Below are 71934 nucleotides of genomic sequence, written 5' to 3'. Positions count from 1 at the left end.
GCAGCCTGCTCTGTTGCCTCTGTGCTGCTTTGAGAATTTACAGCCAGCATTCCAGAGCGAGAGAGGCTTATCTCACTCTCACTATGTGAAGGAATCAAGTTTCTACTCCCCTCAGACTATCCTGCCTCCTCTTCGGATTCTTCGCTGTCTGTCTGAGCAGGAACATCCCTGACATCACCCCCAAGCCCTCCCTCCTCCTCTTTAGCCTCACTGTCTGCCACGGAGAGCTCTCTCAATACAGGTCTCCACCATCCCTCAGTCTCCTCTGCTTCTACCTCTTCCTCACTGAGGTTAGCCTCCTCCCTCCTCCCTCTAGGTTTGGGCTTGTGTGGGTAGTGGAGATGGATCTCTCTCTGCAATACAGAGGCATGCACATCCTCGGATCTCTCCCATGAATTTTCCTCAGGACCATAGCCTTTCCAGGAAACCAAATTCTGCAACTTTCTCCTGTAAAATCTAGAATCCAATATCTTCTCAACCTCATACACCTCTTGGTCATTGACCATTATTGGGGGAGGAGGCACCTGCCTAGGTTTCTGGTACTGGTGGGCTGGAATAAATGGCTACAGCAGGGCCCTGTGGAACACAGGGTGTGTTTTCATCAAGGTGGGCAATTTAAGTCTGAACGATACAGGGTTGATCTGTTCTATGACCTCAAATGGCCCCAATCTCCATGGTTCCAGCTTCCTGCACCTCCCCTTCATCGGCAAGTCTTTTGCCGACAACCAAACTTGATCCCTCACCTTAATCTCCTTGCCCTGCTGCCTGTGCTCATCAACACCCCTCTTGTACGCTGCCTTAGCTGCGTCTAATTTTTCCTTTAATAGCTCATGCAAGGCCTCCATTTCCTCCACGAACAGTTCTGCTGCTGGCACCGACAATGAAATATACTTGGAGTTCAGTGTGGATTTCATGCTCTTTATTCAGCTCATAGTAGCGAGGAATGGAAGTTCCCCCAAAACGTCTGCTTTATATACATTATTTACACAATGGGCCCCACATGATTGGCTAATTCCGGGATTCTCCTGTAGGCCAATCAGGTTGCGGATTCACTTCCACCTGGAGCTGGATTGGGTGGCTCCTGCGGACCAATCAGACTGCTGCATTCTGGATCCTATTGTTCTAGGACCAATCAGACTGCTGCATTCTGAATCCTATTGTTGTAGGACCAATCAGACTGCTGCATTTTGGATCCTATTCAACTCAGTACATAACAGACAAGTTACTTCCTTGGTCCAGAAACGCCCTCAGGTGTCTTCCGTGTTTGGCTGCAAACGGAGTTTGTAGACGCATGTACAGCATTATTGTAAGTGAATTCTGCCAGGCCCAACTTGACTACCCAATCGTCTTGCTGTGAGGTCACATAACAACGAAAGTACTTGTTATGCCTACCAGCGTGGTTGCTCGAGAGCGAACAGGCAAGATCCCCACTGGTCTTTTCAAAGGCTTTATTATTGGTGCAAAACCGATGTGCAGAACGTCTCAATTCCATGTCTTGCTCAGTCACTAGCAAAATCTGAGAGTGGACGGTCCTTAAACTTTCCCCAGCAGAGTAGTCTCTTGTCCCCCCATTCAACACCTCCCCTCTCTGTGCGTAAACCTACTGCGCAGAGAGGGTGTGGGTAAAGGGGACCTGCCTCCCCCCCGCTTTGCTCATGCACGGTGTTTTGGCTCTCTCGTGCATCCTCCAAGCCCTGCATCTCTTCCCCACTAGAGGCGGGGCTTCCCTCCTCCGCGGAGGAAGTGCTGCTTCTCACGATCTTTGGAGGCTCCCTATAACCCAGCTGCCCTTCCACCTCTCACCTCTGAGCTGATGGCAGTTCCCTGACAGTACTGCTGCAACGTCGCGTTGATTCTCTCGGACTCTCCATTGGTTTGTGGGTGCCTCGCCAAGGTCAGGCACACCTCTACGTCCAACAGCTGCCTCAGCTTCCTCCAAAACTGGGAGGTAAATTGTGCCCCCCGTCTGAAATCACTCTCAAAGGCAACCTGTGCAGCTTAAACATGTGGTGGATAAACATATTTGCCGTTTCTTGGGCCAATGGCAGCTTCTGGCATGGCAGGAAGTGTGCCATTTTCATGAACAAGTCTACTGCTACCCATATTACTGTCTGTTTCTGTGAGGCCGGTAAGTCTGTGATGAAGTCCATTGTGATTGTTTCCCACGGTCCCTGTGTCGGCACTGGTTGGAGGAGTCCTGCAGGCGCTTCCCAAGGCGTTTTTGCCCATTGGCAGGTCTCACATGCCCTCGCGCACTCCCTCGTCTCTTCTCGCACCCTTGGCCACCAAAATTGCCTCGTCAGCTGATATAGAGTCTTGTAGAGTCCAAAATGACTTGCTGTGGGATTGTCATGACACTGCCGTAGCACTCTTGCACACAACTCCCCTTCTGGGATGTAGAGCACCTCTCCCTTAAACAGTAAGCCTTCTCTCTCGGTGAAACCCTCAGCGGCATCCTCACCTCTCCGCACCACTTCTAACTTGCTTTGCGCGAAGTCATCCACTTCCGTCTGTCTCTGGAAATCCATGGTTCCGACTATGGGTGCTGCAGCGAGCTGTAACTGTTCTGGGTTTAAAATCTGCCTCAGCCCGGACTTCCGGTTGAGCCCGTTCCCAGCGCAAGTGGGGATTTTTCCTCTTGGAGAATCCCGGGCTTTCCAAAGGAAAAGGGGGTGCTACAGGGCGCAGTAGCCCCTGAAAATACTCTCTGGAGGGTGTCCAGGAGTTCTGGTTCCCGCGGATGCCAAAACGCTGACCATCTGGCCGTCAGGTAACTCCTGTTTGGAGCGAAGAGAACAGCGGGCGGGGAAAGCGGGCTGAGGGGAAGCCATTGCTGCCTTCGGAAAGCGAAGCCCCGAGCTTGCAGGGAAAGTGTTCAATTCTCAAAACGTAAGAAAATTCGGACCTAATTTGAATAAAAAACAATTGGATCTAATGAAGGAAGGATTCTAATTAAAAAGATAAAAACTACGGAGGTCAGCCGTCTCCTGAAATCAGTTTAGACGCAGCACCGTAACCAGAGCTGGAAACGGGAAGTGAGCAACCGCTAGCGGCTTTTATTTCTCTCCCCCTTTTGAAGTGTTCAAAAGTAACCTTTTGAGAAGTAGCACTGGAAAATAACAAAGTTAAAAGGGGGAAGAGGGTTTTGAACTCTGAAGTCCTCGTAAAGATAAAGTGTTGAATCAGAAGAAGTCGGTAAATAACTCAGGTTTCACTTTTGAAATATCTGCGCAACGGAGCTTCAGACTCCATTTTTACTTTTTTTTCTTTGGATCTGCGCTGCTTGTCTGGGAAAGTTAAAGAAGAGAAGGTAATATCTGTCTGCTATTTTGGTTGGAATCTTTTTTGTTTTGGAAAGAATTGTAATTTGGAACTGAAATAGGGGAAATTTAAAATATAAAGTCACCAAAATTTATTACATTACAAACATAACATTTGGTTTTTAGAACCCTGTGGTCAAGCAGGGGAACTACAACTTGTTTTTTTATTTGCTCTGACTTCTTTTTTCTTTTTGGATTGCTCTACTGGCTGCTGGTTTATAGCAGCTGGTAATGTTGCTATCTGTTGGTGGCTTTTACCTTTTTATTGCAAACTTTGAGATTGACTAGATTTAACACATTTTATTTCATTTGATTGGATATAGTGCATCTAAACTGAGACTCTTAACTCATGGATTATATTTTTGGATTATATTTTCCCCAAAATTAGAAATTGCTAAAATCATTTTTATTTGGACTGGAAACTTAATTTTTTTTCTATTATGTACTTTTTATAACTTTGGATCTATCTCTACAAGAGACTTTTGGGTGGTTTATGAGTGGTTTATATAATATTGGACTAAGATCTTTTCACCTCATTTTTTTAATGCTCAATTATCTCCTCTACATCTTTTTTGGAAGTTTGCTCTACTCTTTTTGGGAAGTTTGTTCTACATTTGATCTTGGTGGGAAGTTCTTGCGAGACACAATTGGATTATAACTACCATATTTGGATTACAGAGGAATATAATTTTCACAAATTACAAATGGATTACAATCCTTATATTTTGTTATAATTTTTTCTTCTCACCGGGACCTATCTGTTTTGGATTATTTTGGTTTTAGGACTTTGCTATCCTTTGCTAACTGGAAATAGCCTAATTGGTGGCAGAAGATATTACTAAGGAATAGCCTAATTGGTGGCAAGAAGTTTATACGGCCCTTGTTATCTTCTTCCTATTATTACCTCTTAACGGAACTACATTTGATTTTGGGTTTGCTGATTCTACCCTTTTCGACCCTTGGATGGAGTGAACGTACTATATCTTTGTTATTTGTTGTAATTTGTTATTAACAAATTGCTGTTTGTTTTTGTTTTTATTTGAAATTTGCTGCTGTTATAATGTGATACTACGTAGGAAAAAGATGAAAAAAGCAAGCGAAGGAACACCAGCGGACAGGAAAGGGTCGAAACAGGAGTCAGAATTTAGAGCGGAAATTTTGAGAATGTTTGCAGAAATTAAACAAAGTGAAAAGAATTTGGAAACTAAATTAGAACATGTGGATAATAGAATTGGAAAAATGGACAAAAAAAATAGATGAAACAGTTAATGAGCTTAAAGGTCAGTTAAAAGATGTATCTAAAAGAACACAAAAATTAGAGGAAGGATGGAAGAAAACGAAAGTGGAAATAAAGGAGATGAAAAGAGAAGAAGAGAAATTAAAAACAGGCATGTCAGAGATTAACAAAACACAAGAGGAAGTTTTGGATGCGATTGCAATGAATGAATTGAGACAAAGAGAAGGCAACCTAAGGTTGAGAGCCATACCGGAGACACAGGGAGAGAATATTAAGGAGAAATTGTTAAAAGAGTTGGCTCAATGGTTGGAGATAGAACCAGAAGAGGTTGCAAAGACAGTTCAAAGTACATTCAGAATGAGAGTAAGATCAACTAGAACACGGAAATTCCCAGGTGATTGTTTAATAACATTTAAGGACAGAGACATGAGAAATCTGATATTGCAAAAGAATAGAGAAAAAAGATTAAATATTGACGGAAGTTTTATCATCATCTTTAAAGATATTCCAATAAGATTGTTGAAATGGAGAGACCCATACAAAGTATTTTTTCAAGTCCTCAAGAAAAATAATATAGAATTTAGATGGGAATTTCCCGAAGGAGTTTCCTTCTTCTATAAAAGCAAGAAGCATAGACTGACAAGCCCAGAAGAGACAAGTAAATTCCTGAGAAAATATAAGGAACTAAGATCAGAAGAGGAAGAAGAAAAGGGAGCCGTGGGAGGAGCAGGAGCAACAGGAGGAGTGGAGTTGAAAGATGATGAAGACGAGAATGGAAAAGAAAGAGAGGAAGAGGAGCAAGAAGAAGAAGAAGGGAAAGCAGAAGGACTTTAAATAATAATAAAAGTTTTTATTTAATCAGGAGATCAAAATGGCATTAAAAATTTTGAATTGGAACATTAATGGTATGAATGACAGAAAAAAAAAGGAACAGAATTGAACAATGTCTAAAAAGGAAAAAATTGGATATAATTTGTCTACAAGAAACTCATGTGGCGAGAAAACATAGAAAAGTTTTGATTAACAAAAGACTGGGAAACGAATTTATATCTTCTGACAAGAATAAGAAGAGAGGGATTGTACTATATGTTAGAAACAAAATCGAAGCTCAACAAATCTTCAAAGATGAAGAAGGAAGAATCATTGGAGTCCAGATCAAATGGCAAGGGGAAAAAATAATAATCATCGGGATCTATGCACCGAATGGAAATAAAACTGACTTTTTCAAAAACTTGGAAGAAAACCTGTTCGATTATATGGACCAAAAGATTATAATAATGGGAGATATGAACGGTGTGGTGTCAATGGAAATGGATAGATTAAGAGCAGCAGGGACAAGTAAAGAAGGGAAATTACCAAAGACATTTTTTTCTATGATAAAAAATTGTAATTTAATCGATATTTGGAGATTGAGACACCCACTAGAAAAACAATTTACATTTTATTCAGACCCAAATCAGTCAATGTCGAGAACTAATCAAGTCTGGGTTTCAAATGAATTAACTCCAAGAATCAGGCAAATAGAAATTCAACCGAGAGTAATCTCAGATCACAGCCCAATAAAATTTGAACTACAAGGATATGAGGAAAGAACGTTTAGATGGAGAATGAACGACTATCTTCTAGATGACCAAATTTTTTTTGAGAAAGCTCAAAAGAACCTGATGGACTATTTTGTAAACAACTCTAATAAAGGTACGAAAATGAATACAGTATGGGATGCCAGCAAAGCGGTTATGAGAGGATTTTTATTCAGCAGAATTCAATTAAAAATAAAAGCAGAGAGGCAAGAAGGAAATCTTAAGACAAATAATGGACAATGAACAAAAATTAGTTAAAAAACCGAATAATGAAAAAGTAAAACAGAATATAAAGGCTCTGCAAACTCAATTTGCAATGATAATTAACAAAGAAGTAGAATGGAATATAAAAAGAATGAGACAAAGGAACTTTGAATCTGCTAACAAATCAGGTAAATGGCTGGCATGGCAAATTAAAAAAAGAAAAGAACAGAATACAATTAATAAAATCATCGTGGATGGAGAAGAAATAGACAGTCCAAAAGGTATTAAAAAAGGATTCTTGGACTTTTGCAGACATTTATATAAAAGAACAGAGAAGAATAATATGAGAAAAATAGAAAGATACTTAAAAGAAAAAAAGGTGCAGAAGATCCTGACAGAAAAAAGAGACAGGCTGAATGCCCCAATAGAAACTGAGGAAATAAAAGAGACTATAAAAGGGAAAGCTCCGGGACCAAATGGATTTACAGCAAGCTACTATAAAGAAATGAAACACATCCTGTCGATACCTCTGAAAGAAGTTATGGACAATATTCTTAAGGAAAGAGAAATTCCGGAAACATGGAAAGAAGCATTTATTACATTTATTCCAAAGCAAGATTCCGATTTAACACAAGTCAAAAATTACAGGCCTTTTTCATTAATAAATACAGATTACAAAATCTTTGCAAGTATCTTAGCAAGGAGGATTAAAAAAATATTACAAGAAGTCATTCACAAAGATCAAGCGGGTTTCCTACCTGGCATACAGATGAAAGACAACGTAAGGAATATAATTAATATTTTGGAATATCTGACTGCCAAGAATGAGAAACAAGCTATGTTAATATTTGTGGATGCAGAAAAGGCCTTCGATAATATATCTTGGGATTTTATGTTAAAAAATTTAGAATATATGGAGGTGGGGAAAGAATTTCTCAATGGAATAAAGGCAATATATACTGAACAGAAAGCTAAGTTAATTGTTAACAACGTGATTACGGAAGAAATAGGGATAACCAAGGGTACACGACAAGGGTGTCCACTTTCGCCACTGTTATTCATCATGGTCCTGGAAGTCTTTCTAAAATCTATAAGGGAAAATGAGGTAATAAAAGGGGTTGCAGTAGGCCGGAATGAATATAAGGTTAAAGCCTTTGCCGATGATCTGGTTTTAATGGTGGAAGAACCTTTAAAAAGTGTCAAAAATATACTTACAGAGGTGGAAAGATTTGGTCAAGTGGCAGGATTTATATTGAATAAGAAAAAGACTAAAATAATTGCTAAGAATATGGACCAAGATACGATAGGAATAATGCAACAACAAATAGGCATAGAAATGGTGAAGAAGGTGAAATATTTGGGTATTTGGATAACCCCTAAGAATATTGATTTGTATCAGAATAATTATATACCAGTGTGGAATGGAATAAAGAAAGATCTGGAGGTGTGGGGAAGAATGAAGTTATCATTGTGGGGGAGGATTTCAACGATAAAGATGAGCGTACTGCCAAAATTGCTATTTTTGTTTCAGACAATTCCAATAATCAAAGGGACTGTGACCTTTAAAGAATGGCAAAGAGTAATTTCAAGGTATATCTGGCAGGGTAAGAAGCCAAGAATTCAATTTAAGTTACTAACAGATGCTAAAGAAAGAGGAGGCTTCGCCCTGCCAGACCTGAAATTATATTATGAAGCTTCATGTCTCTGTTGGTTAAAGGAATGGGTAAAATTAGAAAATACAGAGTTGTTAGATATAGAAGGATTTGATAATAGATTTGGGTGGCACGCATATTTATGGTCTGAAAAGAAGAAAATCCATAAAGGCTTTGAGAAAACGTGTTCTCCTTCAGGGAGAGCACGTGTTGCGGTGGGGTCTACTGAGCCACCCCCTTTGTTGCTGGGTAAGTTCTCCAAGATGGCCAGGGGGCATTGATTGGATTGCCGAGTTGCTGGGGGAAAAGTTATGTTGCAATTTTGGTGGGAGGGGTAAAAGGTTTAAATACTCTGCACGCAGCCTTCTACTTTCTCTTTTGCTGCGTGCAACGGATCATTAATTAATTTAGTTCCTTTATTAGCCTTGTATTGAGTTGAGTTAATTGTTCTTGGTTCTGTTGTGTGGGCATACGTTTGGGTAACGTGCTTTTGCATCTTGGGGCTATTTCATTTATTGAAATTTTGTTTTATTTTAATTGTATTCAATTTTAGTTTTCTTTGGTTTTCCTTTTCTTTCTCAAGCAGGCATGGCCCCGAAAAAGGCTGCAAAAAGGCCCGCTGCTACCCGGACTTCAAAGCGGCCAATAAAAGGCCCTTCTCAGGCGTTGCGATCTGGTGCACCCAGTCAGGCGGAGGACAGCCTTGGATCCCTAGTCGCCAGGATGGCTGGTGATCCAGCAGCTTTAACACGTCTTGCAACTGAGGTGGACGGCCTCATTCGGCGATGCTCAATGCAGTCCTCTGCCCCAGGGGGGCCAGTTTCCACAGCTGGCCCATCTTCGCCTGCATCTTCATCTTCTAGTGAAGATGGGGGAGAGGCATTAGTTGCTGGGGTTTCAGTGCGGGCTTCTCAGCCATCACCGCCCCCGGTCTTACCTGTTGCGCAGGTTGGTTCACGGGGGCCGAGACGTACCACACGCCGTTCGGCTGGGAGGCAGACCCTTATGGCATCTCCCACCTGGGTGGTTTCGCCTACTCAGTCTACTGCGGATGCATTGTCAGGGCCTAGTCATTCACGTAGGGTCTCTTCTCAGTCTGTTCCAGGTACTTCACAGCAGGCAGTAGACTCGGAGTCCTCGGCTGAGGATAGTCTTCCTACTCCTGTGAGAACATCATCTGGGGGGCATCGTCGCCACAAGAAGAGTGCCAAGAAGCGTGCCAAGAGGAGGAAGGCTGACACTTCATCTTCTTCTTCTTCCGGTACGTCTTCGAGTTCTGATGACGAGACAGTGGCCTCTTTAGATCTTTACTGGGGTTTTGGTGAAGAGGCTGGGGGGTTTCCCAAATGGATTTGGGAACGGAGGGCCAATTCGCACCGAGCAAGGTACGGTGCGGTCCAGGATTGCCGTGATGGCGTGCTGGTGCCTGAGGTGAAAGTCTCCACTAATTCTGTGAGGGACATCATACCTGGGGCTCATTTGTCAACTAAGTTGCGGGCTAGAATTTTAAACGGCCGCTATGTGGATATATTTAAATTAGCACCCCCGCCCACAAGTCCTGATTCTCAGGAGAAGGACGATGCTTCCAAAAAGTGTGCTGGGTCTAAGAAAATAGAGAAGACGTTCGAGCAGTGGCTTGATGGCTTCCAGGTTTTTGCTGGGATCGTAGTAATGGCTTATCCACGCAGAGCACATCACTTGATGGTCTATTTGTCCATTGTGCGCTCTGCTTTCACTATGGCAGGACAATTGGCTGTGATAGCATATGATGTAAATTTTAGACGCAGGGCAGCCAAGATTTCTTCGGCTCGCTGGGATCGTAAGGATTTGGATGTGTGGACCACCTATGTGGTTCCACACATTGAAAAGAAAGCCATGGAACAGCAGAAGCCGAAGGTGGGTCCATTCAGACCCACACGCAAATTTACTTGCTGGGATTTTAACAAGGGTTCCTGTCAGCGCCAGACCTGTAAATTTTCCCATGTGTGTGACAAGTGTGCCGGGGGTCATCCTGCTTCCACTTGTTTGGGCGGTCGGCGGCCCTTTCGTGGTGGAAAAGGGGGCTCCCAGCAGCCCCCAAAGGCTGCTACTCCCGCCTCCACCTCTGGAACAGGGAAGTAGTGCTTTGACAGTCCTGGCATATACTCCAGTGCGTTTGTCGGCACTAATTCCTTGGTTGCAGGCTTACCCTAAAAAGGAGGCTGCAACTTATTTGCGTGAAGGTTTTTCTGTAGGTTTTCGGATTCCTGTAGCCACGGCTCCCGAGGCACAGAATCTCCTTAATCAAAAGTCAGTTCGTGAAAGGCCAGAAGTGGCGCGCAAGAAGATTGAGAAAGAGGTGGCCTTACGTCGTATGGCTGGCCCTTTCTCAGATCCCCCTTTCCCTAACTTACACATATCTCCACTGGGTATTGTTCCCAAGAAAGCTCCGGGGGAATTTCGCCTGATTCATAATTTATCTCATCCTCGTGGCACATCAGTAAATGATGTTATTCCTCCGGAGCTTTGTTCAGTGAAGTATGTTTCTCTTGATCAGGCGATCAAGATGATCAGGAAATTTGGCCCAGGCGCTTTGCTAGCAAAATGCGATATAGAATCTGCATTTCGCTTGCTACCAATTCATCCAGAGGATTATTGGTTGCTAGGTTTTCAGTTTGAGGGAAAGTTTTATGTCGACAAGGCTATGCCTATGGGATGCTCAATAGCATGTTCCGCTTTTGAGTGCTTTAGCACCTTTTTGGAATGGGCTTTGCATGTTAAAACCGGCCTGGTAGGTGTGTCGCATTATCTCGATGATTTTTTATTGGCCTCTGCACATGACACCGGCGATTGTGTGGTATTGCTGAGAGCCTTTGCTTCCCTTATGGAAGAATTTGGGGTACCGTTGGCAGCTGATAAGACTGAGGGCCCATCTACCCAATTGACCTACTTGGGTATCCAATTGGATACTGTGTCGCAAACCTCTAGCCTTCCACTCGATAAAATACTTACCCTCCGGAATGTCATACAGGAGCTGCTTCCTTTAAAGAAGGTGACTTTGCGACAACTGCAATCCTTGCTGGGTCACTTGAACTTCGCATGTAGGGTGGTGGCTCCTGGCCGCCCATTTTGTTCACGCTTGGCTAGGCTTACAGCAGGTTTAAGGGCCCCACATCACAGGGTGCGTATGTCCGCACGGGTTCGCGAGGACCTCCGGATTTGGTTAGAATTCTTGGAAGAATTTAATGGCGTGTCTTTGTGGCAGGATGTTTTGAACCTCCACAATGATTTTCAAGTGCACTCGGATGCTGCGGGTTCACTGGGTTTTGGTATCTATTGGAAAGGTAGATGGTGCGCTAGGCGCTGGCCATCTGCTTGGCAGGGGCAAGCGATCACGCGGGACCTAACGTTTCTTGAGTTTTTTCCCATTGCAGTAGCTGTGCATTTATGGGTCGACGAGTTCAGGGACCACCGAGTTTGTTTCTGGTCCGACAATCAGGCTGTTGTGAACGTGCTGGCAAAACAGTCATCTCGCTCCCCCAGGGTATCGGCCCTGTTGCGGGCATTCGTTTTGCATTGTTTGAAATTTAATATTGTATTTTCTGTACGTTTCATCCCTGGGATATCTAACGAGATTGCTGATGCTCTGTCCCGTTTTCAGATGGAGCGATTCAGGTCCCTGGCTCCAGAGTCTCGGGCGCGTCCGGAGTATTTCCCGGAGCATCTCTGGAACCTTGGCAGCAATTAGTATTGCAGGGAGTAGCCGCCTCCATTTCTTCATCCACTTTGGGGTCTTATAAAAGAGCATGGACTGACTTCTTAAATTTTACCCAGTCAGTCGCAGGCAACATATCTTCCCCTCCCTCCACTTCTCAAGTGTTACAGTATTTGGCACATATGTTTCAGCTGGGCCGAGCTGCTAGGACGCTGTGGATTCATTCTGCAGCAATTTCCTTTTTTAGTAAATCATTTTTCAACAAGGATCCTTGTGCCAAGTTTGTAGTGCGCAGGGCCTTGGAAGGTTGGGGTCGTCTTGCTCCCCCTAGCAAGGCAGTTCGACAGCCTATCACTTTTGAGTTGCTGAGTAGAATGCGTGCCAAAATAAGGGTCGTTTGTTTGTCCAAGTATGAGGCCCGCCTTTTTTCGGCGGCCTTTTCAATTGCATTCTTTGCCGCATTACGGGTGGGGGAAGTGGTCATGGAGGCTAGGCGAGATGGTGGTTCCAGGGGGCTGCTGCTTCAGGATGTATGTTTATCCCCTGTGGAAGTGAGAATCGTGGTGCGTAACTCGAAAACGGACCAATTGGGTCGGGGGGCAGTTATAAGGCTCCCCGTAACTGGGGAGCCGGGTCCTTGCCCGGTTAAGGATTTGAGGAAATTCTTAGCAGTGAGGCCCTCTGGGGGGGATCCACTGTTCATTCATGAAAATGGTTGTCCCTTGGCACGGCATCAGTTTTCCAAGGTAATGCGTAAGGTTATTTCTGCTTGTGGGGTCCCGGCTTATGGTTTTGCACCCCATTCCTTTCGCATTGGTGCTGCTACAACAGCAGCCCATTGGGGGTTGTCGGCCCACAGGATTGAGGACTTGGGCCGGTGGAAGTCTGATGCGTTCAAGGGTTACGTGCGGAAGAGATGTTGAATTATTGTATTGATGTGTGCTTGTTCTCCACCCTGTAGGTCTCGCTCCAGTCCGTATCTGGATTGTGGGGCACAGCATCGTTTACTGGGCTGGCATCAGAGCGAGGCAGTCTGGAAGGGGACCGGATCTTGGCTTCCCACAGCACGTACAGGTGTCGTGGATATCCAGACGGGGAATGCGGTGGAGTGAATTCATCCCACTAATTAAGCGGAGGGTGCTTTTACATGGTCCCCCTTTGGCAATTGTGGTGCAGTTGGGGGAGAATGATATAGCAAAGGTTGATTGCTATACTTTGCGCTCCACAATTCAAAGAGACTTGGGGGAGTTGGTGACCTTAATACCTACCGTTAAAATATTTTGGTCACAATTGCTGCAAAGGAGCAATTGGCAGGGCATTTCTCAACCCAAGGCTGCTGAAAGGGCCAGGAAGCGCATTAATTCCGCAGTGAGCAAAAGGGTAACGGAATTGGGTGGGTTGGTGATTTACCACCCAGATATTACCTTCAAGGCTCTGGCCCTTTACCGCAATGATGGGGTACATCTTTCCGAGCTGGGGAATGATGTCTGGTTGGATGCGGTAATTGAAGGGTTGAAGAATGGGTTGGGATTGTGAGTGGTTGGCGGCGAGCATAAAGGGCTCGATTGGCGGTTAGGCATTGGTTATAAATCTGGTGGAGGAGGGGTTAGGATAGGCTGGGCCTGCCCCTCCATGGTTGCTGCGGAAAGGGAATTCCGTTAAAGGAATCCTGGGGCTTGCCATCTTTTCGTCCAATCCCTGGAATGGGACTAGGGCCGGCAAGCCTTCGGGGAGCAGGCGGGTGAGAGTTGAGGGTCTGTGTCTCAGCTCCAATTCTTCCCCGACTTGCTTTCCCCCGCACTGTCTTTCGGTGGTGCCCGGAAGTCAGTTCTGTCCCCAGGCGGGGGGACAGATAGTCTTAACCAATGCCTAAACAACCACTCACAGTTTGTATTTTAATAAAGTTGTGGCCAAAATCATGCCAAAAATCTTAAACAAAAAATTACGTGTCCGTTGTGAGTTATTTTGGGGGGTGGATTGGGGACCTCAACACGTGTCAGGGAACTGCCATCGGAAAAACAGGAGGTGAAAGGGCTCACAGAGGCTGAGAGAGACTTATCAGCTGGGGAGGGAACCAGCAGGGGGAGAGGAGGAGCTCCAAGGGAAAGTGAGTCGGAGGGAGGGCTCAGAGATACTTCCAGCGAAAACAGTGGGGAGGTTTCAGGACCTCCTATAGGGACACCCACTCCTCGCCGGAAACTGTCGCGCCGAGAGTCCAGAAGACGCGTTTCCGTTAAGGAACTTTTATGCTGGAAGAAGTTCCGTAAACGCCCACTGTCGGATTCTACAAGCGACTGAGGGAGCCATGCTTAAGGAGCTCCGTTACAGACAGAGGTTTGTGGACTTAGCCAAACTCTGAGGGACTAGGAATTTCACGCACAAGCAGCTCATCATCCCATCACAACACGCAACCACATTTTCCGAAGATCGTTGATAGAAATATGGGATAGGTATAAAAGCCTACTTGAACAAAAAACTCCGCACTGGTTGTCTCCATTAGAGGTTATGAGTGTTAAAAAAATCAATATGAGAAGGAATTGGATTACAGACTTCCGGGTTAGCGCCAACGGCTAATGGCGGATTCCCTCCGAGCTCCGGAGGGAATCGGCTCCACAGGATCAGGGTTGTACCGCTGCGGCGACGCGGAGACCCTTAAAAATCACAGGCGGAGAAGCCTGTGAACTTGGTGACTTGGCGGGCACCATTTGCGCCCCCCCGACCCGCGAAGGAGCCTTTTTAAAGGCTCCGGAACGGGGGACGGGGTGAGTGGCGCGGTGCTGTGAGTCGTCTGCTTCTCCTGTGGAGTGAAGCCGCGTGCCATGGCCGGAGAGCGCTGACTTCTTCTTGTGATTTGGACTCCAAAATAACAACCCATGAGTAGTACGGAAATTGGATTTTTAAAGAAAATTTTCTGATGAATTAGGTACGATCGGGGGAGGTGTAAACAGGAAGTCAGCCTCCTCCTGTAAATAATCTAAAGCAAGGACCTGCTAACTAAGGTCGAGAGAATTTTTTCCTTGCATCATTTGGCAAAAGACATTAATTTCACGATTTGGCGTTAGAAGAAATCTTACTGGAGGATAAGAGCTAATTTGGGGAGCTGAAGTGCTACCCCCCCGGACCCGGGAGCGATCCGCGAGAGAGCCTGCTGAAGGTATTGTAAGAGTTTGACAGCTGTCAAATTAGCTGTCAGACGGAAAGAGAGAACTTTGTTTCTGTTGCTTCTGCTGGCTATATTTGTTACAATTTGACTATATTTTGTTGAAAACAAGGAAGAACTGATACAAACTAATCTGATTTTTGGATTTGAACTGGAAAGAATACTAAGTCACCAAAATCCCTCTAGAGGGGTTTTTGGGACATTACAAGAATGGCTGAAGGAGGGGAAATTCAAGCTGAACTGGACAGAGTCTTTGTTCTCTTGGGAAAGTTACAAGGCCAAATTGATGTTTTGGCTACAAATGTTACAACTCTGGACTTAACAGTAAACAAATTCATTGAATCTGACAAGGAACCGACTCAGGAAGTTCATGCAGCTGAACATGAAGAGAAACTGGAGAGCTTTGAGAGTGGGAAGAAAGAGATATATGGTGTTCCTGAGAAAAAGGAAGGAGGAGCTGTAATTTTACAGATGGTAAAGGAGAGCCAGAGGCCTGGCATGATGGCTGTAAAGGAAAATAAGAACTTGATGGTGAAAATTTGGTTTGAATTGGAGGCTGAAGAATGGAGAGATCTTCTTGTGTGGAGATCTGAAGACCTATGGATTACAAATCTGATTAAGAAGGAAGTTGGAGCTTTTGGGACATTTGGATACAAAAAGAGTAAGAAACAAGACAGACTCCACTTTTGAGTATGGAGGTCTGGTTGGAAGAAATATGGACTTTATTGGACTAGAGCTTCTCCGAGATTTGGTGTTTAATACTAAGGACTATCTAAAAAGCCGTCAGAGAGGAACTGAGAGAGAATTGAGAGCCTCGGACGTAAGATCCCCAGGCTGAGAGAGTAGATTGACTGATGGACGATTATTGGGATTGGAACCGGGAAAGGGGGGGTGGAGTTTGGGAATCCAAAGGGGGCATAATTATAATTTGTTTTGTTTTTATCTTGTTTTGTTATCTGTATGAGAATGGGGGAAATCGTGGAAGGGAACTTAGGTCGACTTTAGAAAAAAGGCTTTAAGTATGAGAACAGATGTGCAATTATTGATGTTTATGAGTTATAAGTTATATATTTATAAGGTAAAAGTTAAAAAGTTAAAATTGATCTTTCTAAAATGACTGAAATGTAAAAAGGTCAGAAATTGGGGATAAGAACTTGTTGAGCCAACAATTTGAACTGGAATACAAGAGGGGGAGGTGAGGGGAAGTCAGGAAAATATGTTATTGAAAGTGAAGACTTTGAATTTTATATGTTTTTAAACTTTTTTCTTCTTTTTTTGTTTCGTTTTTTTTGTATTGTTGTGTTTTTCTTTGATTGTTTGATAAAGGAAAAATCTTAATAAATATCATTTTAAAAAAAGAGAGAAGGAATTGGATTACATATGGGAATTTGATTGTTAAGGAAGGGGGGAAATGGAAAATGAAACCATATGAAGAAGTAAAAGAGTTTGTATATGATTGGTTGCATTATTTTCAAATAAACGAAATGTTTAAAAAAGATCTTAAGGAATATGGATTCGTAGAGAAAGATTCAAAATTTCAAATAGAAATAATAAATAATGAATATAAAATTCTATCTAAAATGTATAAGATATTGCTGGAATGGCATACAAAGGATGAAGAAGTTAAATCTGTAATGATACAATGGGCCAGAGATTTTGGTTATAATATACAATTTAATGATTGGATTAAACTATGGAACGAAAATATTAAATTTACTGCATGTACTGCATTAAAGGAAAAGGTTATGAAAATGATTTACAGATGGTATATTACACCGGTAAAACTTGCAAAAATGTATAAAACATGCAAGAAATGTTGGAAATGCAATGAGGAGGGGAGGGGAGGCAGAGGAAGAAGCGGAAGACACGGGATCGGGGGAGGAAGAGGAGGGGGAAGAGGTGGAGACTACTGGAAACAGAAGTACCAGAATTTAAATCAGAAACTAGGATAAAGTGTAGTTAGTCATAAACTGAAATGACTCTTAAGTTTTTGTCTTGGAATGTGAATGGCTTTAACAAAAAGTCCAAGAGAAATAAATTTGAGAAAATTATAAAGAAAAAAAACATTGATGTGATTTGTTGCCAAGAAACGCATGTTGCCAAAAAACACAAACATATTCTAATAAATAAAAAGTTGGGAATAGAATTCATTAATTCAGATTCTAAGAAAAAAAGAGGGGTAGTAATCTATGTGAAAGAGAAATTAGAACCTAAACTAATATGTAAGGATGAGGAAGGAAGAATTCTAGGAGTACAAATTAACTACCAGGGGGGAAAACTTAACGTGGTAACGGTCTATGCACCAAACAGAAATAAAAAGGAGTTTTTTTAAAAAACTGGAACAAGTTTTACTAGATTTAGAGAATAACAAGTTGGTTCTACTTGGAGATTTAAATGGAGTGCCGGCACCAGAATTAGATAGAAGCTCGAAAAAGAAGAATTTAAATCAAGGGAAACTTCCGAGATCGTTTAATGACCTTGAGGAAAACCTAGACTTAATAGACATATGGAGACACAAAAATCCTATGACAAAACAGTTCACTCACTTTTCGGAGCCACATCAGAGTTGGAGTAGGCTGGATCAGATATGGATATCAAGAGAATTAACAATAAGAGTGTCGAAATGTGAGATACAACCTAGAACATTATCTGATCACAGCCCTATAATGTTACATCTAAATGGGAAGATCCAGGGTATGTATAAATGGAGAATGAACGATTATTTATTTGAAAAAGAAGTGATTGAAAAAGCTAAAACCACCTTAAAAGAATATTTTGACTTAAATATCAATAAGGAGACAAATATGGATATAGTTTGGGATGCCAGTAAGGCAGTGTTAAGAGGTTTTTTGATACAACAAAACAGTCAAAGAAAAAAGGTGAGAGAACAAAAAAAAAAAGAAGAATTAATTAATCAATTAAGAGAATGTGAAAAGATCTTGATAGAAAAACTGAATGATGATGGGAACAAGCAACTGCATAAGATGTTGCAAACACAATACTCAACATTAATAAACCAAGAGGTTGAATGGGGAATTAAATTAATGAAACAAAAACTTTTTGAATCGGCAAACAAAACTGGAAAGTTTCTGGCGTGGCAACTGAGAAAAAGAAGAAAACTAAGTGTCATCAACAAAATAAAAGTAGAAGAACAAGTCTTGGAGGATCCTAGTGAAATAAAAAAGAGCTTCCTTAAATTTTATGAAAACCTATATAAAAGAGAAGAAGAAGATGTAATACAAATAGGAAAATATCTAGAAGAAAATAGAATTAACAACATATCGGAAGAGGAAAGAATTGCATTAAATAAACCCATAAAAGCAGAGGAAATTCAAGAGGCGATAAAGAGGATGAAATTGGGGAAAGCCCCAGGCCCAGATGGTTTATCAGCCAAGTACTATAAAGTCCTGGAAGAACTTATAACACCGGTGTTATGTGAAGTAATGAATGAGATTTTAGGAGGAGGAAGAATACCAGCGTCCTGGAAAGAGGCATACATCACGCTGATACCGAAACCGGATTCGGACAGACTTAATATTAAGAACTATAGACCGATTTCATTATTGAATAATGATTACAAGATTTTCGCAGACGTAATGGCAAGCCGACTTAAAAAGTGTTTAGTCAATCTCATCCATGCTGATCAGGCTGGTTTTCTACCAAATAGGCAAATTAAAGACAACATAAGACACACAATAAACATTATTGAATACTTGGAATCAAAAAATGAAATTCCCGCAGTTTTAATGTTCATTGACGCCGAAAAGGCTTTTGACAATGTATCCTGGCGTTTTCTTATAAAATGTTTTGAAATGACAGGCATAGAGGGCACATTCCTGGAAGGAATTAAAGCAATTTACTCACAACAAAGTGCTAAATTAATTATCAATAACAACTTAACAGAATCCTTTGAAATTTCGAAAGGTACAAGACAGGGGTGCCCTCTGTCACCTCTTTTGTTTATTACGATGTTAGAGATAATCACAAATAAGATAAGGAAAACTCCAGAGATCCGCGGAATTAAAATTGGAGTGAAAGAATACAAATTGAAAGCATATGCCGATGATCTTATGTTGTCATTGGAGGACCCAAAAGAGAGTGTTGGTAAGGTGTTAGATCAGCTAGAAGAATTTGGAAAACTATCTGGCTTTAAATTAAATAGAACAAAAACTAAAATGATGACTAAAAATCTGAAAGAAGAGGTAAAAAACCAACTTGAAACTCAGACTGGAATTAAAGTAACAAAAAAAGTAAAATACCTTGGAATCTGGTTAACGATGAAGAATATAAATCTGATGGAAGATAACTATACAACCACATGGAAAGAAATAAGGAAGGACCTAGATACTTGGAACAGAATAAAACTTTCTTGGTCGGGGAGAATGGCGGCTATTAAAATGAGTTTATTACCGAAATTGCTATTCCTATTCCAAAATATACCGATAATCAGGGGAACCTCAATATTTAAAGACTGGCAGAAAATACTCTCTAAATTTATCTGGCAAGGAAAAAGACCAAGAATTAGATTCAAATTACTTACAGATCAAAGAGATAGGGGAGGATTTGTGGTTCAAAATTTAAAGTTATATTATGAAGCCTCGTGCCTTTGTTGGGTTAAAGATTGGATTATTATTAAAAATAAAGACCTGTTAAACCTAGAAGGATTTAACATAAGATTCGGTTGGCACGCTTACCTATGGCGCAACAAGGAAAAGGTCCATAAAGGATTTTCTAACCACATTTTTAGAGGGTCACTGCTGGAAGTGTGGGATAGAAACAAAAAATTACTGGAACAAAATACCCCTTGGTGGTTATCACCAATTGATATTCTGACAATAAAAAAAAACAAATATCGAAGGAGAAAGATGGACCTATGAAGATTTGCTAGTAAAAACAGAGAAGGGTTGGAGGATTAGGCCATATGAAGAAATAAAAAACAAATTGACAGGTTGGATCCAATTTCACCAAATCAACTCTATATGGACTGAAGATAAAAAGAATGGGATGAATGAGAAAAAATCTAGATTCCAGATTGAAATACTAGAGAGTAAAACAAAACTCCTATCGAAAATGTATAGCCTGTTGCTTGAATGGGACACCAAGGATGAGGAAGTAAAGGAAGTAATGGTGAGATGGGCAATGGACCTTGGACATAACATAGAGTTTGATAAATGGAAGGCATTATGGAACAAAGGAATGAGATTCTCGGCATGTACAACACTCAGGGAAAATATGTATAAAATGATGTACAGGTGGTATATTACGCCTGTAAAATTGGAAAAAATATACAAAACTGGTGATAAATTGTGTTGGAAATGTAAGATCAAGGAGGGTGATTTTTATCACATGTGGTGGTCGTGTGAGGTAATCAGAAAATTCTGGGAATCTATTTATAATGAATTTTAAAAAATCCTTAAATACACTTTCATAAGAAAACTTGAGGCCTTTCTGCTGGGGATAATTGGAGAGGAAATCAAAAAGGAAGATCAAACACTTTTTCAGTATGCAACAGTGGCTGCGCAGAATTGGAAGACATCAAAAATCCCAACTATAAACGAGTGGCAAACCAAACTATTTGACTATTTAGAATTGGCAAAAATGACACAGAAAATAAGAAACCAAAAAAGCATAAAGTTTAATAACGAATGGAATAAATTTATGGTATACATGGAAACAGAGGTAAAAAAATTAAAAATCACAGTAGGTAAGACATAACGCTTGTGACGCAAAGAATTTTGTGAGGAAAAGAAACTGCAGAAAGAGAAACTTTTAACACATTCCGAAACCGAGATGAAGGGAAGTCAATTTAGTGTTGTGTGAGTTAATGTAAGGTAACTTGTTGATGTTTTATGTCAGGTGATTTTTTCTTCTTTTTTCTCTTTCTTATTATTATTTCTAAGTTTGTCTTATGTATTTTTTCTTTGTGTATTTATGTTTTATATGTTGTCTTTGTTTTATAATGAATTAAATTCAATAAAAAACAAAACAAAAAAGGAAATGCAATGAAAAGGATGGTAAAAGGTAAAGGTAAAGGTACCCCTGCCCGTACGGGCCAGTCTTGACAGACTCTGGGGTTGTGCGCCCATCTCACTCAAGAGGCCGGGGGCTAGCGCTGTCCGGAGACACTTCCGGGTCACGTGGCCAGCGTGACAAAGCTGCATCTGGCTAGCCAGCGCAGCACACGGAACGCCGTTTACCTTCCCGCTTGTAAGCGGTCCCTATTTATCTACTTGCACCCGGGGGTGCTTTCGAACTGCTAGGTTGGCAGGCGCTGGAACCGAGCAGCGGGAGCGCACCCCGCCGCGGGGATTCGAACCGCCGACCTTTCGATCGGCAAGCCCTAGGCACTGAGGCTTTTACCCACAGCGCCACCCGCGTCCCTGAAAAGGATGGTACTTTCTATCATATGTGGTGGGAATGTAAGAAAGTGAAGAGCTTCTGGGAATTGGCATATAATGAATTGAAAAAAATGTTGAAATATACATTTGTTAAGAAACCAGAAGCCTTTCTCTTAGGAATTACAGGAAATGAAATAAATAGAAAGGATTGTAAACTTTTCCAATATGCAGTAACAGTGGCTAGAATATTATTGGCCCAGAAATGGAAACAAGAACAAGTACCAACATTGGAGGAGTGGAGAATGAAGCTGGTGGACTATGCAGAACTTGATAAACTGACAGGGAAGATCAGATATCTACGAGATCAAAAGTTCATCGAGGACTGGGGAAAGTTAGTAGAGTATTGGGAATGTATAAGTGATAATGAAATAACGTTAAAGGTAAAGGTAAAGGTACCCCTGCCCGTACGGGCCAGTCGTGTCCGACTCTAGGGTTGTGCGCTCATCTCACTTAAGAGGCTGGGAGCCAGCGCTGTCCGCAGACACTTCCGGGTCACGTGGCCAGTGTGACGAAGCTGCTCTGGCGAGCCAGCACCAGTGCAGCACACGGAAACGCCGTTTACCTTCCCGCTATAAAGCGGTACCTATTTATCTACTTGCACTTAGGGGTGCTTTCGAACTGCTAGGTGGGCAGGAGCTGGGACTGAAAGACGGGAGCTCACCCCGCCGCGGGGATTTGAACCGCCGACCATACGAGGTTTTACACACAGCGCCACCCGCCTCCCTGAAATAACGTTAGTGGCATTTAAAGAAGCTCTGTAAAAACCTAAGAAATATTGCAAAAAAGAAAAACAGATGTGGAAGGGTATGTTAAAAGGCAATAGCAAATTTAGGAAATGTGTAATTAAAAAGTTTAATTCGGATGATTGTCAGAGAGGCTGAAGGAAGCCCAAAAATGAGAAAACTTGTTAAAGTTGCTGAAATATACTCAGAGTCGCAAAGTGATTTCATGCTCTTTATTCAGCTCATAGTGGTGAGGAGGAATGAAAGTCCCCTCAAAGTATCTGCTTTATATACATTATTTACACAATGGGCTGCACATGATTGGCTAATTCCGGAATTCTACTGTAAGCCAATCAGGTTGTGGATTCACTTCTATCTGGAGCATGATTGGGTAGTTCCTGCCAACCAATCATACTGCTGCATTGTTCTAGGACCAATCAGACTGCTGCATTCTGAATCCTATTGTTCTAGGACCAATCAGACTGCTGCCTTTTGGATCCTATTGTTCTAGGACCAATCAGACTGCTGCAGTTTGGATCCTATTCAACTCAGTACATAACACCCCTCCCCTCTAAGTTCCAGTCCTGCCCGGGAGGTCACATTCATAGTCCTCGAGGTACGCCGGCGGCCTACGTGTGCGTTGCGGCTTGGGGTGTTCCCTGGTCCGGGGTTCAGGTTCTGGCTCGTGTTCCAAGGATGCTGGCTGTGATGGGGCTGTTTGGTCTGGTGCTATCAACTCGCTCAGTCGTGGTTCTGGTTCCGGTGTCCTTTCGGCCTCGCAGGTCCTCTCTGTATTTACTGATTCTGCCTCTCCTGCTGGCCCCTCGTGCTCTATGGGCCTCACTGCCCCTCTGTTCCCTTGGGACTCCTCTGCCCTTTCCTCCTCCTGGTTTTCTCCCGGGAATCGTCGCCGTATCTGGTCGCAGTGGCGGCGCCAGCATTGCCCCCCATCCGTTAGCACCTCATACGACACGGGGCCAGTGACCCTGGTGACTGTGGCGGGTACCCATGCTGGGCCTGCCCCAAAATTCTTTGTGTACACTGGGTCCTGAGCCTCGAAGGTCCGGGGGTTCTTGCCTTCCCCCACCACTACCTCATCCTGAGCTCTATCGGGGTGAAGGCGGTCCAATCTTATTGCAAGGTGCCGACCCATTAGTAGTTCAGCGGGGCTCCGGCCAGTCGTTGAGCTGGGGGTGCTGTGCTGTGCTAGAAGGAATGTGGCAAGCCGGTACTCCCAATCCCCTTGCGTCATGCGGCGAAGGGTGTCCTTGGTGGTCCGCACCATGCGTTCTGCTTGGCCATTGGTGGCAGGGTGGAATGGCGCCGAACGGATGTGGCGGATGGCGTTCTGCGCTGTGAAGGTTTGGAATTCTCCTGACGTAAATGCAGTCCCGTTGCCTGAGACGAGAGTGTCAGGGAGCCCGTGGGTTGCAAACAGCCTGCGTAGTACCCGGATGGCTGCGGACGTAGAAGTGGACGGTACCAGTGCGACTTCCAGCCATTTGGTGTAGGAGTCCACCACTATGAAGAATGTTTTCCCCTGAAAGGGGCCAGCGAAGTCCACATGCAGGCGTGACCATGGTGCTCGGGCGGACTCCCAGGACTGGACTGAAGCCCTTGGGGGATCTGGGCGGGATTCTTGGCAGGCCTGGCAGTGTTTGACCCAGGCCTCTATCTCTCCGTCGATCCCCGGCCACCACACATAACTCCTGGCAAGGGCCTTCATTCTTACTACCCCTGGGTGTGTCTCGTGTAGGGCTGTGAGGACCCTTTTGCGGAGGGGCTGGGGAACAACGACCCTGCTTCCCCATAACAGGCACCCCTTGTGGGCCGACAGTTCATGTTTGCGGGTTGTGTAGCCGGCGAATTCTGGCCCGGGGCTGCTGCTGGGCCATCCCCTCCACACCCAGTCCAGGACCCGGGAGATGACCCTATCTTTCTTGGAATGGTGTGCAACTTCTTGTGCCTGAATGGGGCGGTCGGGAAGCAGCTCCAGGCTCATAACCTCTTGTGCAGGTGCTGGGTCGGGGCCTGTTTCCGGTAGTGGTAGCCTGCTGAGGGCGTCCGCATGGCCCATCGCCTTCCCCGGACGGTGAATCAGTGCATACTGGTAGCTGGCAAGGAAAATTGACCACCTGAGGACGTGAGGAGACAGCACTTGGGGGGTCTGCTTTTCAGGGGCAAACAAGCCAAGCAACGGCTTGTGGTCAGTCACCACGGTGTGTTAGGATATTTCCGTTCCACCTTAAAAGGGAGCAGGATGTTTGTGTCACAGCCTGCGCATTTCCTGTCTCACAGGATGTTTCTGTTGTCTGTTCCTTTCGTTTTCTGCTGTTTGCCTGAGCAGTCGGAGCAGACGGTCATGTCTTCTTTTGTTCTGACCTACGCTGAATAAACTGTAAATATGCTGTCCTGCTGTGCAACTTTTGCTGTGTGAATTCTGCTGATAGAGTGTGCACAAGCCTGAGGCTTCGTGTCGCTAAATTGCTGATATTGCCTGACTACGGGAGGTCGATGGATCGTCCGGCCAGGAGCTTGGGGGCTCAGATGGACTTTATCTCCCTGGCAGTATCCCAACAACAGGTTTCGGGCCCAGATTCACGGCACTTGCAGGAGAGTAAGACAGCGACAGACTGCTGAGGTATGTGCTGGGAAAGTGAAAGCAGAGGCTTTTCTGGATGCCGCAGAAAAGGCCTTTGATGTCCGGCAAGACTAATTGGCCTGGGAGCCGAGCCAGAGGCATCGTGATTAATGGGCTGCCGAGATAAGACGTCTTTGAAGGCATAAAGGCTCACGTAAAAAGCTGGAATGGATTTTTTCCAAGCTTCTGAGGCCACTGAGTGCCCAAAGTTAAATCGGCACAATTATCAGACCTGGGCAAAATGGTGTGAGAGTTTGCTGCGTCAGTTTGGAGTCTGGCATACTGTGTCTGAAGCCACTCCAGTTCCTCGGACAGAGAAATGGGAGGGCCAGAATTCGAAGGCCATTGATATAATAGTCTTATCCGTCTCTCTGGAGGAAATAAAGACGCTTGCTGGAAATTTCACGGCACGTGACATGTGGGATGCTTTGAAAAAAGCCCACCTGCCAATCATTCCAGCCCAGGGTTTGAATGCATCGGAGGTCCTGGCTGTTTCCCAGAATGCGAGTGAATGCAGGGATGCTGAGGGCACCGATTGCAGGCTGCAGGGGGAGCAGACCGTCACGTCATCCCAGGCAGCATTCCAGCCTCCAGGGGGAGCCAAGGAGTCGGCAGCTGAGAGCTCTGTTTCTCGTGAGAACCAAGGTCAAAGCCTTTGCAGAGGCCGGAAGGCCAGATGTAAACAGAGCAAGATGCTTGCAGATGGCCAGAGGCAGAGGGAGGGTGAAGAGCCCACGCCAGGGGAAAACAAGGCTTTGTTTGCTGGCACAGCTTCACCAAAGGCTAAAGGCAAGTCAGATGGCCAGGAGCAGGGGGGCAAGCTCCAAAAGCCCACGCCAGTGGAAAACAAGGTTTTGTTTGCTGGCACAGCTTCACCAAAGGCTAAAGGCACGTCTGATGGCCAGGAGCAGGGGGGCAAGCTGCAAAAGCCCACGCCGGTGGAAAACAAGGTTTTGTTTGCCAGCAAACCTGCTCTAAAGGCCAAGGCCAGGTTTTTTATGGACTCTGGTGCCAGTCGCCATGTTGCGAAGGACCGCCATCTGTTTATCTCCTTCACACCTCAAGATGGTGAGATCCACCTGGCTGATGGAAGGACTTTGCAAGCTGCAGGAGTTGGGACTGTGAAACTTGCAAGTCTGCATACTACCATCAGAGATGTACTTTTTGTTCCAGGAGCTGCGGACAATTTGCTTAGTGTCCCACAGCTTACTGGGCGTGGTTTTGAGGTTTCCTTCAAGAGGACCGTCTGTGTCATCAGAAAAGGCAAAGAGGACATTTTGCATGCAAAGTTTATGGATGGCTTATTCTGTATAACTTTTGATGACAATGCTGTTATATCTGATGTTGATTCTTGTTGTGTTGCACAAACTAACAAGGTTCTTCATGCAGGATGTATTCATGATGCACATCGAAGATTTTGTCACTTGTCTTGGCAGGCGCTGGCCAAGATGCCTGGGTTGGTTGAAGGTTTGGACTTCAAACCCTGTAAATTTCACATGAAATGTGTATCTTGTGCAGAGAACAAGGTGAAGGTTGCTCCAAAAGGCAAGGAGTCTAGCATGCAGGCTTCCAAACCCTACCAGCTAGTGCACGCAGACCTGGTTGGTCCTCTTGCGCCCTCTTTGGGAGGAGCAAGGTACTTCATGGTTCTAATTGATTCTTTTTCCAGGTACATTCATGTGTTTATGCTCGAGCAGAAATCGCAAGCATTTCCTAGGTTCAAGGCATTCTGTGCTTGGTTGGAGAATGCTCACGGTAAACGTATCGGTTGTCTGTTTACTGATCGAGGCGGGGAATTCACTTCTCAGCAGTTTGAAGCTTTCCTGACTGAGAAGGGAATCCAGCATGACTTGTCAACGACCTAGATCGCCATGGATGAATGGGCTTGCGGAGCGAGCAAATCAAACGTTGCTGCAAGGAATAAAAACCTTGTTGCATGATGCCAACCTCCCTGAGAAGTTTTGGGGGGAGGCTCTGGCGAATTTTGTTTATTCTTTTAACAGGAGACTGTCATCACCTATTGGCTGCACTCCCTATGAGAAGATGTTTGGGAGGAAACCTAATGTCAAGCACATGAGAATCTTTGGTTCTGACATGTGGGTACACACCCCACAAAGCAACAAGCTTGGGAAGCGTGGGGCACATGGTTTGTTCATGGGGTATGAAAAAGGTGCATATAGGGTATGGATGACTAACTCTAAATCCATAAAGTTCACAAGAAGTGTTGAGTACAATCCTAAGTGGGGGGAAAATGTGGGAATTTTCCAGAGTTACCCAGAGGAGGATGAAGGTGATGTGAAGAAAGCAGATCATGCTGAGAAAGCTGAGGAAACTGAGGATGATGATGATGATGATGATGATGATGATGATCAGAGTTCGGATTCCAGTTCAGTGGGCGGCGCTGCTGCTGGTGTCAGTGACAGTGATGACACAGCAGACTACAAGAGCGCAAAGGCCTCAGTCAGACCATCTGATGAGTCTGACAATGAACTGGAAGAACCACTGTTCACCATTGGTCACTTTTCTCCTAAGAAAGAGGAGATGAGTCCAGAAGACTTGCGTCTGGTTCGCAGGTCTGAAAGGGCGACCAAAGGCAAACCTCCGAAGAGATTTGCTGAGGAGTTTGCTAAGACGGCAACTGCTGTTCTTAGCAGCTCAGAGAAGGTGTGGGAACCCTCAAGCTTCAAAGAGGTTCAGGAGTTAACCTCTAAAGATGCTGAGCCTTGGCTAAATGCCATGAAGGCTGAAGTTGATTCCTTAAACAGGAACCAAACTTGGGAGCTGGTACCGGTAGTCCCAGGGATGAGACTGGTTGGCAGCAAATGGGTCTTCAAGGCCAAGACAGACCAGAATGGCAAGGTTGTCAGACACAAAGCCAGATTAGTTGCCAGAGGTTTTTCACAGGTACCAGGACAGGATTACCACGAGACCTACTCGCCCACGGTCAAATATGAGAGCATTCGGCTGATGCTCAAGATCGCTGCGGAGGAGAAACTGCATGTTTCCCATCATGACATTAATACAGCTTTTTTGTACGGGATTTTGAACGAGCAGCTGTACATGCTTCCACCTGACGGGATGCAGATACAGAAGGGAATGGTCTGTAAACTGCGGAAATCCTTATATGGTCTCAAGCAGAGTGCCAGGTGTTGGAACACAAAACTCACTGAAACGTTGCTTTCTCTAGGTTTTCACCAGGGCAAAGCTGATCCGTGTGTGTTTGTCAAGGAGGAGGGGCAAAACAAACTGTATTGTTTATGTTTTGTTGATGATCTTCTGATGTTTTGGAAGAATCAGGCTTTTTACCAAAGCACCCTAGCTCAGCTGAAGGAGCACTTTGACATGAAGGATCTTGGTGAGGTATCCAACTATCTTTCTCTGCAGGTGGAGAGAGACCAAGCAGGTAATTTTCTGGTACACCAAACACAGAAAATTGCTGATGTATTAACCAGGTTGAATTTGGTTGATGCAAACCCAGCAGACACACCGATGGTGACAGGTTACCAGGTAGATAGTACTGCTGAAGCGTTTTCTGACACAACGCTGTACAGATGCATTCTAGGCAAGTTGAATTTCATTGCTAGATGTTCAAGACCTGACATTGCTGTAAGCACTAACCTGCTTAGCAGACATGCTAACAATCCTACTGTTCAGGATTGGAAAGCTCTGAAGCGCATAGCCCGCTATTTGAAAGGGACTATGCACTACAGGCTGAGGTTCACCAGTCAGAAGACTGGAGGTCTTGAAATCTTTGCAGATGCGAGTTTTGGAAGTGACACCACGGATGGTACAAGCACTTCTGGAGTATGCTACATGTACAACCACTGCCTGTTTCACTGGTTGTGCAAAAAGCAGACGACAGTTAGCCTAAGTTGCTGTGAAGCAGAACTCAATGCTCTGTCATTTTCACTCATGGATTGTGAATGGTTGATGCAACTGTTTAAGGACATTGGGGTTTCTGTGAAATGTCCTATACAAGTGTATCAAGACAATAGATCTTGTTTGGCTTTGCTGAACTCGGTGAGTTGCAAGCAAAGGACCAAGTACTTGCAGATTAAGCTACATCGTGCAAGAGAGTGTATTCAGAAAGGACTCATTCAGGTGTCCTACATGCCAGGAAATGAAATTCCTGCTGATCTGTTGTCTAAGGTTGTTAACAGAGAACAACTTAAGGTTTACGTACAAAGGTTGCAATTGGGTTGAACCACAGATACTACAGGTTACACGGAAAGGGGGAGGATGTTAGGATATTTCCGTTCCACCTTAAAAGGGAGCAGGATGTTTGTGTCACAGCCTGCGCATTTCCTGTCTCACAGGATGTTTCTGTTGTCTGTTCCTTTCGTTTTCTGCTGTTTGCCTGAGCAGTCGGAGCAGACGGTCATGTCTTCTTTTGTTCTGACCTACGCTGAATAAACTGTAAATATGCTGTCCTGCTGTGCAACTTTTGCTGTGTGAATTCTGCTGATAGAGTGTGCACAAGCCTGAGGCTTCGTGTCGCTAAATTGCTGATATTGCCTGACTACGGGAGGTCGATGGATCGTCCGGCCAGGAGCTTGGGGGCTCAGATGGACTTTATCTCCCTGGCAGTATCCCAACACGGTGAAGGGTGACTCCGTACAAGAAATCATGGATTTTTTTTACTCCCTTCACGATTTCCAGACCCTCCTTGTCGATTTGCGAGTAGTTCCGCTTGGTTGCGTTGAGTGTCTGGGAAAAGTATGCCACTGGTACCTCTCTTCCATCTGGGAGTTGGTGTCCCAGGACAGCTCCAATTCCATAGGGCGAGGCGTCGCATGCTAGCACCACCGGCAGCCTCTCGTCGAAGTGTGCCAAGACCGAGTTTGAGACAAGCAAGTCCTTGACTGCCTGGAATGCGGCCTCCTGGCGCTGGCCCCACACCCAAGGGGCCCGCTTGTCCAGGAGTCTGTGTAGGGGCTCCGCTACCGCCGCCTTGTGGGGAAGGAAGGAATGGTAAAAGTTCAATAGTCCCAAGAAGGCCTGAAGTTCAGTCTTGTTCTTGGGCGCTGGGGTATCACAAATGGCCCGTACCTTGTCCCCAGTCGGGTGGACCCCTTCTGCGTCCACCATAAATCCCAGAAAGTCCACCTGAGGCACTCCTAGTAGACATTTTTCCCGCTTCACCTCCAGACCCGCCGTCTGAAAACGGTGCAGAACGGTGCGGAGGCGGTCCTCAAACTCCTTTGGTGTGGGCCCGGCAATCAACACATCACCGAAGAAGGGGGTGACGCCAGGAATCCCTTTAAGTAGAGAGTCCATTAGATTCTGGAATATGCCTGGTGCCACGCTGACACCGAATTGCAGCCGCTTTACCCTGAACGCTCCTCTGTGCGTCACAATCGTCTGTGCCTCTGCTGTGGCCTCATCTACTGGCAGCTGTTGATATGCTTGGGCCAAGTCCAGCTTGCCAAAAATTTTCGACCCAGCCAGGGTGGCAAGAACATGGCTGACCACTGGCACTGGGTATGCATGGGCCGTGAGGGCCTTGTTTATGGTACATTTGTAGTCTGCGCAGATGCGGACCGAACCATTAGGCTTGACGGGTGTGACAATTGGGGTTTCCCAGGGGGCATTAGGCACCGGCTCCAGCACTCCTTGCTCCACGAGCCGGTCCAATTCCTCGTCTATACGGGGTTTCAGGGCGAACGGGACCCGGTGGGCCTTGAGCCTGACCGGTCGTACTGCGGGGTCAAGCTGTACAGCAATGGGGGGGCCCGTATACTGTCCCAATTTCCCATCGAAAACCCCCGGAAATTCCTTGCATATGGCGTCCACGTCCACTTGTAAGCTAGTGTGGTTCACCCCGGTGACGGCTAGCCCCAGTGGTCCAAACCATGCCAATCCCAGTAAGCTAATGTAGGGGCCCTTGACCACCAGCAATTCCAGTTGCCGCGCCCGCCCTCGGTATTGCACCCTGAAGGTCCCCACCCCCATTGTGGGGACCTTACATCTCTGGAAGTCCCGGAGGGTGAATGGGGCCGGCCTGAGTTTGGGACCCCCCGTAGGACACAGTTTCCTTAAGGTCCTTGCCGAGATTATGAATAGAGTTGAACCCGTGTCAAGCTCCATGCGGCATGGGGCCCCCTCTATCTGTACGTCAACATAAATTTTCTCTACATTGGGGTGGGGCAACTGGTATACCTGGAAGTCCGTGAGCTCTGTCGAGTTGCCTTGGTGCGTTGGGCCCCGGGACCTGGGGCTCTTGGATTGGTCATCTGATGCCTGGCGTCGGGTGGGCCGAGCCCGACACACCCGGGCGATGTGTCCCGATTTGCTGCACGGCCTGCACTCTGCGTTGCGGAAACGGCAGGTCCTCCTCTCGTGACTTTCTCCACAGCTTGCGCAGTTCCCTCCTTCTCGTCGAGGCAGCTGTGGTGTGTGGGCTGCTTGAGTGCGCTGCTGTACTCGGTGCACCTCCTCCCTGTTGGATCCTGAGTCGTCGGTGAGGTCTTCGTGGTGGACCCTCGGTTGGGACGGCTGGCTCGGCCGTGCCTCTTGCGTCGACCTCTCGGCAGCTTCCGTTGCCAGGGCCTCCTCCAGAGCGACCTGGAACGTTAGGTCCTTCTTAGCGTAGAGGCGTCGTTGCAGCTTCTCATCCTTCAGGCCACCGACGAGGCGGTCACGAAGCATGTTCTCCAGCTCTGAGAAGTTGCAGAACCGGGCGGCTTGGCGGAGAGAGGTCACAAACCCAGTTATGGTTTCCCCAGGGGCTTGCCGCTTTGCGTAGAAGGCATTTCGACGAGCCACCACTGAGGGCTGTGGCGAAAAGTGCCTCTTCAGTTGTTCCATTATTGTTTTGTATGGAACAGTAGCGACGTCTTCAGGCGCAAGGAGAGCCCGGGCGATTTCAAACGTCTCCTCTCCGCAGACGCTGAAGAATATTGCCCTCTTCTTGGCATCTTCTTCATCGGTGACCCCTTTGGCTTCTAGGAGGAAGGTGAAATGGGAGGCGTACGCTTCCCAATCTCCAGATGCTGGGTTGAACGGCGAGAAGCTGCTTTCGGTTGCCATTCTGAGTTCCTTGTGTCCCGGAGCTGAAGCCTGGATACACGGTGCGAGGCAGCTGTGCGGCAGGTGGCGGTGCTGCGGTGCTGTGTGTGGCAGTCAGCTCAGCGGGATCCTACCTTCGTCGCCAGTGAAATATACTCAGAGTCGCAGTGATTTCATGCTCTTTATTCAGCTCATCGTGGTGAGGAGGAATGAAAGTCCCCTCAAAGTATCTGCTTTATATACATTATTTACACAATGGGCTGCACATGATTGACTAATTCCGGAATTCTACTGTAAGCCAATCAGGTTGTGGATTCACTTCTATCTGGAGCATGATTGGGTAGTTCCTGCCAACCAATCATACTGCTGCATTGTTCTAGGACCAATCAGACTGCTGCATTCTGAATCCTATTGTTCTAGGACCAATCAGACTGCTGCAGTTTGGATCCTATTCAACTCAGTACATAACAGTTGCAATGTGGTGCGATATGTATTTTTCTTGACGAAAACCAATAAAAAATATTATAAAAAATAAAATAAAATCTGCCTCAGCCCGGAGTTCCACTCTCCCTCCAGATACTCAGGTTTCTGGGACAGAGTGTCCGCCCTCTGGTTCTGGTGCCCCGGCACGTATCGTATTCTGAAGTTGAATCGAGCAAAGAACTGTGCCCATCTGATTTGCTTCTGGTTCAGTTGCCTCACAGTTTGCCAGTATTCTAAGTTCTTGTGGTCTGTGTGCACCTCCACTTGGTGTGTCCACATTCCTAGAGCTTCTTTTATGGTGAGCAATTCCTGCTCCCAAATAGTGTAGTTCTGCTCCGAAACGTTCAACTTCAGGGAGTGGAAGGCACATGGCCTCAGGTCTCCATTTTTGTCCTCTTGTAACAGCACCACCCCCAAGGCCCTTTCCGAGGTGTCCATCTCCACCACCACCAGCTGATGCAGATCTGCATGGTGCAGGTATTCTTCGGTGGCAAACATCTCCTAGTTTGGTTGTCCTAGGGGATTTTAGCATCCATGCTGACACGAATGAACAAGGGGCCACTCGGGACTTCGTGGAAAGCATGGCCTCCATGGGGCTGTCCCTAAATAAGTTTGGCCCAACTCATAGTTGCGGATATGCCTTAGACCTAGTGTTCACCTCTATGGATGTTGGTGATCTGACACTAAGTAAAAGCGAAACAAAGAAGTGCCATGGTCAGATCACTTCCTGGTGCAACTGGACTTCTCCATGACCCTTCCCCTCTGCAGGGAGGTGAGACTGATTTGGATTGTCTGCCCCCGCCACTTAATGGATCCAAATGTCTTCCAGAGAGTGGTAGGGGATGTTTTATCCCATGTTGATGGCATTTCAGAAGATTCCCTGGTGACCCACTGGAATGTGGAGTTAACCAGGGCTATTGACTGTCTGGCTCCGAAGCGCCTTCTCTGATTGCATGGAGCCCAGACAGCCCCGTGGTTTCCCCCCGAAGCTGAGGGCAATGAAACAATTGTTGAGATAGGTAGAGCGCCGGTGGAGGAAAACTCCTTCTGAATCTGACCGGACATGGGTTAGAGCTGAACATCGAGCCTACCAAGTGGCGATGGGGATGGTGAAGAGGACCTTCTTCACCACCTCTATTGCATCTGCAGAAAACAGCAGCAGGAGACTTTTTCAGGTGGTTTGCAATCTATTGGAACCACCTGCACCACTGGGGCCTGGTAGGGACCCCAAGATCTGCAATGCTTTTGCAAAGTTTTTTGCAGATAAAGTCACTCAGATTCAGACTCCACCATGGGAGCAGGACCGGGGTGGGAGAGTGCTGGAGTGTAGGGGTGATGCTCCATAATGTGAAGGCAAACGTCGCACAAAACATGTCACAGCATGTCTAAGAGCATCACACTTGCTTTCTCTGACATCTCGCCTTCTTGGCTGGAAAATAGTTTTTTCCTCTTGACCTTTTGTCGTTTCACAAACTGTTTGCTTAAATGTGTCACTTGGTTGGAGCATGATGGGTGGATCAGACTTTGTCTAACGTCAGGGGAAGCACCTGTCTGACATGTGTATCGCTAACGCTGGAAATGTGCCTTGCTGGAAATATGTTAAAGTTCAGGGTGGTTTCACTACTCCTTTCCAACTGTTGATTTCTGCTAATAAAAAAGAGCCTCTGCTAAGCTAGCAATCAGCTTGCTCCTGCACAGCTCACTTGCATCACCAACTCCCGTGTCGTCTCCATTATTTCTACATGGACTCCTGTCTAGTCATGTTATATGGGATCAATTCCAATCTGTTACCTCTGAGGATGTGGACAGGCTGCCTGGATGAGTGAAACCAACCACCTGTCTCCTTGATCCTTGCCCATCCTGGCTAATAAAAGCGATCCGGGAAGGGCTGGGTGATGGGTGATGGGCTCTGCGGGGTGGTGAATGCTTCCCTCTGCGAGGGAGCCTTCCCAGACCCGCTGAAAGAGGCAGTCATTAAACCACTTATTTAAAAATCATCTTTAGACCCGGCCAATATGGCCAACTATCGCCCAGTCTTAAATCTTCCATTCTAGGGCAAGGTGATTGAGCAGTTGGTTGCTGAACAATTCCAAGAATGCCTGGAGGATGCGGACCATTTGGATCCCTTCCAGTCCGGATTCAGGTCTCACCGTGGGAATGAAACTGTCTTGGTCACACTGGTCGATGATCTCCGGCGGGCTAGGGACAAAGCTGAGTGCTGTTTCCTACTTCTGCTGGATCTCTCAGCGGCTTTTGACACCATCGACCATAACATCCTTCTGGACCTTCTAGAGGGTCTAGGAGCTGGGGGCACTGTTATACAATGGTTCCGCTCCTTCCTCCTCAGCCATGTCCAGAAACTGGTGTTGGGGGATGAGTGTTCAGACCCCTGGGCCCTCACTTGTGGGCTGCCTCAGGGTTCTGTCCTCTCCCCCATGCTTTTTAACATCTATATGAAGCCGCTGGGAGAGATCATCGGGGGGTTTGGACTGGCTCTCACTTGTGGGGTGCCTCAGGGTTCTGTCCTCAACCCCATGCTTTATAATAGCTATATGTGTAGTGATAAGCTATTTGCTGTTTAGTAGCGCTGCAGAGAGCTTGCTGGGGAGACCATGCATTAAAAAGGGACTCAAAAATAACTTAAACAAGGTTTTAATAATAATAATAAAAACTCCTTATACACTAAATACATCAACAACAAACATGACCCAACCACCAACCCATCCCCCAGGGTGATGAGAGAGCTAGGTGCTGCTCCTTATATACTATGCCCAAATGCTGACACAGCTTAATTAACACAACCTAGCAGCACCTGCTATTTTTCACAGCTGTAAGACTGGGTCTCGTTATTTGTCCTGGCCCTTAAAGACATACACAACTTGTGAAATAATAATGAACCTTCACATTTTAAAGTGACCATTCAACATTTCCCCTGCGGTTCATTATTGTGGAACAAAAACATAAAGCATATTTTGTACATGTCATTCATGTGTAACCTTTGGAAGAGCTTTAGTAAAAAATTCTGCAATTTGATTGTCACCTGAAACATATTGAAATACAATCATTTCATCAGCAATTAGTTTCTTCATAAACTGTAAATGTAATCTTAAGACTCTAGTGCGCTGCGTATTGGTTTCTGAACATAGGATAGCGAGTCCACTCTGGGAATCAAGGTAAACTTTTACTGGTAGTGTTACTTGCATCTGTAGGTCTGCAAATACTTGCAGATACCATTCTACATCACAAGTGGCCTGTACGCATGCACATAATTCACTCTCTCTTGTGGAGAGACAAATAATGGTTTGTGCCTGGGACTTCCATTCAAACGGACAACCGTTATTGTCAGAATCAAGCCAAAAGTCAGAGGAATTGGCCACCCTCCAGGTGCCCGGCTTGCATTCCTTGTTGACCTCCCTGTCAGCGACTCCCGGCAAGACCAGGCGAGGTCTCAATCGGCGATCCTCCTCAACGTGAGAAGAACACACCACTCCTCCCCTACCATCCCCAGGGAGGGGAGAGAGACAGACAGAAATGTATTTACATGCCTTTATTCCTGTCATTCCAGCAGTACAGAGAAACGTGACTGCTCTCTCTTAACACCAACAGCAGAAAGAGAATAACTCCTCCCATGTACTTCCAGTACAGATCATGTGACACTCTGAGCTAACATCCGGTGCTCAGTACACTGAATAGACTGTCCTTTGTTCCCACGGTACAGTCCCATAACATCAACATCCTGTTTGGCTTTCCAGCCACCTGGAGCACTCAGCTGCATTGCTCCTTTTTCGTAACATCCTCCCCCAAAAGAATCAATGCGTGTTGCGGCAAGCAAAGCGTGATCCAGAGAAGAAAACAAACAGTTGTTATACACATAACACTCCCCTGTTGTTACAGTTCCACCCTTGGAACTCTCCGCCACTGGTTTCCCCAGTGTACCTCTCTGGTTGTCTGGCTTCCAAGGAATGAGTACATCTGCATTACCTTGGCTAGCAACTCCCTGTTGTGTCTTTGTCTCTGACTTAGACACAGCTCCAACCTGTCCTCGGTTGTGTACAACAGCAACACATGCAACAGCTAAGTTAGCAAACTCTTTTGAGTACCTCTTGGGTGGTGCACCCTTTGTAACTCTCTCAGACCTTCGTATGAGGTGCTGATTCTCTCTGCTCACTGGTTCAGTCTCAGGACTCTTTGGAGAACCAGTTCCAATGGTAAACAGTGGTTCATCCTTCACCTGTGAAGGTCTATCCATTGTGTGAGATTTCCTCTCAATGACTGTGACAACTGAGCTCTCCAAGCTATCACTGTCACTCTCAGTACCACTGTAATCTGTAAAATCATCATCATCATCTGAATTGTCCTCTGTGGGAAATGTGTGTACTATCGCTCTCTCCTGTTCAGGAGCACTCTCTAGAAATTTTGTGAGAATCACCTGACCCGATTCAGACAAAATTACTCTGTAGAGACCTTTTTCATATCCCACAAAAATGCCTGTGGCATTCTTTACTCCACCTGGAGCTTCTGTCCTCACATGAGACCCAAAAACCTTGAAATGGGCAACAGAAGGTTTTCTATGGAACAGTTTCTCAAAAGGAGAACTTCCCAACATCTGGCGTGGTTCCTTTCGCCATCAAAGCCTTTGCAGGTTTCACCGAAGCCTTGGTATGACTCTTGCCTGCTGCCTCAGGCTTTGCTGAGCAGCCCTTAGCTCCTTTTGGCTGGCGTGGCTTCTTACAGTTCCACTGAAGATGCCCAGCCTGTCCACAGTTGTGACATTGGACAACGTTCAAAGCTACAGCATTCTCTCCAGTAGCCTCATCGGTGGGGGAATTAGAACTCCGTTCCTCCCTCCCCCTGTCCTTTACTTCCAGTGCAGCAAGGCGGTCGTGTTCCACCATCTGTTGGCGCAGATATTTCATCTCTGTCAGGTGCGCTTGAACATCTCCATCAGGCGCAAGCCTCAGATTGGTCAGCTTCTCAAAATACAGCAACGCTGAAGAACCAGCATCCCTCTGATGTGTTCTACGCAGCGTCTCCCAAATCTCTTGCGCATACTCTAAATTCTGAATATGCACCAATTGGCAATCTGAGACACACAGAATTATAGCCGTCTTGGTCTTTAGATTCTGTGATTCCCAACGTCGCATTGGAACTGCAGGGATTGGGTTCTCAATCACCTCAAAGACCCTCTAATTCTGCAGCAGGGCCTTCATCTTTATAGACCAAGATGAATAATTGTCATTAGTCAGGGGAGGTGGATAGGGTAAACCTCCCCCCTTCTTGGCATCCATTCTGAATCCAAGTGTCTGCTCTCACTGTCAAGCCTGTAAAATCCAAACGTCTCTTCTGGGTTGTTTACTGCCTACTCTGGCAGGCAAGCTGCACGCTGTTTTAAAGTCCTTGCTAAGATAGTCAAAACAATTCCACTTCCCAGGCTCTCTGACTGAGCCAGTAACTTTCCACTGTACTGACTGTCGTTGCTTAGCAACTGTGCATACCATTCTTCAGACAGGAAATCTTATCAACCACAAGAATTCCTGGTATGCAAGCCTTTGCTCTCAGAGCTGTTTTTCCAAATGCAGCTCCCGTGAACCAGAGAATGAATCAATCTGCGTTCACTCTATTAACCCGAAAATCAGCATACCTTTTGGGGCTCCGTTGCTCGGACATTCCTCCTCTCGGTGTCCAGCCGTCTGTTCAGCTTCTGGCTGCACGCAGACGTTATCTTATCTCCTTTGGTGCAGAGGATGGCAACGATCCATCAACCTCTCACCTCTCATGCTGATTCTCATGGATCAGTAACCATCGGCAAATGCTACCAGTTGTCGGAATCAAGCCAAAAGTCAGAGGAATTGGCCACCCTCCAGGTGCCCGGCTTGCATTCCTTGTTGACCTCCCTGTCAGCGACTCCCGGCAAGACCAGGCGAGGTCTCAATTGGCGATCCTCCTCAACGTGAGAAGAACACACCACTCCTCCCCTACCATCCCCAGGAAGGGGAGAGAGACAGACAGAAATGTATTTACATGCCTTTATTCCTGTCTTTCCAGCAGAACAGAGAAACGTGACTGCTCTCTCTTAACACCAACAGCAGAGAGAGAATAACTCCTCCCATGTACTTCCAGTACAGATCATGTGACACTCTGAGCTAACATCCGGTGCTCAGTACACTGAATAGACTGTCCTTTGTTCCCACGGTACAGTCCCATAACATCAACATCCTGTTTGGCTTTCCAGCCACCTGGAGCACTCAGCTGCATTGCTCCTTTTTCGTAACAGTTATAACAAAACACCATACCAGACACACCCCTGCAATTATTTTGTTCCACTGCATGAGATGCATCGCAGAAAATTTCAAAACCTTTGTCAATACTTGTTGTAAACTGCAACCTATAATGTTTGGTATGTTTAAGGTACATTACCACTCTCTTAAGAGCAGAGAAACATTGCGTAGTAGGCTTTTCCACAAATTTTGCCAGAAAGTGAAAGGCATAATGTAATGGTTCAAGGGGTTGCTCGTGCGTAAGCCGGTGCCCACACCTGGCTGGGTTGCCTAAGTGAACCTTTTCTATCCGAACAGCCACTCACCCGTGGCTGTCTCAATCGCTGGCAGAATCCGTCAGTGGGCGTTTCTTAAACTTCTTCCAGCAAAGAAGTTCTTTCACGCCCAGTCTCCTCCTACTTTCCCTGCGCGGAAGCCTTCTGCGCAAGGAAGGCGTAGGCAGCGGAGGACCCTTCCTCCCCCCGCTGGTCCCCGGCAAGGAGTCATGTGATTCCCTCAGATTCCCCCATCTGCCCCACTTATCCTCTGGAGCTGAGCTGATTCCCTTCCCCAGAAGATGGGCTGCCTCTCCCAATCCCGGGACGCTCTCTGGGATCCCTCTGGAGCCCTCTCTCTCCCTCCGGCACTGATGGCAGTTCCCTGACACATAAGTTATATCTGGTCTTGAGATTATTTGAATGAAATTTAGCTTGCCTATAGCAGAACGATACAATGTTTTGTTAGGAAATGGCTTATCTCCACCTGTAAAGGTGAAACCACACAGCATAGGTGTTTCCTTCCCATTTGCATTTTCTAAACATAGCATTTCAACAAGATAATCAATTTTTGCAGTTTGATGAACTAGAAAAGATCCATTTTTGCCTTTCTCAATTTGCATGGATAAGTAATTTTTAGCTATCCCTAATTCCACCACATCAAATTTCTTCTGTAACTGTGATACTACCTGTTCATATTCCTGTTTAGTTTTTGTAGAAATTAACATGTCATCTACACACACACACATATTTTTGTTACAGAGTTTGCCCTTTCCTTTATAAACACACAGTTGACTGCCTTTCCTTGTGAAAAACCAATATCCAGCAATTCTTTTGCTAAAGTTTGGTGCCAATTCCTTCCACTTTGGTGCAGACCATAAAGGGATTTATTTAATTTGCATACCAAACCTTCAGCAGCGTCTATGGCTTCAGGAACATGCATTAAAATTTGTTCTTTTAAATCTGCAAACAAATCTGCAGTTTTTATATCTAGGTGATAAACAGAATGTCCACGTTGTAATGCATCTTTTAACAAAAGCTTAACTGTTTCGTATTTTACATTTGGTGAATAACACAAATCATAATCTTCGCCTGGAATTTGTTGAAAACCCCTAGCAACTAATCTAGCCTTTCACCTTACAACTTCATTTTTGTCATAATTTTAACTCTATAAACCCATTTTGAATCAATAAGTCTCATATCTGGGGTTTGTGGTGCAAGAGACCAAGTGTTATGCTCTTTTAAAGAAGTTATCTCAGAGTTCATAGCTTTATACCAATTTACAGCTTGGTGCTTAGGTAAATTCCGAACATCATTGTAGCTTTTTGGCTCAAAAACCGCCTTATTGGCATACACAGTATTAAAATGTTCATCTGGAAAACGTTGTGGCTTCTGCCTCTTTCTATCTGAACATCTCAGCCCAGAAGGAGAGTCATAGAATCATAGAATCATAGAATCATAGAGTTGGAAGAGACCACAAGGGCCATCGAGTCCAACCCCCTGCCAAGCAGGAAACACCATCAGAGCACTCCTGACATATGGTTGACAAGCCTCTGCTTAAAGACCTCCAAAGAAGGAGACTCCACCACACTCCTTGGCAGCAAATTCCACAGTCGAACAGCTCTTACTGTCAGGAAGTTCTTCCTAATGTTTAGGTGGAATCTTCTTTCTTGTAGTTTGGATCCATTGCTCCGTGTCCGCTTCTCTGGAGCAGCAGAAAACAACCTTTCTCCCTCCTCTATATGACATCCTTTTATATATTTGAACATGGCTATCATATCACCCCTTAACCTTCTCTTCTCCAGGCTAAACACGCCCAGCTCCCTTAGCCGTTCCTCATAAGGCATTGTTTCCAGGCCTTTGACCATTTTGGTTGCCCTCCTCTGGACACGTTCCAGTTTGTCAGTGTCCTTCTTGAACTGTGGTGCCCAGAACTGGACACAGTACTCCAGGTGAGGTCTGACCAGAGCAGAATACAGTGGCACTATTACTTCCCTTGATCTAGATGCTATACTCCTATTGATGCAGCCCAGAATTGCATTGGCTTTTTTAGCTGCCGCGTCACACTGTTGGCTCATGTCTAGTTTGTGGTCAACCAAGACTCCTAGATCCTTTTCACATGTACTGCTCTCAAGCCAGGTGTCACCCATCTTGCATTTGTGCCTCTCATTTTTTTTGCCCAAGTGAAATACTTTACCTTTCTCCCTGTTGAAGTTCATCTTGTTTGTTTTGGCCCAGTTCTCTAATCTGTCAAGGTCGTTTTGAAGTGTGATCCTGTCCTCTGGGGTGTTAGCCACCCCTCCCAGTTTGGTGTCATCTGCAAATTTGATCAGGATGTCCTTGAGTCCATCATCCAAGTCGTTGATAAAGATGTTGAATAAGACCGGGCCCAAGACAGAACCCTGTGGCACCCCACTAGTCACTCTTCTCCAGGATGAAGAGGAACCATTGATGAGCACCCTTTGGGTTCGGTCAGTCAGCCAGTTACAAATCCACTGAGTGGTAGCATAGTCCAGACCGCATTTTACCAGCTTCTTTACAAGAATATCATGGGGCACCTTGTCAAATGCCTTGCTGAAATCAAGGTAGGCTACATCCACTGCGTTCCCTTCATCTACCAGGCTTGTAATTCTGTCAAAAAACGAGATCAGGTTAGTCTGACGTGACTTATTTTTCAGAAATCCATGCTGACTATTGGTGATCACAGCATTCCTTTCTAGGTGCTCACAGACTGTTTGCTTAATGATCTGCTCCAGAATCTTCCCTGGTATTGATGTCAGACTGACTGGGCGATAATTAGTTGGGTCCTCTCTTTTCCCCTTTTTGAAAATAGGGACAACATTTGCCCTCCTCCAGTCTGCCGGGACTTCGCCTGTTCTCCAGGAATTCTCAAAGATGACTGCCAGTGGTTCTGAGATCACACCTGCCAGTTCTTTTAATACTCTTGGATGCAGTTCATCTGGCCCTGGAGACTTGAATACATCTAAACTAGCCAAGTATTCTTGTACTATCTCCTTAGTTATTCTGGGCTGTGTTTCCTCTGCTGAATCATTTGCTCCAAATTCTTCAGGTCGGGCATTGTTTTCTTTATCGGAGAAGACTGAGGCAAAGAAGGCATTGAGGAGTTCAGCCCTTTCTGTGTCCCCTGTTTGCATTTCACCATCTTCTCCTCTGAGTGACCCCACTGTTTCTTTGTTCTTCCTTTTGCTACGAACATACCCATAAAAGCCTTTTTTGTTGCTTTTAACCTCTCTAGCAAGCCTGAGTTCATTCTGTGCTTTAGCTTTTCTGACTTTGTGTCTACACGTGCTGGCTATTTGTTTGAATTCCTCTTTGGTGGTTTCCCCCCTTTTCCATTTTTTGTACACATCCTTTTTTAATCTTAACTCAGTTAAAAGTTCTTTAGATAGCCACCCTGGCTTCTTTAGGCACCTTCCATGTTTCCGTCTCATTGGTATTGCCTGAAGTTGTGCTTTTACTATCTCCCTCTTAACAAACTCCCAGCCATCATGAACTCCCTTTCCTTTTAGTATTACTGTCCATGGGATCTCACCCAGCACTTCCGTAAGTTTTATGAAGTCGGCTTTCTTAAAGTCAAGAAATTGAGTCCTAGTATGCTTGGCTGCTCCTTTCCGCTGTATAGTAAACTTCAGAAGAGCATGATCACTCGCGCCTAATGATCCTTCCACTTCTACCCCACTAAGCAGGTCATCAAGATTGGTTAGGACCAGATCTAAAATGCCTGTTCCTCTTGTTGCTTCTCCCACTTTCTGGACAATGAAGTTGTCTGCAAGGCCAGTGAGGAATCTGTTTGACCTTATGCTCTTGGCTGAGTTTGACATCCAACAAATATCCGGGTAATTGAAGTCCCCCATTACTACTATCTCCCTTCCTTTTGCATGCTTGGCCATCTGTTCCAGGAAGGCATCATCTATGTCCTCCGTTTGGCTTGGGGATCTATAGTAAACTCCCACAATGAGGTCACTGTTATTCTTCTCTCCCTTAATTTTGACCCAAATGACTCCTCAGACTTAAGGGGACTAAGTAGGTTACTAGTTTCAGGTTGTAAATCATCATTGTCAGGCTGAAGAGATGCCTGTGGGCTAAGCTCACGGTCAGAAAACTCAAGAGAATCTAACCTCCCCTCAGGTGCCTGTGACTTTAAATCATCAGATTCAACAGGCTTTTCGTCTTTTTCCATTAATTCAGAAGCACCATTTCCGGCTGCTGCTGCTGCTTCCTCTTCTTCCTCAGTATTATCTATACCGTTAGTATCTTGGAAAACAGCAACTCCATTCCAATTTACAGTTTGTATCATTCTTCTGGTAATATGAAATTTGCCAGTTGCTGGTATGTATATTCTGTACGCCCCCTGCTGGTAACCCATTAATTTTCCCTGAACACTACGCTCACCCAATTTCTGCTTAGCGGGATAATGTATAATTACATCTGAACCCCAAATACGTAGGTATTTCAGATTAGGGCATTTTTTAAACAGCTTCTCATAGGGAGTGACATCTAAACCAGAATGATAACTGCGATTTTTTTAAAAAAATATTTTTATTGAGATTTTCAGTTAAACAGAAAACAGAAAACAAACCAGATCAATCAATCAAAAACTAAAACAAACACACTTAACAATCATTCTTTGGTACCATCATCTTATTTACATTGCGTTGGATCACGCCTCAACTTCCTTCCTATCCCCATTGCGGTTTTCTTGGTATACTTCTACTCTTACAATTTCTGTTCCAATTATGTACACGTCACAAGGTTTATGTTAAGCCTACTGTAGTTTTTAAATTTCTACAATTACTTTCAATATATGTCACAAATTTACTCCATTCTTCAATAAACTTTGTACCTTCTTGGTGTCTAATTTTATGTGTCATTCTTGCTAATTCTGCGTATTCAAATAATTTTACTTGCCAATCCATAACCGTAGGGATCTCTGCTGATTTCCATTTTTGAGCTATCAATACCCTGGCCGCCACTGTCGCATATTGAAACAATCTCTGATCTTCCATTTAATTTCGTCACCTATTATTCCTAACAAAAATGCCTCCGTTTTTTTTTTGAAAAAGTATATCTGAAAATTTTCTTTAATTTGTTATATATAAGCTCCCAAAATTTTTTTATTTCCTCACAAACCCACCACATATGGTAAAGGTCCCCATCCTTCTGCTTACATTTCCAGCATGCTTTGTTTCCAATTTTATACATTTCCCCCAATTTTACCTGTGTAATGTACCATCGGTACATCATTTTCTCCAGGTTTTCCCTTAATGTGACACATGCCGTGAACTTTATTCCTTTATTCCATAGCCTCACCCACTTGTACTCTATGTTATATCCAAAATCAATTGCCCATTTTACCATCACCTCCTTTGTCAACTCATCTTTTGTATCGCATTCTAACAAAAAATTATACATCTTAGATAAAAGTTTGGTTTTTCCTTCTAGAATTTCTATCTGATATTTAGATTTTTTCTCATTCATCCCCAATTTTTTATCTTCATTCCAAAGTGCATTTATCTGGTGGTATTGTAGCCAACCTGTCAATCTATCTTTCAATTCCTCATAAGTTTTAATCTTCCAACCTTTTTCTGTTTACCAATAAATCTTCGTATGTTAAGCTTTTCCCCTCCATGTTCAATTTTTTTATTGTTAAAATATCTACCGGGGATAACCACCAGGGGGTGTTTCTAGAAGTTTTTTGTTTTTCTCCCAAACTTCGTACAGGGCTCCTCTAAAAATAGAAAGGTTTGTGAACCTTTTCTTTGTTGAGCCACAAGTAAGCATGCCAGCCATATCTATTATTAAAGCCTTCTAAGTCCAACAAGTCCAAATTTTCTAAAACAATCCACTCTTTAAGCCAACATAAACAGGAAGCTTCATAGTATAATCTTAGATTTGGCACGGAAAACCCGCCTCTTTCTCTCCGGTCTGTAAGTAGTTGGTATTTAATTCTCGGCCTCTTTCCCTGCCATATGAATTTTGAAATAATTTTTTGCCATTCCTTGAATATCGAAGGCCCCCTGATTATTGGAATAGTCTGAAATAGGAACAACATTTTCGGGAGAATATTCATCTTGATTGCCGCCATTCTTCCGGACCATGAAAGCTTTAACCTATTCCATATATCCAAATCCTTTTTGATCTATTTCCATGTAGGTATATAATTATCACTGATTAAATTAATATTTTTCTATGTCACCCAGATACCTAGATACTTTACTTTTTTTACGACTTTAATTCCATATTTTTGTTCTAATTGCTCTCTTATATTCCTATCCATATTTTTAACCAGCATTTTAGTCTTTATTTTGTTTAATTTGAAAACTGATAATTTGCCGAATTCCTCTAATTGTTCCAAAACCTTACCGACGCTTGTTTGTGGTTCTTCTAAGGATAACACCAAGTCATCCGCATATGCCTTCAACTTGTACTCCTTGGTACCAATTTTAATCCCCTGTATCTCTGGCGTAGTTCTCATCCTGTTTGCTATTATCTCTAACACCATTATGAATAGTAAAGGGGATAGAGGGCAGCCTTGTCTTGTTCCCTTCATAATATTAAATGAATCTGTCAAATTAATGTTAACAATCAATTTATCTGTTTGATTAGAGTAAATTGCTTTTATGCCTTTCATGAAAGTGCTCTCTATCCCCATTGTCTCCATGGTCTTTAACAGAAACTGCCATGATACGTTATTGTCAGGGAACTGCCATCGGAGCCTAGGGTGGAGGTAAGGCTCCCTGACTATGCAGGAGAAGGAACCAGCAGGGAGAGAGAGCAAGCTTCCTTTGAGGAAGGAAATAGCAGGGACACCAGGAAGCAAGAGGAGGCTGCGGAGGGAGGGCTCCGAGACTCTTCCACAGAGAGCAGCAGGGAGAGCCCAGGACCTCCGTTGGGCACGCCCACTCTGCGCAGGAGACTTCCGCGCAGAGAGGCTAGGCGGAGACTTGGAGTGAAGGAATTTTTATGTTGGAAGAAGTTCAGAAAACGTCCACTGACGGATTCTGCCAGTGACTGAGACAGTCATGGAGAAAGGGCTGTCCAGCCAGGGAAAGGTTTATCCGGGCAACGTTGCCTAGAGCTGCAGCGCCCTTTACGCACAAGCAACCCCCAATTCCCTTTACAGTTATCAAACGCTTTTTCAGCATCTATAAATATTAGGGCCGCCTGTATTTCATTTTTGACTTCCAAATATTCTATAATATTTATGATATGCCTGACGTTGTCCTTAAGTTGTCTATTTGGGAGAAATCCAGCTTGGTCTTTATGTATAAAATCCTTTAAACAATTTTTAAGTCTGTTTGCCAGTATTTCTGCAAAAAATTTTATAATCATTGTTTAACAATGAAATAGGTCTGTAATTTTTTATATTCAGTCTATCAGTGTCTGGTTTAGGAATCAGGGTTATATGCGCTTCCTTCCAGGTACCTGGTATATTCCCTCCTTGCAAAATGTTGTTCATCACATCACATAACACCGGAGTCAGTTGGTCCACCAAGGTTTTACAATATTTGGCCGGTAATCCGTCTGGACCTGGGGCTTTACCTAATTTCATCTTTTTTATTGCTTCTTGTATTTCTTCTTTCGTAATTGGTTTATTCAATTTTGCCTTTTCTTCTTCTGTTATGTATTTTCCTTTGTAATCTTCTAAATATTTTCCTATTTTGTTTGTTTCTTCATTTTCTCTTTTATATAGTTTTTCATAATATTTATGCAATGATCTCTTTATTTCATTCAAATCTTCTATTTGACGTCCTTCAACTTTTATCTTATTTATTACACTTTGTTTTTGTCTTTTCCGTAACTGCCATGCCAAAAATTTTCCTGTTCTGTTTCAAAAAATCTCTGCTTCATTGATTTTATTTTCCATTCTACCTCCTGATTTACCAGCATTGAATATTGGGTTTGTAACATTTTAATTACTTGTTTACTCTGCTCGTCTTTGGGTTTTATCGTTAAATTCTTCTCACATTCTCTTAATTGCATTAGAATATCTTCTTTCTTCTTTTCTCTTAATTTTCTTCTATAGCTGTTTTGCTGTATTAGGTGACCCCTCATGACGGCTTTGCTTGCGTCCCAGACTATGTCAATATTAATATCATTATTTAAATTCCATTTAAGATATTCTTTCAGGGTGTCTTTAGCTTTTTCAATTACTTCGGAGTTCTCAAAAAGATTTTCATTCATCCTCCATCTATATATACTTTGCACTTTACCTTTTATTTCTAAGACTATGGGGTTATGGTCTGATAGAGTTCTTGGCTGTATTTCACATTTCGAAATACTTGGAGTTAGGTACCTTGAGGTCCAGACCTGATCTATCCTCGCCCAACTCTGGTGAGGTTCCGAAAAGAATGTAAATTGCTTTGTACTTGGATGTTTATCTCTCCAAACATCTATTAAGTTCAGATTTTCCACCAAATTGAACAAGGACCTTGGTAATTTCCCTTGATTACCTTTCTTTTTTGTTAGCCTGTCCAATTCTGACTGTACCACTCCATTGAAATCTCCTAATAAAATTATTTTTTGATCCTCTATTTCAATCAATCTATCTCCCAATTTCGTATAAAACTCTGCCTTATTTGTATTTGGCACGTAAATGGCAACCACATTAAGTTTTTCACCCTGATGACTGATTTGTACCCCCAATATTCTCCCTTCCTCATCCTTACAAATTAATTTAGGTTCCCATTTTTCTTTGACATAGAGTACCACCCCTCTTTTTTTACTCACATCAGAATTAATAAATTCCACCCCTAACCTTTTATTTTTCAAAATATATTTGTGTTTTTTTGGCAATATGAGTTTCTTGTAAACAAATTACGTCGAGATTTTTTTCCCTTCAATACATTCTCAATTTTATTCCTCTTAGATTTCTCGTTTAAACCATTCACATTCCAGGTTATTAATTTCAACGTCATTATTATTTAACCGAATTAACTGTAGTAACAAATTAAAATTAAATTCGAGTGGTTTTGTCGTCTGTGTCCTCCTCCTCCTCTTCTTCTTCTCCCACTTCTCTTTCTTCTGTTTCCTCCTCCTCTTCTTCTTTTCCTCTTCTTTCTTTCTCTTCCTCTCTCTCCCCTTTCCTTCTTCTCTCCTCTAAATCTGACTCCCTTTCTCCAAATTTATCCTCTACCTTTCCAAGCTCCTTCTCGTATCTCCTTGAAAATTTCCTCACTTCTTGAATGTCCATCAACCTGAATCTTTTATTTTTGTAATAAAAGGAGATCCCTTCCTGAACTCCCACCTGTGTTGTATGCTGTTTCTTTTCAAAACACTCACTAGTTGTTTATAGCCATCTCTCTTACGTAAAAATCTGGTAGGAATTTCTTTGAAGATAATAATCGGCCTGCCATCAATTATCAACTTTTTTTGGTAACTCGTTTTCAATATCACATTCCTCATGTCTAACGAGTTAAATATCACTAGACGATCTCCTGGTAGTTTCTTTGATTTAGCTTGTAAAGATCTTACTTTTATTCTAAATGTGTTTTCCACTGTATATTCAACTTCTTCTTTCATGTCCAGCCATCTTGCCAGCTCTTTGATCATTTTAACTTTGATGTTCTCATTCATCTCTTCTCCTACTCCTCTAAATTTCAAATTCATTTGCTTCTGCCTCATCTCCAACATGGCTAGACTGTCCCATACTTGGTCCTGACTTTTATTCAGGTCTCCTAACTCCTCTTTAATCTTATCTGTCTCTCTCTTGTTCTCCTTCACTTCCTTTTGGATTCTTTTGGTTGACTCTTCTATTGTCTTTGATCTAACTGTCAAGTCTTTGATTTTGTTTGAAAGTTCTCCTACTGCCCCTTCTATTTTTTTATCTAGCATTTCCTGCACTTCTCCTAACTTCTTCTCCATATGTTGTTCGCTTTGCTTAAATTCTTCCTTTATCTTCAGCCACAAAATGTCCAAATCTTTAATTTCTTCTTGTAGGGATATTTTCCTTTCCCCCAGTGTTCCCCCTATTTTTTGGCCATTCTTTCCTGCCATTTTAAATCAATTTTCAAAAGCTTTCAAAAATTTTCTAATGCAATACTCAATTTCACCCCTAGGGGGCGTACAATCCCCCTCTAATGCCTTTTATATATGAAAGAAACCTATTGTCTATTATACCACAAGATGTCTCTCTTCAACTCCTTTCCCGAACACAACATTCATATATTTTATCACTTTTTTCTCAATTTCCTTAAATATCTCCACCAATTAACCAATTCTTGTGATTAAGCAAATTGATACAGATTAATACAAATTAATACACTTGCATTAACACATTATTGGTAACCAGCAAATCAGTTAATCAAATAAATCAAATAAATCAGTTTCAGTACTCACTCCAATTAATACAATTAATAATTTTCAACAATAGGGGTTCAAAAGGTCTACTTAAGTTAATTCACTTATAACTGATTTAGCTGAAATCCTCTTTTAGCCCCCTGTTTTCTTATCTTTTGAAGTTTTAATTCAGTTAAGCAATAATTTTCAGCCACTTGTAGGCCTATATCCACTCATCTTAAATGCTCTTCAGCCACTCGCAGGCCTAATCCAAATTGGGGCAGGTCGACTTGAATGTTAAACAGCTTTAAAGAACCAAAAATGGAATATTTGTAATCCAGAATGGCTTCCTTCTCTTCTTGTCCTCTTACTGGTATAGTCTAATATTATAACAAATTGTATCCAAAACCTACAATCCGGGAGGGAGATAAAGAAATAAATAGTCCCAAAATCATGAATCACTGGAAATCCAATATATAAAAATCCAAAGGGGAAGTGTCCATAGTTCAATATTAAAGTTCTTACATTTTTTCTTCACCTCTTGCCGACTTATTAGTTATTAATCTGAAGAGAGAGGGGAAGAGAAAGGGGAAGAGCCAAAAAAGAGGAAGTTTATTTATTTTCCCCTCTCCACTCTTTTTTCCTTTCCCAGAAAAAATATTAAAAATATAATAAACGGAGGGAATGTACTGAAATAGCATAATATTTAGGCCTGGGGGGGTTATCCATGTACTTAAAGTCAATTTGGGTATTAAAAAAACCCCCTGGAACCAAAAATAATAGTGTTGATGTTCTTAAAATCCAGCTCTTAAATCCCAGCTCCTAGATCTCAGCTCTTATTTCTGCTTTTCCTCTTCTTGGCCGCCATTAATCAAGCAAAGTTCATAAGTCCTTTATCTCTCTCCCCTTCAAAAAAGCCTCTTACACATTCTTTTCACAAACCAAGAGGGTAAAACAAAGTTCCAATATAACTCTTTTTGCAGCTCTTTAGTTCAAATTAACCCACTGCCTCGGCACAAAGTTGCAGAGGACTTTCACTTTGTACTCACTCAGCAGGGTCGTCAGCCTCCTTCCTATTTTCTTGCAACTTTCTCTCTCTGCGCCATTTTCTCTCCGCTACTGGGATGGACTCCTTAAATTAATCCTTTGACATCCAGAACTCCCTCAGTGTATTCTTTTCAAGTCTTATCTTTAAAGCCAGCTGTGCACGCTGAGGGTTCTGTTCTTACAGCTTTGGAAATTTACCACTTTTCAGTAGAAGTTAGAGACATCGCAGGTGGTGCCTCCCTGTCGCGTCTGCAGCTCCGTTCACTCTCGAGCCTTTTTTTAAAAAACCCGAAAAAGCGGAGAAGCTGCTTTGACACCGCTGGGTGCCCTGTCCCCCAAGGCTTCTCCCCTTGAGGTTTGGGGGTGCGCAGTGCCCTTGCGCCACCCCCCGAACCCCCGCATCACTCAGAAAGCCTCAGAGAGGTTTTCTGCACTCCTACAATGTCCGCGGTAAACCGGAACTCTGATAACTGTGATTTTTAACATAGCAAAAAGCATTGAGCACTTCAGCCCAAAAATCTTTGGTCAGATTAGCATCGTGCAGATAAGTTTTAACCCCTGCCTGTAGGTCACGCTGCACAACTTCAACAAGCCCATTTTGCCAGGGACTTCGGGGGCAAGATAACTCATGAGTAGTCCCCTGCGCTTCCAGGAATTTCTCAAAATCCTCAGAAACAAATTCCCCGCCCTGGTCAGAAAACAGGTTCTTAATAGGTTTGTTAAAGTGTGTTTTTACCCAGCTACAAAAAACTTTGTACTTCTCAAATGCTTGGGACTTCTCAGCTATCGCATAAGTCCAACAATATCTACTATACTGGTCTATCAGAGTGAGCCAGTACTTAGAACCTCCTAATGATGGTGGGAGTGGCCCAACTAAATCACAATGTACAAGCTCAAATAGCTCAGTTACCTTCCTATCTGAGCACCTACCCTTGCGTGCAACCTTGATCTTATTCTTGCAACAGGATATACATTACATAAAGAATTTACATGGTTTTAAGTTTAGGCCATTAACAATATTCTTTGTCTTAATTACATCAGCAAAATTCAGATGTCCTAGAAGACACACCGTCTCATGGACACACCCGGAATGTGGCCTGACATTCCTCAACCCCTGGCTTGACTGTGCTGCTCTGCAATTTATAGGCGATTGGGAGTAGGTGCGAAAATACAGTCTATATAAACCATCAGAGTCCCAGGCATACAATAGACGTTTGTGTTGGGATACTGCCAGGGAGATAAAGTCCATCTGAGCCCCAAGCTCGGTGCCGGACGATCCATCGACCTCCCGTAGTCAGGCAATATCAGCAATTATAGCGACACTAAGCCTCAGGCTTAGTGCACACTCTGACAGCAGAATTCACACAACAGAAGTTGCACAGCATGAGAGCAGAACTGCATATTTACAGTTTTATTCAGCGTAGGTCAGAACAAAGAAGGCATGACCGTCTGCTCCGACTGCTTAGGCAAAACAGCCAAAAACGAAACGAACTTACAACATAAACATCCTGTGAGACAGGAACTTACGCAGGCTGTTATACAAACATCCTGCTCCCTTTTAAGGTGGAACGGAAATATCCTAACATCCTCCCCCTTTCCGTGTAACCTGTAGTACCTGTGGTTCAACCCAATTGCAACCTTTGTGCGTAAACCTTCAGTTGTTCTCTGTTAACAACCTTAGACAACAGATCAGCAGGAATTTCATTTCCTGGCATGTAGGACACCTGAATGAGTCCTTTCTGAATACACTCTCTTGCACGATGTAGCTTAATCTGCAAGTACTTGGTTCTTTGCTTGCAACTCTCTGAGTTCAGCAAAGCCAAACAAGATCTATTGTCTTGATACACTTGTATAGGACATTTCACAGAAACCCCAATGTCCTTAAACAGTTGCATCAACCATTCACAATCCATGAGTGAAAATGACAGAGCATTGAGTTCTGCTTCACAGGAACTTAGGCTAACTGTCGTCTGCTTTTTGCACAACCAGTCAAACAGGCAGTGGTTGTACATGTAGCATACTCCAGAAGTGCTTGTACCATCCGTGGTGTCACTTCCAAAACTTGCATCTGCAAAGATTTCAAGACCTCCAGTCTTCTGACTGGTGAACCTCAGCCTGTAGTGCATAGTCCCTTTCAAATACCGGGCTATGCGCTTCAGAGCTTTCCAATCCTGAACAGTAGGATTGTTAGCATGTCTGCTAAGCAGGTTAGTGCTTACAGCAATGTCAGGTCTCGAACATCTAGCAATGAAATTCAACTTGCCTAGAATGCATCTGTACAGCGTTGTGTCAGAAAACGCTTCAGCAGTACTATCTACCTGGTAACCTGTCACCATCGGTGTGTCTGCTGGGTTTGCATCAACCAAATTCAACCTGGTTAATACATCAGTAATTTTCTGTGTTTGGTGTACCAGAAAATTACCTGCTTGGTCCCTCTCCACCTGCAGAGAAAGATAGTTGGATACCTCACCAAGATCCTTCATGTCAAAGTGCTCCTTCAGCTGAGCTAGGGTGCTTTGGTAGAAAGCCTGATTCTTCCAAAACATCAGAAGATCATCAACAAAACATAAACAATACAGTTTGTTTTGCCCCTCCTCTTTGACAAACACACACGGATCTGCTTTGCCCTGGTGATAACCTAGAGAAAGCAACGTCTCAGTGAGTTTTGTGTTCCAACACCTGGCACTCTGCTTGAGACCATACAAGGATTTCCGCAGTTTACAGACCATTCCCTTCTGTATCTGCATCCCGTCAGGTGGAAGCATGTACAGCTCCTCCCCCAGAATCCCGTACAAAAAAGCTGTATTAATGTCATGATGGGAAACATGCAGTTTCTCCTCCGCAGCGATCTTGAGCATCAGCCGAATGCTCTCATATTTGACCGTGGGTGAGTAGGTCTCGTGGTAATCCTGCCCTGGTACCTGTGAAAAACCTCTGGCAACCAATCTGGCTTTGTGTCTGACAACCTTGCCATTCTGGTCTGTCTTGGCCTTGAAGACCCATTTGCTGCCAACCAGTCTCATTCCTGGGACTGCCGGTACCAGCTCCCAAGTCTGGTTCCTGTTCAAGGAATCAACTTCAGCCTTCATGGCATTTAGCCAAGGCTCAGCATCTTTAGAGGTTAACTCCTGGACCTCTTTGAAGCTTGAAGGTTCCCACACCTTCTCTGAGCTACTAAGAACAGCAGTTGCCATCTTAGCAAACTCATCAGCAAATCTCTTTGGAGGTTTGCCTTTGGTCGCCCTTTCAGACCTGCGAACCAGACGCAAGTCTTCTGGACTCATCTCCTCCTTCTTAGGAGAATAGTGACCAATGGTGAACAGTGGTTCTTCCAGTTCATTGTCAGACTCATCAGATGGTCTGACTGAGGCCTTTGCGCTCTTGTAGTCTGCTGTGTCATCACTGTCACTGACAGCAGCAGCAGCGCCGCCCACTGAACTGGAATCCGAACTCTGATCATCATCATCATCATCCTCAGTTTCCTCAGCTTTTTCAGCATGATCTGGTTTCTTCACATCACCTTCATCCTCCTCTGGGTAACTCTGGAAAATTCCCACATTTTCCCCCCACTTAGGATTGTACTCAACACTCCTTGTGAACTTTATGGATTTAGAGTTAGTCATCCATACCCTGTATGCACCTTTTTCGTACCCCATGAACAAACCATGTGCCCCACGCTTCCCAAGCTTGTTGCTTTGTGGGGTGTGTACCCACATGTCAGAACCAAAGATTTTCATGTGCTTGGTATTAGGTTTCTTACCAAACATTTTCTCATAGGGAGTGCAGCCAATAGGTGATGACAGTCTGCGATTAAAACTGTAAACAAAATTCGAGAGAGCCTCCCCCCAAAACTTCTCAGGGAGGTTGGCATCATGCAACAAGGTTTTTATCCCTTGCAGCAACGTTTGATTTGCTCTCTCCGCAAGCCCATTCATCCATGGCGATCTAGGCGTTGACAAGTCATGCTGGATTCCCTTCTCAGTCAGGAAAGCTTCAAACTGCTGAGAAGTGAATTCCCCGCCTCGATCAGTAAACAGACAACCAATACGTTTACCGTGAGCATTCTCCAACCAAGCACAGAATGCCTTGAACCTAGGAAATGCTTGCGATTTCTGCTCGAGCATAAACACACGAATGTACCTGGAAAAAGAATCAATTAGAACCATGAAGTACCTTGCTCCTCCCAAAGAGGGCGCTAGAGGGCCTACCAGGTCTGCGTGAACTAGCTGGTAGGGTTTGGAAGCCTGCCTGCTAGACTCCTTGCCTTTTGGAGCAACCTTCACCTTGTTCTCTGCACAAGATACACATTTCATGTGAAATTTGCAAGGTTTGATGTCCAAACCTTCAACCAACCCAGGCATCTTGGCTAGCGCTTGCCAAGAGAGGTGACAAAATCTGCGATGTGCATCATGAATGCATCCTGCATGAAGAACCTTGTTAGTTTGTGCAACACAACAAGTATCAGCATTAGACATAGCAACACCATTGTCATCATAAGTTAGACAGAACAAACCATCCATCAACTTTGCATGCAAAATGTCCTCTTTGCCTTTTCTGATGACACAGACAGTCCTCTTGAAGGAAACCTCAAAACCACGCCCAGTCAGCTGTGGTACACTAATCAAATTGTCCACAGCTCCTGGAACAAAAAGAACATTACTAATGGTAGTATGCAGACTTTCAAGTTTCACAGCCCCAACTCCTGTAGCTTGCAAAGTCCTTCCATCAGCCAGCTGGACCTCTCCATCTTGAGGTGTGAAGGAGACAAACAGATGGCGGTCTTTGGTGAGATGGCGCGTGGCCGCAGAGTCAACAATAAACCTGGCCTTCCTCTTCGAAGCAGATTTGCTGGCAAACAAAACCTTGTTTTCCACCAGCGTGGGCTTTTGCAGCTTGCCTTTAGCCTTTGGTGAAGCTGTGCCAGCAAACATAGCCTTGTTTTCCACTGGCGAGGGCTTTTGCAACTTGCCCCCCTGCTCCTGGCCATCAGACGTGCCTTTAGCCTTTGGTAGAGCTGTGCCAGCAAACATAGCCTTGTTTTCCACTGGCGAGGGCTTTTGCAACTTGCCCCCCTGCTCCTGGCCACCTGCAAGCATCTTGCTCTGTTTACTTCTGGTCTTCCGGCCTCTGCAAAGGCTCTGACCTTGGTTCTCACGAGAAACAGAGCTCTCAGCTGCCGACTCCTTGGCTCCCTCTGGAGGCTGGAATGCTGCCTGGGATGACATCACAGTCAGCTCCCCCTGCAGCTTGCAACCGGTGCCCTCGGCATCTCTGCATTCACTCGCATTCTGGGAAACAGCCAGGACCTCCGATGCATTCAAACACTGGGCTGGGATTATTGGCTGGTGGGCCTTTTTCAAAGCATCCCACATGTCACGTGCCGTGAGATTTCCAGCAAGCGTCTTTATTTCCTCCAGAGAGACGGATAAGACAATAATATCCACGGCCTTCAAGTTCTGGCCCTGCCATTTCTCTGTCCGAGGAACTGGAGTGGCTTCAGAGACAGTATGCCAGACTCCAAACTGACGCAGCAAACTCTCACACCATTTTGCCCAGGTCTGATAATTGTGCCGATTTAACTTTGGGCACTCAGTGGCCTCAGAAGCTTGGAAAAACTCCATTCCACCTCTTAACGCCAGCCGTGAGTCTTCTTCACTTCAGAGACTCCTTATCTTGGCACCCATAAATCACGAAGCCTGCTTGGCTCGGTTCCCAGGCCAATTAGGCCAGCCGGACATCAAAGAGGCTGCCGCGGCAACAGAAAAGCCTCTGCTTTCGCTTTTCCAACATACCTTTCAGCAGTCTGTCGCTGTCTTACTCTCCTGCAAGTGCCGTGAATCTGGGCCCGAAACCTGTTGTTGGGATACTGCCAGGGAGATAAAGTCCATCTGAGCCCCAAGCTCGGTGCCGGACGATCCATCGACCTCCCGTAGTCAGGCAATATCAGCAATTATAGCGACACTAAGCCTCAGGCTTAGTGCACACTCTGACAGCAGAATTCACACAACAGAAGTTGCACAGCATGAGAGCAGAACTGCATATTTACAGTTTTATTCAGCGTAGGTCAGAACAAAGAAGGCATGACCGTCTGCTCCGACTGCTTAGGCAAAACAGCCAAAAACGAAACGAACTTACAACATAAACATCCTGTGAGACAGGAACTTACGCAGGCTGTTATACAAACATCCTGCTCCCTTTTAAGGTGGAACGGAAATATCCTAACAGTTTGTTCCCATCGAAAAACTCATACATTGACTTTAATAAACGCACAGTTATGCCTTGAGGGGCTAAGCACCTTACTGACAATAAATTGTCCACTGACGGGCAGTAAATGCAGTTTGCTATTGTAATGTTTAAAGAGTCAAGTTTAACAGTACCCCTGCCAAGCAACTGCAAGACTTGTGAATTGGCTAAATGTACATTACCAATTTCCTCTTCGAAAGAAATAAACAAGCTTCGATCATTGCAAATGTGCTGGGATGTTCCTGATTCCACAATAAAAGAATTCCACTTGGCACCTTTAATTCTTTTACGATCTGTTGTCCGAGCATGAAAACCTTGCGGCTCATTTCTGTCTTTACGGTACGATGTCGGCTGCTGGGCTGACGACCGTGATTGACGAACAGAAACGGACTTGGGAGTACTTTGCTTTCTTTTGGATCTGCAGTCCTTTGCAAAATTTCCTTGCTTATTGCAGAACCAACAATGCTTGGCAGCTTTAAATGCAGTTGTATCACCACAAGTTTGCATATGGCGTTCCTCATTATTTCTGGAAATAGGAGTGCTTATGGCACAAGCCTCCCTTCTGTCCAACTCGCCCATTAATCTTGCCGTTACCCCTTCCACAGTTAACTGTGCTGGTGGAACGGCAGATATCTGGCTAGCTATACCATCAAAGTCCTCATTAAGGGAACAAAGGATGATAAAAACATACTGAATATCAGGTACCTCCATGTCCCTTCGAATTAATTCCCCGCGTATTGCCTCCAGACGTCTCAAGTGTGTTGCCAAATCACCACCAGGCTGCAACTTCGTCTGGTACTGCTGCTTGAAAAACATCAATGCAGACACTGACTCTTTTCTAATATGCACTGCTGCAAGACTGTCCCACATTTCTTTGGCAGTTTTCTTATTCCTTATATAGACTACTTGCTGGTCACTGACTGCCAAATTAATTATTGCCCTGGCTTTTGTATCTCCTTTCGACCAAGCATTAGTTACAGGGTCAGGAGGGTCATCAGTTACATAGGTCCATACTTCTCTAGAGGTCAAAAGCGCCTCCACCCGAAAAGACCATAAACTATAGTTCTCATCTGTCAGCTGTGGGAAGACCAGAGCCTTCTCAGCTTCTGGAACCCGGTCAACCATTCTGGAACTCTTCCAGACCCACAGAACTACGCCAACAGGAGAAGGAGTTTTCAAACCTTTCTCAGAGTCCAAAAATATGCAGTCATCCACTCAGCAGCTGGGCCCATAACCAAAGATGTTGACTATTTGCAGTTTAGTAGCGCTGCAGAGAGCTTGCTGGGGAGACCATGCATTAAAAAGGGACTCAAAAATAACTTAAACAAGGTTTTAATAACAAAAACAAAAACTCCTTATACACTTAAATACATCAACAACAAACCAGACCCAACCACCAACCCATCCCCCAGGGTAATGAGAGAGCTAGGTGCTGCCCCTTATATACTATACCCAATTGCTGACACAGCTTGATTAACACAACTCAGCAGCACCTGGTATTTTTCACAGCTGTAAGACTGGGTCTCGTTATTTGCCCTGGCCCTTAAAGACATACACAACTTGTGAAATAATAATGAACCTCCACATTTTAAAGTGACCATTCAACAGGATTGCTATGAGGAACTATAACAAAAATATAGAGTAAGCCATCTGTGTCAGCAATGAAAGCATTGCGTTGACTGGGTTTAAACTATTTTGATATGATTCTTGATCAATCCACACCTCTGCATCCCTGTTCCATTTCTCCTTCCTGACAAGTCATGTACGCTGACAGACAGGCAGGAGTCCTGGGTCATCTAAAGACTATGGGCAGTTTCTTTGATATAGCTTTTCTAATATGTAATCTTAAAATGTTAATCTTGGAGCCAGGAAACAGATCTCACATGAAGGTGATAATGATCCTGTCTTTCTGGCCATCCTTCTTATCATGTATATTTCTCACCTCCGGGGTTGCCAGTTGCTCCCCTTTGTAGTTCTCAACTTATTTACCACCCCTTTATAGTTCTCAATTTATTTACCCCAAAATGTATGCATGCTAATTAGTGTTGTAGTGTAACTTTTCCCCCACGTGGGGTTTGATGAAATGCTCAGGGGAAATATGATTGGTTCTCATGAGCACTGTGTGAAGGATTCTTTTGTTAATAAAATGGCCTCGTTAGGGGTGTGGTTTACGCACTTCCTCCGAGAGCCTTGCTGGTCAAAGCCTCGTGTCTTATTTTAATCAGGGTCCAGTCCTGTTCTTTGGCCTCAGAACGCAACAATATGAAGCCACTGGGAGAGATCATCAGGGGGTTTGGGCTGGGTGTTCATCAGTATGTGGATGATACCCAGCTCTACCTCTCTTTCAAATCAGAACCAGTGAGGGCGGTGAAGGTCCTGTGTGAGTGTCTGGAGGCGGTTGGAGGATGGATGGCGGCTAACAGATTGAGGTTGAATCCTGACAAGACAGAAGTGCTGTTTTGGGGGGACAGGGGGCAGGCGGGTGTGGGGGACTCCCTGGTCCTGAATGGTCCTGAATGGGGTAACTGTGCTCCTGAAGGACCAGGTGTGCAACCTGGGAGTCATTTTGGACTCACAGCTGTCCATGGTGGCGCAGGTCAATTCTGTGTCCAGTGCAGCTGGACCAGCTCCATCTGGTACACAGGCTGAGACCCTGCCTGCCAACAGACTGTCTCGCCAGAGTGGTGCATGCTCTAGTTCTCTCTCGCTTGGACTACTACAATGCGCTCTACATGGGGCTACCTTTGAAGATGACTTGGAAACTGCAATTAATCCAGAATGCGGCAGTTAGACTGGTGACTGGTAGTGGCCGCGGGGACCATATAACACCGGTCCTGAGAGACCTGCAGTACGTTTCTGAGCACAATTCAAAGTGTTGGTGCTGACCTTTAAAGCCCTAAACAGCCTCGGTCCTGTATACCCGAAGGAGAGTCTCCACCCCCATCATTTCTGTTGGGATCCAAGGCTGTGGCCATGGGGAAAACTATACCTGTTTGAGCTGTGAGCAAGGGAGAATACTTCACCCAAAGTTCTTAAAAGTCCATAAATGATTAAAGGAATCTCATATTGGAATCCATGAGGTTGGTCTCCTCAGATTAGTAGGATCAAGGAAGCCTTAAAAGCGGAGCTATTAATTTTCCTGTCAGTCATTCTCTGTAATATATTGCTACGTTGCGGTATTGAGTACTTGTAAAAGTGTGTTAATATTTTTTGGTAAATAAATCCAAAAGGTAGTTTGATAACTGATAAGGTGTGATCATAATCCCAAAATCTGTGTCCGACGAGAGGGCATGAAATTGATTTTGCAACTCCAGTGACACAGCATGGCTCCTGACAGTCCTGCTTCTGTATGTTACAGTCCTCTAGAGGTTTGTCTCCTCCACTGAACAATCTTCTACCTCTCTAGGGGCACCCCAGGCCCCACATCGCTGTTGCAGGACTGTCTACTCTACTCTATCAATAAATTCCTCATCTTTCTGGATAACTCGAAGTGTGGATATTTATTTACTTGCTTACATACTTACCTACCCAGCGGGTGGCGCTGTGGGTAAAACCTCAGTGCCTAGGACTTGCTGATCGTAAGGTCGGCGGTTCGAATCCCAGCGGTGGAGTGAGCTCCCGTCGTTCGGTCCCAGCTCCTGCCCACCTAGCAGTTCAGTTTTACTGAGCGCAATACAAGCTTGATTGTCAACATACACCTGAATTGGAGAATTGCATTGTATGCCCAAATCTCTAAGCAACTGCTTGTAATACACTAGCTCATTGCAGAGCTCGCTCAGTGCAGCATATTCAGCTTCAGTGGATGATACGCTGACTATACTTTGCTTCCTGGACTTCCATCCAATTAGTGATCCACCAAACAAAAACACTAGCGCAGTAACTGATTTTTGGTCAGGTAAATTAGCCCAGTCGCTGTCTGAATAGCATTTTAGCATTTCATCACCAGCTGAGCTTAATTTTAACACACTATTAGCAGTATGCTTCAGATACCTCAGAACACGTTTTACTGCCTTCCAGGCACTCACAGTGGGTTTAGACACTTGCCTGCTCAAAATCCCTACTGCGTAGTTGATATCAGGCCTACTCCACTGAGATATGTACAGTAGACTCCCAATAGCTGACTGATGTAAATCAGGTCGCTCGAACACCGAGCTTTCATCAGCTTGCAAAGACTTAACAAAACCTAAATCCATGGGAGTATTTGCAGTCCTGCATTCCGTATGCTGTTAGCAGTTGTTCAATTATCTTTTCCTGGCTAAGCAACAAACTGCCATCATCCACCCAGCACACTTCCAGACCCAGATAACTTCTCGCACAACCAAGGTCTTTTACTTTAAACCTTTTGGCTAACTGCGTGGAAAACGCTTTGATTTGCTTATCAGCCTTATCAACATGGAGCAAATCATCTACAAAAACCAAACAGAACTCTTGTTTGTCATTAGTGCCACGCACATACAGACAACTGTCTGCAACGCTGCGTTGGAAACCTAGAGAAACTAGAGTTTCATCTAAACACTTGTTCCTATTCCTTGCAGATTGCTGTAAACCATACAGTGCCTTGTGTAGCTTGAACACATTGCCCGACCCAGACTCAAAACCAGGGGGTTCTGCTAAATAGAGTTCCTCACTCAAACTAGCATATAAATAGGCTGTCTGGATGTCAAAATGGTTTACTTTCAGCTTGCGTTTTTCTGCAATTGCCAGCAGTATTGGCAAAACCGATTGGTGTTTCGCAACTTTCTGACTAGTTGCAGGACCTTAGCCAGACCTAGCAGAGTAAACGGAGAATCCACGGAAGCAATTGGCGACTTGGCTGCAGACAGGATAGACGTAGCAGGAACCAGGAACTTGTAGTTAGGTGTTTATTATATGCAGTGGACTATTTATAGGACCAGAACACGGATCTTTAGCTAGCTCTCTCTGACACAACTCACAACTCCTACACTGACACGCTGAACTCTGAACTAACACATTCCAGTTAGTGGGCCATTAATTATCACTCCCTTGAGAGAGCTTGACCAATCATGGAGCCGTCTCAATGCCTTCTGTATCACCAGGCAGACTTACTCTTTCACATGATCTTTTGCCTTTCTGCCAAACCTTAATTGACTCTGTCAGTAGCTGCACGTACACAGTTTCCCAGCAGCAGACGCAGACTTTCACTTCTAGCTGTAGAAGCAAACACTTTGTCAAAATCAAGCCCGGTCTCTGGGAAAAACCCTGCACCACTAAGCGTGCCTTGTACTTAAAATCACGAGTGGCTAAAGGCTTGAGCATGTAAACCCATCTGCACCCCACTATTTTAGCTCCTTTCGGTGGTGGTGTGGGTGTAAACACCTCATGCTCACGCAGAGAATCCATTTCCTCCTGCATAGCATTTTTCCAGAGCAAAACTTGGTCCTCTGGTAATGCCAGCACCTCCTTGTAGCTTTGAGATTCAGCAGCTACATGGAAAACATTAGCAGTACCAGGTTTAAAACGATCTGGGGGTACACCTTTATTCTCCCTCTGAGACCTTCTGGGAGTAAAGCTGTCGTCGCTTTTACTGCTTTCCCCCTCAGATTCTCGCCCCCCTTGAGGAGAGTGGAATTCCTCCTTTGGCAAAAACTGACTGCCATTCTCTTTAGCCTCAACAGAAGAATCCTCTTCTGTGTCTGTGTCTGGTTTTCTTTTAGCATTCAAAGATTCCCCCTTTGATATCTGAAACCAAATTTCAGAGTTGGCATGCAGCTTCTCCCAGCTGCTATGCTCACAGAACGTAGCATTCCTTGCAACAACCAGCCCATTTTTACCAACAGCAAACCTGTAACCTTTGCCCAAATCTTGGTAACCTACAAAAAAAAGCTGTTGTGCTTTGGGATCACCTTTTTTACGCTGTGCCCGAGGCACATGAACCCATGCCTTCACACCAAAAGCACACACATGACCAACTTTGGGCTTCTTGTTGAACAACTTGAAATAGGGTGTTGTTCCAATTGATCTATGAAATAAGCGATTCTGCAAATAGCACACGGACAGAATAGCTTCCGCCCAAAACGCTTTTGATAGACCAGCATCCTCAAGCATTGAGTACATCATCTCTTGAAGAGATCTGTTTTTCCTCTCTGCTAACCCGTTTTCTTCCAGGGAATGGGGATTTGTTTTTCTGTGACCTATACCCTTTGTCTGTAACCAAGACTGAAAAGGTCCAGACAAAAATTCGCCTCCGCGTTCAGACTGCACCTTTTTCACTTTGACAGAAAACTGCCTCTCAACATAAGCCACCCAACCTTTAAACTTAGAAAACACTTCACCTTTGTTCTTCATAGGGTAGACCCAACAGAACCTTGTGGCATCATCTATGATTGTTAGCACATAATGGGAATTACCCCTGCTGAGTGCGAAAGGACCCACCACAACAGCATGCACAAGTTGAAACGGTCTTTCGCTCACCCTCTCACTTTTGGGATAATACCCACGGTGGTTCTTGACATTCTTACAAACATTACAGTCAAGATATTTGTCACAACCCTGTAACTCACACCCATCACTTAATTCTGTCATTTTGGTTACACTGCGCCAGTGGGCATGACCTAGTCTTCTGTGCCATAGGTGCAAACATTTTTTATGAAAAGCTTCATTTTTACATACGGGTTGTGTATCATTGCTAGCTAATACAGACTCTTGAACACAGTCTTTTAGCACAAACAACCCATTTTCAACCAGAGCCCTCCCCAATGTCTCTCCGCCTTTCTGGATCTCACAGTAACTGTCCCGGAAATGCACAACAAACCCAGCTTTCAGCAGACAGGAGACGGACATCAGATTGCTCCTCAGCGAAGGAACACACAGAAAGTTGTCCAGATGCATGCATAGACAGGAGACAAAAACAGATCCACCCAACTCCATGTCAGATTTCCTCCCGTCAGCCAACGCCACCTGGCTCCGTGGTGTAGAAACCTTCTTGGCAAAAAACGCCTCTGAAACAACAATATGCTGGGAACTGCCTGAATCGATAAACCAGGTGTTTCGTTGCTCATCAGGACACTCAACCACGGCTGTCAAAAGTTGTGCCATCTGTTTCTTTCCAAAAAATTTTCCTGCTGCTTCCGCTGCTTTTGACCCTCAGATACAGCTTCCTCCAGACACTGCCTCCTCAGATGCCAAGTAGAACCGCACCTGTAACAACGCCGTACAGCAAATGCAGATTCCTCACCAGCTGTTGCTTGGGTACTTTGTTTTGGCTGCTTCTCCCCAGAAATGCTGCCTGCATTCCTCACAAGACGATTGCTTTTCGAAGCACTCAGAGCTGACAACTGCTTGCCGTCACACCTCTGCCATTCCTCCAGCAGCCGGCCAATAACATAATCCAAGGTCAGGTCCTGTTCACACATAGCTTCCAGCGTGAGAATGAGATTGTCCCAGCTATCAGGAAGAGAGCTTAAAATTATGCAAACTTTCTCCTCCTCAGGCAAATTACAGCATCTCTCCTGAAATGCCACAGACTTCAACTGCAAATTGTGGAGATGATCTTGCATTGTAACTCATGGTTTTAGCTCAGACTTGTACAGAGCTTTTCGGATAGACAGCTTCGAACTAGCCGTCTCCCGAATGTGGAGATTTCGCAAAGCCAACCACACAGCCCTCTCAGAATCATGTCCACACACATGTGGCAGCTGCATCCAGTCCCAGGACTATCGTGGCTTTTGCCCTTTGGTCTTTGTCTCTATCTTCAGCATCAGGCTTCAAAGGCGGTCTGTCCACTGACTCCCAGAGAAACTCTCTCTGCAATGTAGCCTGCATGCGCTGAGACCATAGCAAATAGTTGTGGTTGTTGAGCCGTTCAAATGGCAACGCCATCGGATAAGCCATTTCTTCTAAGCAGTGTTCCACAACAAATAGGAACCAGCTACTCACAGCTTACAACTCCCAAGAGTGATCCGCAACATCCAGCTTCCAAACACTCCAGCTGGTGTCTGTCTTTAGCAGCTCCAGACGTCCAGTCATCCAGGACACACAGGTCTTGCCGGGTCAACTTCTGGCATCGACACACAAACGACACCCTACCACTGATCACCTCTGGCCAGTCCTCATCAACTCCTTCGCTAGGATCTGGGAGACTGTTGACCCAGGCGTCCACAGCTTCAGAAACTCGCTGCATCCGATCTGCTACCCATAACCTGTTGGTGTTTTGCAACTTTGACCTGTTGCAGGACCTTAGCCAGACCTTAGAAGAGCATACACAGAGTTCCAGAAAGGAATCAGTTGCAGGCAGGATGGACGAAGCAGGAACCAGACGCTGCTACTAGTAACTTGGTTACTTAGAGGTGTTTATTATTTACAGCAGACTCCACAAGTTACTATATACAGGAACAGATACACAGATCTTAACTAGCTCTGTCTTAACAAGCTTTTGGGATCCACAGAATGCTGTGTGAGATAGTACCGGTAAGTCTGCAGACTTGAGGTTGCTAGCTGATGCAACTGGCTGATGCAATCAGCCTGCAATACTTTCTATGGAGGTGCTGGGTCAAAATGACTCAGCAGTAATGTGCTGACAGTTGATTGGCTGTCATAGGTTTAAAAGGGAACCTGTCCAGCAGTAAAGGTGGTGGTGTAGAAGAGTGTGGTCAGAGAGAGAGAGTCTTCCTATTTGCCTTAAGGTGCAGCCAGGTACTCTGTTTGACTGTATGAACTGCTCATGTATTATAGCCTGCAGATATTTGTATATATAGCTCACAATAAATATACTGCACTGAAGAACCTGTAACTCTGAGCATTTCTGCTAAAGCGCCGCAAAGAATTCACAACCCAAACTCCAAACGACTTTCAGAACACCACACACTGACCAGAAAAACCCCATTCCAGTCAGTAAGGTCGTAAATCATCATCCCCATGTGAGACTTCAACCAATGGTAATGCTGTTTCCAGGGTCCCATATCTCCAGGCAGATAACTCCTTTCTGCTCAGTCATCTTTGGCTGTCTGCCAACTCTTAATTGATTCTGTGTGAAGCTGCACAGAATTGCAACTCGATTTATGCCCAGCAGCGCCAGCATTGCTTTGGAGCCATTTGGAGCCATTTTTAGCCATTTTTAGCAGGGAGCCCTTGCGGGGCGCCGGGGCGCCAGGGTGCCGCTTATTTTTTCTGCTTGTGGATCCTTGCCACAGATGCAGCACTCTGCCCTGCTGCCCTTTGTGGTCCTGTTTGTGGAGAGTCTTGCCCCTGTGAGCCTTTCCCTTCGTTGGAGCCTTCTGTGCTGCAGGGACCCTCTGTGTTGGGCAGCCACCACTTCAGAAAAAGACAAGCATCAGATGCAGTGCTCCTTTTGTGAGCTGAGCAAAACAACAGCCTGCGAGCTGCTCCAGTGCTCACATAAGGTTAGATTCATTGGTAGGGTCTTGGCTGCAGGAAAATTTAGCGAGGTTTTGGGGGGCATTGGCTCGCCATTTTGAAGCTCAAAAAAAATCCTGGTTTATTTCATGGTCTCTAGCCAATTGCTGTTTATTTCTATTTCAGGGGAGGTTTGTCCTAGGTGGCCAGCTGGGTCATTAAGCTTCTTCCCCTGTTAAAGTCATAAATCCTTTGACCCACGGAGTCTGCTGCAACGGCACTGCAATAAATTTGATTAATTGCCGCTCCGACAAACTTCAATGGCGCCCACACGCTGCCAGTCGTGCGCTGCCACTCTTCTCAGTTGTTGGACGTTAGCAGAGTTCACACGCAGCCTAAAATGGCTTTGTCTGTGTCTGCGTGGTGTCTTCAATAACTCAGCTCGACACCAGTGCTTCTATTCTATCACTCTTTATTTGCGTGGTGAGTTCCCGCCTCCCCCCATAGAAATAAAGACACAGGACACAAGAATTTGAGTCAATTGCATGGAGCCCGGACAGCCCCGTGGTTTTCTTCAGAGCTGAGGGTGATGAAACAATTGCTGAGACGGCTAGAGCGTCGGTGGCAGAAAACTCACTCCGAATCTGACCGGACACAGGTTAGAGCTCAACGTCGAGCCTACCAAGTGGCAATAGCAACGCCAAAGAAGACTTTCTTCACCGCCTCTATTGCATCTGCAGAAAATAGTAGCAGGAGACTCTTTCAGGTGGTTCGCAATTTAACGGAACCACCTTTACCACCGGGGCCTTGTAAAGACCCCAAGATCTCCTGCAACGATTTTGCAAAGTTTTTTGCAGATAAAATCACTCATATTCGGAAGGAGCTAGACACCACCGTGGGAGCAGGGCTGGGGCAGGAGAGTGCTAGAGCCCTGTCTGGTCAAGTTGCATGGAATCAATTTCAATCCGTTACCCCCGAGGATGTGGACAGGCTGCTTGGACGCGTGAAACCAACCACCTGTCTCCTTGATCCTTGCCCATCCTGGCTAATAAAAGCAAGCCGGGAAGGGCTGGGCGATGGGCTCTGCGGGGTGGTGAATGCTTCCCTCTGTGAGGGAACATTCCCAGATCCGCTGAAAGAGGCAGTCATTAAACCGCTTCTTAAAAAAACATCTTTAGACCCGGCCAGTATGGCCAACTATCACCCAGTCTCAAATCTTCCATTCTTGGGCAAGGTGATTGAGCGCGTGGTTGCTGAACAACTCCAGGCACGCCTGGAGGATGCGGACCATTTGGATCCCTTCCAATCAGGATTCAGGCCTCATCATGGGACTGAAACTGCCTTGGTCGCGCTGGTTGATGATCTCCGGCGAGCTAGGGACAAAGGTGAGAGTTGTTTCCTAGTTCTGCTGGATCTCTCAGCGGCCTTTGATACAATCGACCATAACATCCTTCTGGACCGTCTAGAGGGGCTGGGAGCTTTGGGCACTGTTATACAGTGGTTTCAATCCTTCTTCCTGGGCCGTGTTCAGAAAGTGGTGGTGGGGGATGAGTGTTCAGACCCCTGGGCCCTCACTTGTGGGCTGCCTCAGGGTTCCGTCCTCTCCCCCATGCTTTTTAACATCTATATGAAGCCGCTGGGAGAGATCATCAGGGGGTTTGGACTGGGTGTCCATCAATATGCAGATGATACCCAGCTCTACCTCTCTTTCAAATCAGAACCAGTGAAGGCGGTGAAGGTCCTGTGTGAGTGCCTGGAGGCGGTTGGAGGATGGATGGTGGCTAATGGATTGAAGTTGAATCCTGACAAGACAGAAGTACTGTTTTTGGGGGACAGGGGGTGGGCTGGTGTGCAGGACTCCCTGGTCCTGAATAGGGTAACTGTGCCCCTGAAGGACCAGGTGCACAGCCTGGGAGTCATTTTGGACTCACAGCTGTCCATGGTGGCGCAGGTCAATTCTGTATCCAGGCCAGCTGTCTACCAACTCCACCTGGTACGCAGGCTGAGACCCTACCTGCCCGTGGACTGTATCGCCAGAGTGGTGCATGCTCTAGTTATCTCCTGCTTGGACTACTGCAATGCGCTCTATGTGGGGCTACCTTTGAAGGTGACTCGGAAACTACAACTAATCCAGAATGCGGCAGCTGGACTGGTGACTGGGGGCGGCCGCCGAGACCACATAACACCGGTCTTGAAAGACCTACATTGGCTCCCAGTACGTTTCCGAGCACAATTCAAAGTGCTGGTGTTGACCTTTAAAGCCCTAAACGGCCTCGGCCCAGTATACCTGAAGGAGTGTCTCCACCCCCATCGTTCTGCCCGGACGCTGAGGTCCAGCGCTGAGGGCCTTCTGGCGGTTCCCTCATTGTGAGAAGCAAAGCTACAGGGAACCAGGCAGAGGGCCTTCTCGGTAGTGGTGCCCGCCCTGTGGAACGCCCTCCCATCAGATGTCAAAGTGATAAATAACTACCTGACATTCAGAAGACATATTAAGGCAGCCCTGTTCAGGGAAGTTTTTAATGTGTGATATTTTAGTGTATTTTTGGTTTCTATGGAAGCCGCCCAGAGTGGCTGGGGAAACCCAGCCAGATGGGCGGGGTACAAATAATAAATTATTATTATTATTATTATTATTGGGTCAAATTAGGCCACAACTTTATTGATTACAGGAATTGAGCGGTATTGGCTTAGGCATTGGTCCTACAACTAACTGGCCTGGCCGGTGAGGGTTAACCACCAGTGGGAGGAGTCCTGCTGAGGCACATCAACTAGGACCTCCCCCGGGGTCACCGTGTTGGGGCGTGCCATGGGCCCACACCTCCATAGGCTTAGGACGAGGCCACGCCCCCCGGAATCCTTTACCAGACTACCCTTTATTTGGGAGAAGGTGATGGTGCTCCTTCTCCCCTTCATCTGCATAACAATAGACTCTACCCCCACCAATGCCTACTGCCACTCAAGCCCAGGCTCGCCGCCAATACCCTCAAGCCTGTAACCAATCCCTAAAGTGATCTCATTCAGCCAAACATCATTTCCAGCATCAGAAAGATGCACGCCATCATCTCTGTAGAGGGCCACCTTGGCATACTGGATATTGGGGTGGTCAATGACCCTTCCCCCCAGAGCCGCCACTCTTCGTGCCACAGTACGTTGTAGGGACTTTCGGGCTCTGTTCACTGCAATAGGGGAGCGACAGTCTCTCCAAGTGCGCCTTTCCAACAAAGATGATCACAGAATGCTAACACTGGGGTAAGAGGTAAGTAGCTCTTCAAAGTCTCTGAATATATTCCACTGTAAGTCTATGGCTTTTCTGTAGGCTAAGTCATTCTCCCCAAGCTGTATAATTAAGGCGTCTGGTGGGCCTTCAATCACGGCTCTATTCCTGACCATTGGCATGAATTCAGCCCAGCACATCCCTCTCCTAGTCATCCATGACACATCTATGTTTGGGGGTAAACCCAGCCCTGGCCCTATGCCAGACACGACAGCCCACTTAGCAGCCCAATGAACGATACTGTGGCCCACGATCCACATCCGAATTCTGATGTTTCCTAAAGGGGAATGAAATGACAAGATATGATCAGGTATAGAGAAAGTAGTCATTGATTATTTCTAACATAGGTTTTGTAAGCATCAGATTTCCAGCGCCCCATGTCCTTGATTCTTTCCCCTGAGAGACCCAGGTGTACGGTAGTGGTAGCCTCCCTAATCCTGAAGGAATGGGCTGTGAACTCCGCTGCGTTGAGGCCACAAGCCGTGATTGCCATACGCATCACCCGTGTGAATTGGTGCCTAGTGAGGGGAGACCCATCGCTGTGAATTAATAGGGGGCCAGGCAAACTCGGCCTCAGGTAAAGGAAACGCCTGGTGTCCTTTACCGGGCCAATACTCCCTTCATCACTTCACGTTCCCAAGGCTCCAAAGGTGCTCCGGGAAAGGCTGCAGCAATTGTTGCACCTCCGGGGCTAACGAGCGGAAGCGATCCATCTGGAAACGAGACAGAGCATCCGCGATGTCATTATTAACGCCTGGCACAAACTTGGCAGAAAAATAGATGTTCCGCTCCAGACATAGAAGGACAAAGGAACGTAGGAGGCTACCAACCTTTGGGGAGCGTGAAGATTGTGTTCATAGGACCGATACTACTGCCTGATTGTTGGTCCAAAAGCACACCCTGTGGTTACTAAATACCTCCCCCCATAAATGAACTGACACTACGAGGGGAAAGAATTCTAAAAAAGTAAGGTCACGTGTGATGGGTTTTCCCTGCCAATCGGGGGACCAGTGTTGAGCGCACCACTGACCCTTGAAATAAACCCTGAACCCTAGTGAACCTACCACATCAGATTGAACCTGAAAATCAGCGTGGAGCAACATGGTGTCTTGCCACAGAGAGATGCTGTTGTAATTGTCCAGGAATTTGAGCCAAAGTTCCAAGTCGGATTTAACCGCCTTGGAAAGGCGAACCTTGTGTTGGGGAGCACGCAGGCCCGCCGATAATCTAGCCAGGTGGGCACAGAAGGGGCGCCCCAGAGATACTACCCGGTAGGCGAAATTTAGGTGACCTAAGAGAGACTGTATTTGTCTGAGGGTGACCTTTTTTAATGGGAGGAACTGTTGGATTAACTCCTTAAGAGCAATTATTTTTTCCTTTGGCAATTTAGAAGACTGTGCAACTGTGTCTAATTCTATGCCTAGGTAGGCCATTTTGGTGGCAGGGCCCTCGGTTTTGTCTGCCGCCAACGGCACTCCAAGTTCCTCAGCTAAGGAGATAAATGACCTCAGCAAATTGGTGCGCTGGGGTTCTGTAGCTGCAACGAGAATAAAGTCATCGAGGTAATACGAGACCCCGATGGAACCTGTTTTAAATTGAAGTGTCCAATCCAGGAATGTACTGAACGATTTGAAGGCTGCACAAGCCACCCAACAGCCCATGGGCATAGCTTTGTCAACGAAGTACGACCCTTCAAATCTAAAGCCTAACCATCAAAAATCCTCTGGGTGCACTGGGAGGAAGCGAAAGGCTGATTCTGTATCGCATTTAGCGAGCAGCGCCCCCTTTCCGAATTTACGAATCAGTTTAACAGCTTGGTCAAATGAAGCATATTTCACTGAGCAAAGCTCCTGCGGTATGGCATCGTTGACGGAACCACCCCTTGGGTAGGAAAGATTATGGATCATGCTGAACTCCGCAGGTGCTTTTTAAGGAAAAATGCCCAGGGGAAAATGTGTAACCCTTCAATAGGGGGCTGGCTAAAGGGACCGGCCACCCTCCCGGCTGCAATTTCCTTTTGAATTTTCTTTCTAGCTATCTCTGGCATTTCTCTTTTTTTTTTTAAAATATGTTTATTAAAGTTTTCAAAAAAGTATAGAAGAAAAACAGAGAAGAAAAAAAAAAGAAAGAAGAAAGAAAAGAAAAAGAAAAAACAACAGTTAAAAAAGTTTACCTTAGTTACATTCCATACCCAATTTCCTTGACTTCCCCACACCTGCCCTGCTTGTATTCCAATTCCAATTTTTAGTTCAGCAATTTTTGTCCCCCCACTTTACCTTGTTTCCTCTAATTCAATTTGTTTAATCAATTTTAACTTCTAGACCTCAATCCTTATATTTCAAAACTTATTCTTAAAATACTTTTCCTAAATTCCCCCCATCAATTTAATTAACCTATTTTAACTTAAAAATCTCAGTCTTTATACACCTACACTTATTCTTAACAATCTTTTACTAAGGTCGGCCCCAAATCCCTCCCCAAAATCCCCATTTTTATGTTAGTGGCAAAACCAACTTAATTAAAACAGAATATATTTATACACCCTTTGGATTCCCGAAGCCCTACCACCCCCTTTCCCGGTTTCGATCCCCAACCAAAGTCCATCAGTCCATCCGAAATCAGCCTGGCGCTCTCACATCCGAGGCACTTAACCCTCTCTCAATTTCTCTCTGCCGGTTTTCTTGATAGTCCTTTATTTTAAATTCCGAATCTCGAAGAGGCTCTGTTCCAATAAGGTCCATATTTCTTCCAGCCAGACCTCCATATTTAACAATGAAGCCAAAATCTTGTTTCTTACTTCTCATAAGTCCAAATGTCCCAAAGGCTCCAAATTCTGCATTGGCCATATTTATATTCCATATGTCTTCAGATCCCCATACAAGGAGATCTCTCCAATTTCCATTCTTCACTTCCAACCAGATTTTCTTCATCATGTTCTTATTTTCCTTTATATCCAGCTTAACAGGCCTCTGGCTCTCTTTAATCGTCTGCAGCATCACAGTGCCTCCTTCTTTCTCATGTTTCTCTTTAACCGCCTCCTCAGATGTCTCAGATTCCTTCTCCTGTTTGGCTGTAAGGATTTTTGAATCAGCAACAACACTTCCCTGTTCATCTGCAGGAGCTTAAAT

At 44.9% G+C, this 71934-nt stretch overlaps 2 protein-coding genes across 2 annotated transcripts; one reads left to right on the top strand and one right to left on the bottom strand.

Moving 5' to 3' along the window:
* Positions 1 to 8697: 8697 nt before the first annotated feature.
* LOC128406063 (uncharacterized) lies at positions 8698 to 13432 on the top strand. Its single transcript, XM_053373104.1, has 2 exons — positions 8698 to 9254; positions 12649 to 13432. The coding sequence occupies exons 1-2, from the start codon at positions 8717 to 8719 to the stop codon at positions 13221 to 13223; spliced, it is 1113 nt and encodes a 370-aa protein (XP_053229079.1). The 5' UTR covers positions 8698 to 8716; the 3' UTR covers positions 13224 to 13432.
* Positions 13433 to 23201: 9769 nt separating this feature from the next.
* On the bottom strand, positions 23202 to 31507 carry LOC128405972 (uncharacterized protein K02A2.6-like; the record flags this gene model as incomplete). Its single annotated transcript, XM_053373027.1, has 6 exons — positions 30907 to 31507; positions 29553 to 30540; positions 29220 to 29495; positions 24890 to 24896; positions 24019 to 24190; positions 23202 to 23865 (listed from the first exon to the last, which is right to left on the bottom strand). Coding segments are annotated over exons 1-6 (2616 nt in total), but the record flags the coding sequence as incomplete, so codon positions are not given.
* Positions 31508 to 71934: the final 40427 nt, after the last annotated feature.

The sequence above is a fragment of the Podarcis raffonei genome, chromosome W (genome assembly GCF_027172205.1).
Source record: "Podarcis raffonei isolate rPodRaf1 chromosome W, rPodRaf1.pri, whole genome shotgun sequence".
Taxonomy (NCBI): domain Eukaryota; kingdom Metazoa; phylum Chordata; class Lepidosauria; order Squamata; family Lacertidae; genus Podarcis; species Podarcis raffonei.
Note: the sequence above shows the minus strand (reverse complement) of the source record. Positions and strands in the feature narration are given on the sequence as shown.

What these genes read in the sequence shown, in the direction of transcription:
- LOC128406063 (XM_053373104.1), top strand. Translation starts at nt 8,717, where the DNA reads ATGGCTGGTGATCCAGCAGCTTTAACACGTCTTGCAACTGAGGTGGAC. An exon ending in TTCATCTTCTTCTTCTTCCG is followed by an intron (nt 9,255 to 12,648) that starts GTACGTCTTCGA and finishes TCCACCCTGTAG; the next exon opens with GTCTCGCTCCAGTCCGTATC.